This window comes from Megalobrama amblycephala, linkage group LG16 (assembly GCF_018812025.1).
Source record: "Megalobrama amblycephala isolate DHTTF-2021 linkage group LG16, ASM1881202v1, whole genome shotgun sequence".
Lineage (NCBI taxonomy): Eukaryota > Metazoa > Chordata > Actinopteri > Cypriniformes > Xenocyprididae > Megalobrama > Megalobrama amblycephala.
This window is the reverse complement of record NC_063059.1, coordinates 17,777,311-17,849,399: the sequence shown is the minus strand read 5'-3', so window position 1 is coordinate 17,849,399 and position 72,089 is coordinate 17,777,311. Positions and strand designations below refer to the sequence as shown.

Here is a 72,089-nt window from a genome sequence, read left to right as displayed (position 1 = left end):
AATTATCTCACGAATCAATGGAGGCCTCACTGAGCCATCAGATTTTATCAAAAAATATCTTAATTTGTGTTCTGAAGATGAACGAAAGGTCTTATGGGTGTGGAACAACATGAGGGTGAGTAATTAATAACAGAATTTATTTTTTAGGTTAACTAACCCTTCAACCGTTAATCTGCTCCTGTAATCATAATTTGTGTAAACAGGAAGGTTCTTTTTTTTTTTATTTTTACTACCACTAGTGTTCATTACAACTGGAAACTGCAGTGAATTGTGTGTATAGGTACATTTTTAGAGTTTTACTAAATTGTAAATATATGCATGTTTTTCCAATGAGCATAGGTTGCAAATGAGACACGCTACAGTCTCGCAAAATGCGTCATTTGGGACAGGACTGAGATCTAACCTGTTAACCCCCTTCAGAGTGGTCGAGCATGCAGCCCTACATGATTCTGTACCTACCGAAGGACCCCATTGGTTGTTTGTTCACTCGATGTTTACTAACTTCCTGTTTCCTGTCTCTCCAGCATACCACTGGGACACTTCCGATTGGCTGCCAAGCACACGCCTACCTGACATCGAGGAAGTTCCCACCTACGAGACGGGTGAAGTAGGCGTGACTTTAGAATCTGACTATTACCTCGGCGGATTCGATATCGACAGTGATTACCCACCTCCTCAGGAGGAGGAGTTTATGTCCCAGGACCAGCTGCCCCCACCCCTTCCCACCGAGGAATACGACACCTCACCCGCCAATCAACTTGCCTCCAGAGAGAGCACGCTGAGCGGGGACCGCAAGCCCCGCCCACACTTCCACCCCAGTCAATACCTGCCCCCGCATCAGCTGCCGCTCGGCTCCGCGGGGGAGGAGTTTAGCACTTTTACAGGCAGGGAGGAGCGCCTGTCCATCAACGCCTCCTCTGCCTCCGACGTTTCCTCTGCACCCTGTGGGTTCGAAGACTCTGAGACGGGAGGAAGCTTGGATAGTTTGGAGGACATGCACCCACATACGCAGCAGACTGAGGTCTGACACGCCATCGAAAACTAAAGACGCAGTTACTGACGTTAGCTGGACGTGTTTTCAGACATAAAAGACACTAAACTCTCCCGTCTGTCAGTGCTCGTGAGAATAAAGCGAGACGGATGCAGCAGACACGGTCTGAGGACTGCCGACACCATAGACAGACTCTCAGCGCTGTCCTCTGCATGAGCAGCCCACATATAAAAGCACAGGACGTGGCGAAAGTGATGTCATGGGTGGAGACCTTACGATTAAAGCAACAAGAAACGAAATATCGAGCGGAGACCAATGATCTGTAGATGTGTTTTCAGAAATCGCCTGGTGCATTTCATTGCTCCTTCCAGTTCCTTATCTGTTTGGTGCTGCCCTTTGTGAGTTTAAAATCTAAAACCTAGTGAGCTGCCTACGTAGACACCTTTATGCAGCCTTTTAAGATAGAAAACATAATTCATCCAAATTCTGTTTAAATCTTTAAATTCAATCTTTTTTAATTACAGTTTTTAAAAACAAAGCCTACAATTACATGCAACAAAGAATAAAAATCAACAATATACTAATAGTAATACCCAACCTAAACTAAAATAGGACATTTAAAAAAAAAAACAGCATAAAACAATGAACTCTCTAAAATTATAAGGTGGTGTCGCACATATACTTCCCAGAATGGGAAAAAAAGTCAATTCAAGATGGCGGACAAGTCGAGCATGTCAAGTGTCGACTATAAATATAGTTGTATTTCATTCAATACAAAAAAAAAAAATTAAAATTAAAAATAGTTACATATAAGTTTTAAAATGACTCTTAGGCAATATCTATGTGTGATACATATTTTTATTTGTTGTTAGCATCAAACTCTACATTTTTGCTGAAGAAAAAAAAGGTGGTTTGCTGGTCTTAGCTGGTTTAAACTAGTTTAAAGGGTTAGTTCACCCAAAAATGAAAACTCCCTAATGTCACCTTCATGTCGTTCCACACCCGTAAGACCTTCGTTCATCTTCAGAACACAATATTTTTGATGGCTCAGTGAGGTCCTCCATTGACAGCAAGATAATTAACACTTTCAAATCCACCAGAAAGCTACTAAAGACATATTTAAAACAGTTCATGTGACTACAGTGGTTCAACCTTAATGTTATGAAGCGACAAGAATACATTTTTGTGCGCCAAAAAAAAACTAAATAAGGACTTTATTCAACAATATCTAGTGATGGGCGATTTCAAAACACTGCTTCATGAAGCTTTACGAATCTTTTGTTTCGAATCAGTGGTTCAGAGTGCGAATCAAACTGTCAAAGTCACATGATTTCAGTAAACGAGGCTTCGTTACGTTATAAGAGTTTCAAAATTTCAATGGTTCACCACTGGGGGGCGTGACTTTGGCAGTTTGATACACGCTTCGAACCACTGATTCGAAACAAAAGATTCGTTAAGCTTTGAAGCTTCATGAAGCAGTGTTTTGAAATTGCCCATCACTAGATATTGTTGAATAAAGTCATTATTTTGTCTTTTTTCTGCACAACAAGTATTCTCATCTCTTCATAACATTAAGGTTGAACCACTGTAGTCACATGAACTAAAAGTCTTCATTATCTTGCTGGCAATGGAGGCCTCACTGAGCCATCAGATTTTATCAAAAATATCTTGTGTTCTGAAGATGAACGAAGGTCTTACTGGTGTGGAACGACATGAGGGTGAGTAATTAATGACAGAATTTTCATTCTTGGGTGAACTAACCCTTTAACATTTCTCTCAGTCCAAAGAGCCCAAACCCCCTATAAAACCCTCAAAAAAGACCTCAGTGTTATCAGTTTGGCCAGGCCGGGAGACCAGCCAGCCATGTTAGGTTGGTTTAAGCAAGTTTCAGCAAATTATGATTCAGTTGATTTGCTCTCATTGTAAATCATTCCAAATCACTCACTTATGAGGGACCATTTCAGTTCGGATGCCACCTTAAAAGGCAGCTCACTAGGTTTTGGAACAGAACACGAATATGAATCTGTTTTCTACAAATAGTCAAAAAGCACACGTTTTCTGTATCTTCCCAAAATGTAAATTTTTTTTTTTTTTTTTTTTTTTTTTTTAATGCATTGACTTTTTTTGCACTAAACTGATGGACGATACAGTCAGATTTACAGCGGCCCTGTCTGAAATGATTCTGTCATGCCATATTTAAGTCCTTGGACTGGTAGCAGCGTCGTCTTTTGCGTGAAGCATTAATCGGATCCTGAATAGCACTATTTTTCAAGCTGATCATTTTCGATGCGTGTGAGTGTTTTAATGGAACGTGGGCGACTTTCTTCTGTAAGTTACGTCTGCCCTTTTTTGTCTTGTGAAAACATCACGATTGCATATCAGAAAGCCATAAACAGAATATCATCGCCGTGTCCAATAATGTTTGTGTGTTCACAGGCACTTACAATGCAAGAATGACACATGCCTGTAGTAGCTTGCAGTCCAAACCTCCTCCAGGTTCTTTACCGATCCAAAACCAGAGAAAGGAGCGGAATGAGAGAGCGAAAGCAATAACAGCAAGTCAGAAAGAGGGAAATGCCAAGTCCTGAAACAGAATAATGAATAAAATATGCAGGGAAAGAAAATGTAAAGAAAGTGAAAATCAATAAAATATAAATCAAAATGAGAACGAGGGAGAGAGAGGCATGATACTGTGGACCAACTTTGGATTGGAATGGCATTTTAGTCTGAAGGGAACATGATTGAGATGTTTGCCGTGAGCTGATTTAAGAGCGTGCACTGTAATTTTGAATGCCGTTGGGCGGATCATTTTTTGTAAAAGCTGTAATTTTGACAAATTGTTGTACAGTGTATATAAGTAAGTTGTTCAAATCCAGATTTTGTAGATACTGAACTGCAATCATGGCAGGGTTTGTGCATCCTGTGAGCGTTTGGCGCGGACGAAAAGGACAAACACACAAACTCACGTACTTTTGCTGACATTTTTATCAAATGTGCACACACATGCTTTTGCTTGTGTGCGTCTTTTCTTTTTTTTTTTTTTTTTTTTTGCAGCTCCTTTTTTCAATGTAGAAAACTGCTTTTTACTTTTTCAAAATATCAGTTTCTCCGCCCATCTTTTTTGTATTGTATTTTTATTTCGTTTCACTGAGTTTATATTATAGAAAAGGGAATTACTTTGTGCAGGGGTTTTATTTTTATTCATTTGTTTGTTTGTTTCATTTTAATTTCATATTTGATTCATGTTGTTCTGTTGACTGTGAAAAACAGTATTAAAACATGCCTGTTATAAGTGTAAAAATGCTTTTCTTCACTCCTGGATTTCTTAGTTTTTGTTTTGTGTGTTTTTTTTTGTTTGTTTGTTTGTTTTTTTAAATCAATGTTAAAATTTAAAAAAAGACAATATTGATCAAACTGAATATTGCTTTAAAGTTTATATTTTGTTAAAGACAACGTAAAAATCAATATTAAAGGCAAGTTTACACCAAGAGCGATAACTATAATGATAACTATATTAGTGTCCACACCAGCGGATGATATTGTTCTGTTTATCAAGGCAGGAACACACCAAGCCGACGGTCGGCCGTCGTGCAGTTTTTGTTCGTCGGCCAACTAAGTTTTCTCAGTGTGTTCCGCACCGTCAACTGAAGTTGGTCCTTGTCGGCTTTTTTCGGCTGATTCAACATGTCGAATCGGCGTCGGAGCTCATCAGTCTTTCGGGCCATCTGATCATTCTGATTGGCTGTTCAGCTACTGCCACCTGCTGGTACGGAAAGGCATTTCTTCTTACGTAGGCGCAGAACGGACGTGTTCAAGTTACGGAAAAAAACAAAACTGGCGCTGTGTTCTTTCCGTAAGTAGAATAGGGAAGGCGTAGAACATTCAGCGTAAGCGTTATGAAGAATGCGGAAGCGGAAAGTACGTTCAAGGCGATATTTTGTTTATAAAGCATAAACGGTTGTATTTTTTTCGAAAATGACCGATCGATTCGCTAGATAAGACCCTTATTACTCATCTGGTATCGTTTAAAGCCCTTGAAGCTGCACTGAAACTGTAATTTTGACCTTCAATCTGTTGGTAGCCATTGAAATCCACTGTAAGGAGAAAAATCCTGGAATGTTTTCCTCAAAAACCTTCATTTCTTTTCGACTGACGAAAGAAAGAAATTAATATTTTGGATGACGTGGGGGTGAGTAAATTTATCAGGAAAAGTGTATTTAAAAGTGGACTAATCCTTTAAGGCTGAATTATACTTGTGCGTCGGACCTACGCCGGAGCCTCTGCGCCATAGGCTATGCGTCTGTTTTCATTTATACTTCTGCGTCGTTGTCCGCGTCGACGTGCATGCAGACCACTAGGAGGCAGTGTCCATGGTCATGTTTAGTATCAAAACAAAAGCCGAAGAAGAAGCAGCTCGTCATGTACGTTGTCAGGGAAGCTTACAAACAGAAACGGCAGAGAAGCGGCAAATGACTTTTGTTGCAGTTTGACTGTATGTGTCCTCTGAAACAGAGTGTTTTTTCATTCATATGGAACTTGAAAGTGCTCGCTCTTCTCCGAGTGCTCCGCGCCAGTTTTTTGACCCGAGGGAGGGATTCTAGCAGACCAATCACAGCGCTTGCGGTCCACGTAGAATTTTTGAAGAGGTGCACGTCAGGCTACGTCGTAGGCTACGCATGCTACGCACAGCCTACGCCGTTGCTACAGCGTACACTCGACGCAGAAGTATAAATCAGCCTTTATTTATAAGGTGGGACTTATTCCGCCATATTGGGCGTTGCACTTTCTCCCTTTCAAAACGTCTTGTGTTATTCTATAGTCTTTGGTTTATTATAAGCGCTGCAGTTTTGTTGTCTGCCGCTTTAAAAGCTCGAGCTCTTTAAAGTTGGATAGATTCTGATTGGCTGTCAATGTTTTCATCAACTGGAGAAAATCATTCCAACGATATCATTTCCTGGCGCCAATATGTGGTGTGGACTCTACTATTCTTTTATATTTTAAATTATTTTTAGAACTATATCTTAAAGGTTATCTTTATTGTTTTTGTTCTTGGTGTGAACGGGCCTTAACCCTTTATTTACTTCCTCCTTACTAAATGTCTAATCTTATTGTTCAGGATACTGTGTTTTTGGTTCACATTCTTAAAAAATGTTTTGGCACACTTTACTTAAAGCCTTTATATATAATATTAAGGCTTTATAAAGCATTATAAAAGTATTTTAATGCATTAATTAAACATTGTAATTCACCTTATAATGCATTGTATGGCCTCATGAATAATTAATCACAGTTATAATACATTATAATACTGCATTGTTTCACTTTAGAAAGTATAATGCATTAAAACATGACAAAACCAATGCAAATATTATAATGCATTTTAAAGGTAGGGTAGGCAATTTTTTTCATAAACACTTTTTATTATACTGGTTGAAACTCTATTCACATCCTGAAAGCAATCAAATAATAGAAGTGGTCTAAATATTAAAAAAATGTACATATATCAACTATGGAAGTCTCAGGACCAAAAAATGTTCGTCCAATCACTGCATTCGGTCCGAAGGCAATGATAGGATGTCCTACCTGCCCGCACAGACATCACACGTCATCAGCGTGTTTCATAGATAGACAGTCACCAAGTGCCAGTGTTGCCAAGTCCACGGTTTTCCCGCGGAATTGGGCTACTTTTACACTGTTGCAGCAGGTTGTTTTTTTTATTCTGCGGGTTGAAGTGACTTTCCAAAGGAACCCCTGAAACACGATTTGTACCGAAGGAAAGGGAGGGTCTGAAGGGATCTAATGCTTCCAATGCTAGCTTGCTATAGCTAGCCTCTATGAAAGTGCCTACCCTACCTTTAACTTTGTTCACAATTATTTAAGATATAATGCATTATAACATACACTATGAATACCTTTTATAATGTTTTATACATAAAGGCTTTAAAGGGTTAGTTCACTTTCAAATGAAAATGATCCCAAACTTCACTCACTCTCAAGCCATCCTAGGTGTATATGACTTTCTTCTTTCTGATGAACACAATCTGAGATGTATTAATAAATATCCTGACGCATCTGAGCATTATAATGGCACTATGCGTTACCAAACGATTAGTGCCATTATAAAACTCGGCTGCGTCAGGATATTTATTAATATTTCTACGATTGTGTTCATCAGAAAGAAGAAAGTCATATACACCTAGGATGGCTTGAGGGTGAGTAAAGCTTGGGCCAATTTTCATTTGAAAGTGAACTAATCCTTTAACTAAAGTGTTACCAATTAACATTAACTAATAATATTGTAGCCAGTTGTTTCTACTTTTCATGATCTAGTCACATTTTAAACACTGCCCTACATTATTTTCTGTTGAAAATTGTTTCACAAGGAAAGGCATTCTGTTACAGAAGGTAAATGCTCTTTCATGTTGTTCCTAAAAGCATTGCAAATGTCATTTTGTGTGATCACTTTTATGTTTTGACCAGAACACACACTAAAAAAATCTTCATTTGAGGATTCACACTTACCTGGCAACAAGTGCAATAACTCAATAACACTTCAGATGTTTACAATCAGTGTGTGTATAATAAGAGATCGATAATAACTAGTCAGAGTCTTTCTAGAAGGAGGAGAACGTACATGGTTTGGTATTTAATCAGGTCTGTATGGTGTGTGTGTGTAGTTAGAGTGTAATCAGACTCACACTTTGAGAGCTTCTGAGGCTCATTATCTTCTCCACTGCTGCAGCTTCTTGAGTGGACAGGGTGCTTCGATTTCTTGTCCTCAATCTTTTTTTTTTTTTTTGCCTCTGACTTTAAGGGCCTATTCAGCTGAACTGATGTACATGTCTTCTCGGAGACCACAAGAATTGGTGCTCTTTTAAACGGTGGCTCTCACCTCTTCATGGGCTTCTAATGAGAAAATCTCCCGATTAAACCAGGTGGATGGTGGCCATGGAACAGTGCAAAACTTCAGGATTACTGCGCTAGTTCGATGACACAAGGGGTTTGGTTTTCATGAAGTAAAGTTCAGGAAAGTCATGGATATGTAATAATAGTGATGAGTTTTTCCAGTTAAAATATTTCAGTATATCACTTTTCTGTATAATAAAATTTGCTCACAAGCAATAGTGAGAATCAGTTATTATTAATGATTGAATCAGTTATTTTAGAAGAATCGGTCAAACCTGTTCATACAGTAAATCAGTCTGAATGATTAAGCAAAAACAACACATATGAATGTGTAGTTCTTCACACAAAGTCACATGGAGCATTTTTATGATAAGTTGTTTTTTTTGGCCTTTTTAAAGCTTAAAAGCAGTGTTGTTATTAAAAATGTTGCCTTGGCAACTAAATATAAAATAAGTTGAAGAACTTAAAATGACTAAGGATACCTTTACAAGACGGTGATGTACAAAAAACTAAAACGTTTGTCTTAACAAAATGTAATATGCATGTAATACGCATGATGTCACCATTTTCACAAATTTGCATTTTTGTAGTTTACATGGAGACAATAACAGTATCATTTTCAAAAACTTGCACTTAAAGAGTCATTTAAAGAGTCATTAATTACTCACCCTCATGTCGTTCCGCACCCGTAAGACCTTCGTTCATCTTCAGAACACAAGTTAAGGTATTTTTAAATCAAATCCGATGGCTCAGTGAGACCTGCATTGACCACAAGATAATTAATACTTTCAGATACCAAGAAATCTACTAAAAACATATTTAAAACAGTTCATGTGACTACAGTGGTTCAACCTTAATGTTATGAAGAGACGAGAATACTTTTTGTACACCAAAAAAACTAAATAACAACTTTATTCAACAATATCTAGTGATGGGCGATTTCAAAACACTGCTTCATGAAGCTTCGAAGCTTTACAAATCTTTTGTTTTGAATCAGTGCTTCAGAGTGTGTATCAAACTGACAAAGTCACGCCCCCCAGTGGTGAACCATTGAAATTTCAAAACGTTTAGAATAACTTATGACGTAACGAAGCCACTGATTCGAAATAAAAGATTCGCAAAGCTTCAAAGCTTCATGAAGCAGTGTTTTGAAATTGCCTATCAATAGATATTGTTGAATAAAGTCGTTATTTTGTTTTTTTTTGGCACACAAAAAGTATTCTCGTCTTTACTATCTTTACTACCTTTCTGGGCATCTGAAAGTGTTCATTATCTTGCTGTCAATGGAGGCCTCACAGAGCCATCGGATTTTATCAAAAATATCTTAATTTGTGTTCCGAAGATGAACGAAGGTCTTAAGGGTTTGGTACGACATGAGGGTGAGTAATAAATGACAGAATTTTCATTTTTGTGTGATCTAACCCTTTAACACGTTTTCAAAAGTTTGCGTTTTTAGGTTTCCAAAACGCTGTTGTCATGTAAATGAACAGCCAAAACGTATGAAAAACTTTCCGTTTTTAGATGAAAATGGTGTTGTGTAAACGGCCCCTAAAAAAATAATAAAAATGACAAAGTGGCCATTTACACAACACCCTTTTCATGGATCTGTTTGAACGGAGATTGTTTTGAAATGTTGTCATCTGTACGTGAAAAAAAAAAAAAAAAAACGTTTTCAATTTTTTGTACATCGTCGTCATGTAAATGTAGCCTTAAAGGGCACCTATTATGCCCCTTTTTACAAGATGTAGTATTGGTCTTGGGTGTCCCCAGAATGTATTTGTGAAGTTTCAGCACAAAATACCCCACAGTTAATTTATTATAACCATTTGAAAATGTCATTTTTGGGGCCTGTTTTAAAAAGAGCTGTTTTGCTTTGTACCACCTTAAATATAAATGAGCTGCATATCCCCGCCCTGCCTTTGGATGAGGGCGTAACTTGCATACCTATGGCAATAAACAGTCGGTAGAAGCAGAATGGCTGAGAGTGAGAGACCCGCTGTTTTGTATGGCATTCAGCCGTACATGTTTGAACCGGAATCAGACCCAGATGATGAAGAGACTCCGGCAGAAGAAACACAATTGAGAATGGAGCAGGACGTCTCTGAATGGTTATTTGATACATTTATGTACTTATAGAGTTTTAATCGCGTCCCCTTTGCAATTACGGATGTGCAACACACACACACACACAAACACAAATACTGTGATAACGTTTGCTAAGTAAACATACACAGTTTTTAATACAATATCTTTAAAAAATATATATATACGTGTGGATATATATATATGTGGACACTATACAAACAAGGTTTAAATTATATAACGTTACACAGACATTCTATGACGACGACGACAACAACTTTAGACGCATTTGTTATTGAATTGTCTGACATCGACTGAAATGACTATTTGCTCAAAAAACATTAAATACACTTACTTCTTCTGAGGTGACTTGGATCGCGAACAGTAGGCAACGATCCACACTTGAGGATTAACTTTGAAGCAAGACCTCTTTGAATTGACCCTCGTTCTCAAAACAGTAGTCAAAAAATGATTCGCGCAAACATAAACGTATTTTGGAATTTTGAGTGGCGCCTTTCTTTCGTAAATAAAATCCATCCACTGCGTTTTCAGTGGCTCTGATGGCGGAAGTAAGTGAAAACTACTATGTTCATTATTACATCCCACAACAGAACACTTATGTTTCTTAGGAGACATTACCGGCTGTCGTTGAAACAATGGAGGATGGTTGACAGATCACCGAGGGCGGGGTCTATGCCAAACCAGATTGTCAATCAAACACGTGGGTGGGGCTTAGCGCAATTCTACGTACAGTGAGAGCAATCTTAGAACAGGGCGTTCTGAGACAGTGCTTATGAATTATTGAGATTGTAAAAAACCACTGGGTGGATTTTTCATTCTAGTGGTTTTGCTCACACTGCCAACACACATTATTCAAACACCATGTAAAAGTGAATTTTGCATAATAGCCCTTTAGTACATATCAAAATGAATAAAATTAAAAGTGAAAATATAAAAATAAAATATTAATAAATACAAAGTTCTGTCATGAAACTCTAGATGCACAGGCTAATAGGTCCTTAACTCAACTTGCTCGTATTCACATCATTATCTATTGGACACAGATGATTGGTTCCAGCCAATGAGCTCTCATGCTCAATCTTCAAATACAAGAGCAGCATTTGCCTTAGCAGTGCAGCACGCTTTCAGAAACCCTCCACCTTCCCCAGCTCCACCTGTATAGATCTGTTATGGGTAATTCATGTACACTTTATTGTACAGCAGCAGCATGTGTTACTTGCTCACAGCAGCGTGTCTTGTATGTATTGGCAGTAGCAAATCCCGTACTTGCTCTGCAGCAGCAGCAGCAGCGTAGCAGATCTATTCTGCCAAGACCAAACATATCAACATTGTCATACCTATTACCATGCCTAACACTCTGAGAGTTGTCATGACAGAAATACCATATTAGTAAATAAATAATACTAAATAACACCTCTTGGACGCTCCAGTACAATACAATTCTTCAAAATCCTTCTTTTGTGTTCCACAGTAGAAAGTTTTACAAGTTTGGAACAGTATGAGGGTGAGTAAAAATTATGTCAGAATTTTCTAAAACACTTTAAATTCAAGTATTGCCTCCCGGCAAGCACTTACACATTGCCAAGAGTGCAACATCTGGAAAGTAGTGCATAGTTGCAAGCAAACATCTGATGAGCATCTCAAGAGCCAATTCATGCACATTCTAAATCACGAATTCCACAAAAAAACAGGTGCTGAAAGTTGTTCTCACATCCAACAGGGAAGTATTGCAGATGGGCAAACTAAGAAGTTATAAAAGTGCAAATACATACAACATGTACATTATGTTCTTTCAGGGCTGATCCAGTCCTTGTGCATTTGCCTGGAAATATATTTTCATTAAATTATCTTAAACACCTAGAAATGAGGATGCAAGCCCCTTGAGGAACAACTAGTGATTGTGATAGCACTGCCTATTTACATATTCATTGTTCTGTTACATGTAATGCATAATTGCATTTCAAAAACTGAAAATAGCTTCTACTTCTCTGTCATTCTGCTTAATTGTGGTTTATAAATTAATATCTGCATTTTCCACCATGCTGTCCACTTTGATCATTTTTCCTCTCTCAACTGTATTTAAAAATGCAACGAGCGTAGTTGTAGTTTCGCCACTCAATAGTATTATTCATTACCTCTGCTGAGATATTCATGAGTTGGATCTAATCGTGCACATGAGGCAGATGAGGACATGTTTGCTAATGTGTGTTGAAATGTGTTGTGGTGTGACACTGAGTCAGAGTGTGTCATGTGCAGGTGGTCTTCTCCATCTAATTTATATTTATCTTCTCTTGTTTGCTTCAGTAATTGCTGATGTGTTATTGTCATTTATGTCACTGGCTATCAAAGAACTCACTGAAGTTTTGTCGCAGGAGTTATGAAGCAGCTCATTAATCAATAGGCTCAGGTGCAACGAACTCTTAATAATTGTTCTTATGATCACTAACTAAAGGGTTTTTGCAAATAGCTGAAGATTTCTGGTCTGCTGTCTAAAGGACTGTTTACATGACACCGCTTTCAACTAAAAATGGAAAACTTTTAATGTGTGGGGTTTTTTTTTTTTTTGGTCTTTCACTTACACAACAACAGCTTTTTGAAAGTCTAAAAATGCAAACTTTTGAAAACGGGTTTCAAAGTGCAAAATTATATACAGTTATTGTCTCTGTGTAAACTACAAAAATGTGAATTTCTGAATAACGGTGACGTTACGCACGTGTATTACGTGTTCAGTCTATAGGTGCGTAGTGTTTCTATACAAAGTGACATCGCCAACTACTGGCCAAGCAGCAGAATACAGTGTTTTTGGCCATTTTTTGTGGATCCGTGTGAATGGGGATCGTTTGGGCAACATTGTCATCTGTACAAGAAAAGCACAAAGGAAAAACTTTTCAGTTTTTAGTACATTGTTGTCATGTAAACATACCCTTAGCTGGGCTCCGTTTAGTCTCAGCCTCAGATGTCACGCCCACGGATCATTGGCTGAGGTGTCTGATGCATAAGTCAAACAAAATGGGAAACACTCTGGGAGTTTCAAAATCGTCATCTGATTGGGTAAATTCTACAGGATTTCTGGGTCCACCTGAAAACAAAGCTGTTGTGAAGCCAAACCCCTCATGGAAAAAGAATGCTGTTGTGTTTACAACTGTGACGAGTTCTTATCAGACTCAAGATTTTCAGAAGGATGTAAAGTTCATGGCACAGACTCTTTAAAATATGTCCAACATCCTGGTCTGTTATCGTAGGTACATCAACATTACATTTACATACCCCTAAATATGACGTGGAACAAAACAAACTGCCAATGGTTGCTTTTCATGTCAGTCAGATGTCCTCTTGGGCGGTCCTTGGCCAATGAAAGTTGCGATGGAGTCCAGACCTTCTGTCATCAGTCTGAAGGTCTGGCTACGTGAGACTACACTCAGTTGGACTTTGATCATGTCAGGCTGGTCCATGTTGGGTCCTGCCCTATTTAACAACTGGGTCACTGCTGTAAGATAATCCAGCTGTTGTTGCCAGAAATTCACCGTATATAGATATACACATACACAGTAGTGGCCAAAAGTGATGTCCAGAGGGGATTTTTCTTTTTATTGACCCTACAGGTTTGATTAAACCATCAAAATATGAGGAAAATATTTTATATTTTAAATATGGGGCAAGAACAAAAAAACTAAACTTGGTTAACGTACTTATCTGACAAAATTATTTGCCAAAAAAGCCATAGAAATACAAAATGCTCACAGGAAAAAGCATGCATTGACTACAACATAATCAGTTCATTCATCATTAATATTTAATTGGTTCTCTCTTGTTTTTAGATGTGTTCATTATTTCTATGTATGACAGCCCATCCAAAAATGTCCACACAATTTACGCAATATGCTTACAAAATCTTTAATAATACTTGCATGCATGAGATCACAAAAGTCATGTTGTTTTTTTTTTGGGGGGGGGGGGGGGGGTTTGTCAAGAGTGGACATTAATCCTGTTATCAGCATGATCACAGAGGGTTTTTTTCACAGCCCTACCTGACTGAAAGAGCTCATTAATGTGCAGGTCATTAGAGGTCATTATGCAAATCTTTTGTCTTCTCAGGTGTGAATTACAGTATTATTCATGATGATTTACACCTTCACGCATACTGTGTTTCTTGACAAAAAGTGTCTTAGAAAATTTAAATCTCTTGTTTTATATGAACGGTTAGGCAGGATAATTTTTACATAATTTTTACATCACAAAAACTCTAGTCTACAACCTCCAATACCCAGAAGTCTTGTTAACACAGATTTAATATACAGTGACTTAAGTTTTTTTTGTTTTTTCAATAACCACACATAAAAAAAATTCCTTCAAAAACACAAACATGTACATAAATGTTCCTCACATATTATTATAGCCTATTTTTTGCTGAATACAGTGTAAAGTCACTTTTGTCATTAATATGTTTATGAACAACTGAAAAAAGCACAAATGTCAGGGCATGTCAAAACTTCTCAAGGCCCCAAAAATTGTCAGACCCCAAAGGATTAATAATATTTGAATAAAGGGTGTAGAATCAGCAAATCATCATATGAGAATGATTTCTGAAGGAACATGTGACACTGAAGACTAGAGTAATGATGCTGTACAATTGTATAAATAAATGTATTTACAATATAATATACATTACCTTTTAAAAAAAAAAATGTATAAAACTAAATAAATGTGCATACTTCAAATTGCATTTTGTGAAAGAAGTATGTGACTATCACGGAGCGATGTTATTAATTTTTGATTTGATAGGGGCCACTTGGATGAGTGGCCAGCCGTGTCCCTGAATTCCCTTGGAGTATAAGGTAGCTGATGAAATTAATCACACACATTGATTTGACCTTGCAAACACCACACATGCAGTGTCGTCATTAGGAAGAATGATGGAGATGAAGTGAAAGATGAAGAGATGCAGGTGAGTGCGATTTTGTGTGTGACTGCAGATGTGCTTCTGTTTGACTTTGTGTCTGTGTCTGTTTTGAAGTGTGTTTGTGGATTGTTTTCATTCAGACTCTCTCTCTCTCTTTCTCTCATCTTCTTTAAGAGAGTCTTTAAGCTTCTCAGCAAATGTTTTTGGCTTTTGGCAGAAAAACAGAGAAATCAAACAAAAGACTTCTGAAGAGGAAGGTGAGAGGGGTATTTAGGAGAAAAACAAAGAACTGATGTGTTGTGCGAATGGGGTGTTTTATTAAGGAGATAAATCCAGCCCTGAGCTCTGAAACAGGTCAATAGCTGCATTTCCATAGGTGGATGGCCGTCCCAAAGCGTCCCAGTTCTTGTTCTTTTTCCAGGAAGATGACAGGTCAGTTTTAGTTTGCACACCTCAGTCTCTTTGTCTTTGTCACAAGTGCAAGATTATACTGTAATTCTTCAAGCTTTTTTTATCCTTACTGTCATATATATATATATATATATATATATATATATATATATATATATATATATATATGGGCCATTCTACAGAATTGGTGCAAACTGCTATCCATAACACACATTTAAAAGGCATTTAAGTATTTAAATCTTAGATGTTAAGTAAGATCCTTCATTTATCTATTGAATTCCACAATAATAAAATATAAGTAAGCTTAATATATATAAAATCATCATTTATTAGGTACTATCAATTGGGAGGTTGCTGTCCCGAACTCTAACCCCTAACTTTCAACTTATGAAAATGATATTGATAATAATAATTTTTGCATTTTTTTAAGAATATATAATATTTTTGATTTTTAAAAAAAATTTAAGTTCAAAAAAAATTTATTTCATATTTTCTTTGTAAATCCTGAAAATTTATTTAAAAAATGTGTCCCGCATTTTCATGTCACTACCAAAACCTGATTTTAACCACACCCCTACATTTTGGATCAAGAAATATTGCTGTGACCCTCTCTCTCATATAGCTACATGGTGAATAGATCGGTCCCATCATTTTGAGGTAAATGCGTTCAAAAATCTGAAAATCTTTTTGTAACTTTAAGCAACATCACTACCAAACACCTTTTTTTCTGCAATTAAGCAAACTTTTTGGCTGTTATTATGTGTGAACTGTTCATAACTGTGCTACGTAACCATGTGTTGATTAGCATCTTTGAGCTAGGCTCAAATGTATTTAAAATTGTCACTACCAAATTTGTCACGCCCAATTTTTACATAGGTATAAATTTATATTAATATTAACAAATATTATAACAAATTGCTTCCAAAATATTTAAGATTGTGCACTATGAAGTATATTTCATTTTTTAAATGATTTAAATTCATTTGTAATTTATTTAAATTATATTCTAATTAACTATATACCCAAAATACACTGAATCAATATTTAATAACCCTGAAAATAATCAAATGTTACAAGGATTTTGTATAGTTATAAGAAAATTGCTTCTGAAATATTTAGGATTCTGCACTTTTAACTATTAGTTACAAATGGAAATGTGTAGTACAACAGTTGTAGAGGTTTGATTGGAGGCACGACCTTTACCTCAAAAATAAAAGAAATGGAAAGTGTATATCTTCCTTTTTAAAAGGTTGATAATGTTTATTTTATTGCTCTAACTGTGCATGATTATATCATATTTCATTTTAATATTAGCATTTAACATTGTTTTTTTCCTCCACTGTCAAGGACTAAGAACAGAACTGTGAATCACCAGTTGAGAACCATTGTGTGTAACTGTGTGCTGCTTGCTTCCTCATTTTCTGATAGAACGAATTGGCACCCGGATGTTTTTTTCAATATATCACTATGCCTGTGTGTGTGAATGTACAGAAAGGCTATATGCTGTCCTGGTTATGTCAAGTTGTGTGTGTGCATGTTCTCTTAATAGCTCTTTGTAAATTGTGAATGAAGCAATAGATCACAGTTGTGTTTTTCAGGCCAGCAAGTAGAAAGTGCATTACTCTGCCTTCCTTGTTCTCTCCCCTTCAAATCACTTTCTTTCTTTCTTTCTTTCTTTCTGTCTTTCTTTCTTTTCTTTTTAACTCTGCAGTGTAATATTTTTTTTTGTTCTTTCTCTATACCTTTCTCCTTCTCAGTCTATCTCATCCACTGATTAACCAGGCAGGCTGGTGGAGTGCTAATGCATGTAGATAAATAGAGATAAACAAAATCAGTGTAAACAGAAGTAAACACTACATCATCTGAGAATAAAGACAGACATTTGTCACGTATGACTAAACTGTCCTAAATGTCTTTGCAAAGTTTTCTTACGTCAGAATGGTCAGAATTCATCTTGGGATGCAGATAGTACATACCCTTGTGCGATGGCAGCATCAGAATCAGTGGAGCATCACAGAGAGATTGATGTAATATAAAAGATTCATGTAAGATAGTTAAACCTGTTAATGGAGACGACATGTCAGCAAGGAGCAGAGCAAACTGATGACACGTCAGTGATGCGTGAAGACATAATCAGACTGAAGCTTCGAGTTCCAGTGACCTTAACACACTTAAAATGTCTATTATATAAATTATATAATTATATTACCTCTGTTCTAAGACAGTTTTCCTGCATTTGGTTCACCCATTTGCTATTATGTCTCAAAGTTCAACTCTTCCCATCTGACGACGAGTCCAACTCCTCTCCGGATCCTCCGCCACAATCTTCAGGCCCCAGGACCACTCCTTCTCTGCCTGGCATGGCCAACGAGCCCCAGGCTTCGTCTCGTGGTGCCGGCCTGCTCGAACAGCCACTCTCTCGCTAAGACGCTGATGCCTAACCCTCGCCTCCACCGGTGAGACATCCAACTGCCTCCCCGGCTGTGCCAATGATTTCTCCTATTGGAAAATGGACATTATTGGGACTGAGGCAAGCGCTGATTAATTTCGACGTACAGTTCTCGCGGAGGATTAACAAAGCGGAACTGTGCGATCTGTACGTTACTTTACAATTTGTCAACCTCTCTCCTAGGTCCACTCCAGGCCCCAAGGCAGCCAATAGGCAGAGCAAAGCCCGCAGGGCCCAAAATTGCTTCGCTCGACACCTTCCTCCCGCTCGACATCTTCCTCCCGCACAAGACAGGCCTTCAGCGAGTCTGGGCCACACCCCAGATTCCACCGCTGCAAGACCTCTCTCGCCTCCCGCTTCAGCTCAGTCTTTCACCGCAGCTCTTCCTGCTGCAGCACCGTATGTAGCCGGCCCGCCAGCCCCCCCTCAGCCTCCCAAACTTTCCCTCCCACTGTTTCTAACCCCTTTCCTTTTCAGTGACCTCCAGCTCCTGTAGCAGACCCTAGCATGAGGCTGCTTCCACTAGAGTTTCGACTGTCTCTAACCCCTCCCCTTTTCCCATGGCCATCAGCTCCAGCAGCTGAAGCAAGCATGAGACTGCCTCCACTTGCTAACACAGGCCTACATGTCTCATTTTCATCCTCCATTTTCCTCTTATGCTTCTCTCAATTTCCCTCCACAAGTCCCAGAGACTGACTCAAGCATGAGGCTGCCTCCACTGACAGTCGTAGCCTCCGACTTCTCTCCCTTACAGCTCTCTCCTAAGTTCAAAATCACAATTTTCTCTTTTCACAGCAACACCACTGCCCATCCCATCAAACGCTGTCACCAAAGGTGGCGCAAACTTGAAAGATTATTTGGCATTTATAGCTGAGCTTGCATTGTCAATAGGAACCAATGGAGCCAATGCCCCTACTGGGGTGTACTCGACCCCGATCTCCAAAACAGGGTGTTTCTAGGATGCAGAAGCACATTGTGCTTAATCTGCAGGTCAGTGGCACATTCCACCATGTCCTTCCCACAAATCAACCCCTCCATTCCCCCGTGCCCGGACACAGCCCTAGTTAAATCCACCAGCTATGTACCAAGACCTACAACCACAGTTGTTGCAGGGCTGTCTGCAAAAGAGGAAGCTTTTCCTCTGAAATCAGGAGATTAATAAGAAGTCAAGTCAGGCTTCAGGATTGGCCCTTTCGACGCTCTCCCCCTTTTAATTTTTTCTTATTAGCCTGGAGTGGCTACTAGGAAATTCTTGGGTAAAAAACGCCTTATAATCGATCTGTCAGTTCTGGATAATTTCCCATTTTCAAGCATAAACAGCTTGATTCCTCACAACAAATTTTTCTCTTAAATACTACAACATAGATCATGCATCGATATGATAAAAATCGTTGGTCACGGCGCTTGGCTCACTAAAGTCGACATCACTTGCCTATTCTTCTGGATTCATAGCATTTATTCAGAGTACGCTGGCACAGGAAATTCTATTTTATTAAGGTCGCTGGTTTGCGTCTCCGTGAGACAAACCTGTTACCCACTTATGTTTCCAAAAACACCTGAAATCTGTTCTCCTACAATCGGGCATCAGTGCAAAAAAAAATTCTCCAGTCATTCTTTTCGCATTGGGACAGCAACCACAGCAGACCAAAAAGGCCTCTCCCAGCAGCAGATCCAGGCAATGAAGGCAGCAGATTCCTCTCCCAGCAGCAGATCCAGGCAATGCAGGCAGCAGATTCAGAGTCTTTCAAAAGCTACATCAGAACTAATCGGTAACTAGAAAAAAAAAAAATTATTCAAGAGCCCACGCTTTCTCCGTACAACCTCAGGAGGGGCTTACCCATCCAATGCCATGAATATTGAACTCCCATCGGATGCTGTGAGAGCCCACCAGGTCGAACAACTATGCTTTTCCCCATTTGTTGGCCGGCGAGGCTTACCCATACGAAGCTATGAGTATTGAACTCCCTTCGGATGCTGCAGGGCCCTCCTGGTCAAACACCTATACTTTCTCTGTTCGTCAACCGGCAAGACTCATCTGTCTGGTGCCGTGAGTATTGAACTCCCATCGGATGGTGTGAAAGCTCTCCTGGTCGAGCAACCCCCCTTTCTCCATCCGGCAAGGCTTACCCGTCCAATACCACTGAACTCCCGTCGGATGCTACGAGAGCCTCCCAGTCAAGCAACCATACCTTTATCTGTCCGGCGAGACTTACCTATCTGATGCTGTCAGTATTGAACTCACGTCGAGCACTGCAAGAGCTATCCCAGCTGGGCGGGAAGCTGAGCTCCTGATCAGGCTTTCCAAATCCTTGTGTAATGGCCGGCAGGGCCCACCCGTCCGACGCTGTGAACTGCTCCCGTCGGAGGTTGCATGGGCAAAACCTCCCGGTCAAAATGATTAGACTTCTTCCTGAAACGCCAGCCCACAAAACTTCAGCTCTCATTTTGGGGGGTCTTTTAGTCTGGTGGATGTCTCATTTGCTTTTTTGGGGAGTACTTTGGGTTCGGGTCAAATTCCGAGCTCAGAGCCATCCCCTTGGACAGCACACTAAGTACACATAACCTTTACCCTGTTTAATTATATGTAAGTGTGAACTCAGAACCCAGAAGCCTGCGTTCTGCAAGTGAACACCACATTGTGGTGCCATCACAAAGAGGTTCAAAATCACTTTCACTTGACCCATGGACTGTACTGACTGGAACTAGTCACAGCACTTGCATATTTGATTGCTTCTATTACTCTCCTCATTTGTAAGTCGCTTTGGATAAAAGCATCTGCTAAATTACTAAATGTAAATGTACATCAGATTTATTTGTATAGCGCTTTTCACAATACACATTGTTTCAAAACAGAAAATCGTGATGTTAATGTGATATTGTAATATCTCCATGCCTTATAGTTGCATTTAGCTGATTAAAGCTGGGCGATAATATAGTTTACATCTTGCGGCGATTGTAAAAGATCATGCAGTTGAGATGTTTTGATGTTTTATTAATAAAGTTCGGGAGGAGCAGGTTCAGATAATTAACCTAATTAGCACAAGTGAAGAGCATTCAGTTAATCAACTCAACCAATGACAGGAAGTATATATACAGCAGACTTACCTCTGTTCGTTTGACAGTTTATCAGCATCCCTCCTCCACCCCATCTCCTCACTTCTAGTTCTATCTATTCTTACCACAACCGGTGGGAGTACTCTTGGTTTGGGCCAAAATTCCGAGCTCGGAGCCCTCCCCCCAGACAGCACACCAAATACGCATAACTTAATTATATGTAAATGTGAACTTGTGAAATGCTATATAGTATATATTACCCTGTTACTGTATGAATGAGGAAAGCTGGGCTTACTTATATCCAGCTTTATATAAGAGCTGGGTGAAATTCGCAACAAAATCAGTTTAGATTTGCTTTGCATGAGTGTATACTATGTGTGCGGATAAAGTTGGATATAATATATATCCAACTTTATATAGAGAGTGTGTTAAAATACTTGACACAAATGTAAACTTTTGAGGCCACTGTAGTTTGTTGTTCTACTGAGGAAGGGTAGACCGGGTTAAACTAATCATGTTACTCATTAACCAGTCTCAGAACTTCACAAACCGTTAAACTCACCCACATCCATTCACTCTTGCACAGACACGCATGTGAAATTTTTCACATGCCATACAAATTAAACCAAAACACAGACAGTGACAAGCACCGCCGGTCTCGAGAGGGTTTCCTGCAGTTTGACATCAAAGAAAGGCAAGGCCTCTCTCTCTATCCCGGAGAAACCAGACACCCGCTTACATAACCTGATTCTCCTAACGAGCCGCGCGCTCAAACAGTCAGACCGTATACCCACGCACATACCCGACCAAAAAGTCGCAGTCAGGTTTCCACGCGGTAAACGCCTCCTTTATTCCCAGCGGTGATGTTGTGGGTGTAAAAAAAATAATCATTCAAACACCTCGCATTGGACTGATTTGCGTAGGCAGGGCTGTTATCTGTTGTTGTTGAACCGTGTGGATGTGTTGGATCCCAAAAAAAAAAAAACTGGTGCTGATTTAGCGCGCACGCTGGATGGCATCGCTGGCTCGCGGAGATAAATAAAGGCGCACGCGCGCCAGCAAACATCTTTACATTTCTGTGCCGTATCTGTATTTGTAAACAGGAAAAAATAGATATGCAATGTGTACCTTTCTGTAAATACTGCTCAGTTGTTGTTCTCATTCTGACATCCAAAAAAAAGTGCAGACAAAGCTATCTATTATCTTTTAAACACACACAAATCCATATATGCACATAAATCAAATACACATGGCAGTCCATATACACTGGTCTTTCATTCTGAGTGCAAAGGTTTGGTGTATTCCTAACTCTGTGGACAGATACATTTTAAAACTCATATGAGCAAATTTATTTTCATGTATCCATGATATGGTTTAATTGAGTAATAGTTAATGATATGCTGGAACCCTTTTTCCCAAGCTGCAAGGAAATTCACAAGGTGAAGCATGGCTGTGTTAAGCTTGGATAATCTTCCTTTCTGACTCTCTCTCTCTCTCTCTCTCTCTCTCTCTGTGTGTGTGTGTGTGTGTGTGTGTGTGTATAGCTGTGGCATAGAAGAGATATAGGCAGCCAAATCAGGTAGTAGTGCACTCTGTGGTGGCATGGGAACCCGCCCTATCACATAGCTGTGGGACATACTCTCTACAATGGTTGTGCCCTTAAATGAATGGTGACCTAGTGGGTAACTTTCCTTCTGTGTGGCTCCCTGTGCTATACTTCTCCGCACTCTCTCATTTCAGCTGCTATCCGTCTGCACCATAGAAATGTGATAAGCTAAATGAAGGGGGAAAAAAGGTCTCTTTAATTGGTAGACACCATAAGGTCAAGTTAATCAAACCCAGTGGTATAGTTTTCATTTGAAAATTGCATCTCCTAGTATGTAGTAACAAACATTGTAGTATTTTTAGCCTTGACCGGCAGGTGGTGACTGAGGGTGAGCCAGAAAGTTTGGAGCAGCGAGTGCAGATGGTCACCAGTAAGCTTTTAATTAGGTTGTTTCGTGAAACAATAATTTTCAATGTTGTTTAATAGAAGTAGTCTCAGTATTAAACAATGTTGAGCTGGTCTCAGGCTTCAGGCTTCATGCCCACAGACTGCCCACGGTCTGTTTACTGGCCGTCTGATGCATATTGCAAATAAACTGGATAGTACTTTCTCGACCCGATCTCTAATCGGATTGGCTGACTTCTGCAAGTTTGAGCACATATTTTTCATTTGTAGTTTGCATGAAAACAAAGTCAGGTTTACTGTGTAGATGCACAAGCATTTTTGAGAAAGAAATAATTCTTGGATCGTTGGTAGGTTTGCCAGGTTGGTGCCAACACATTTTTTAAAGATTCAGTTTTGTTTGAGGCACTTGAGGTAAACACCCTGAACAGAATACATGTACATTCTGCTTTGTTTTCTGAATTGACCCTTCGCAAAGACCCATCCCCTTTAGTTACTGTTGCTTTGCCTGACAAGCCGTGGCGCTGTCACGTCCACACGCGGTGAAAAATGCATCGCGGAGCAAATAGGACACTGACAACACGTCGACAGACAAGACAAAGCAGGTTACTTATAATATTAAACAAAGTCCCAGCTTTCAAACTGTGTAGTTTAAAAAAAAAAAAAATCAAACAATAAAAACCGTTTTGTGGCTCTTTAATGTGTTGTGACAGATCGCTGTAGTGCCTCAGCTCAAGAGGCTCGTAAACCGATTATCTCTTCCTACTAGTTCATTTATAGCATCAAATAAACATGAATGAACATGAGAAGGAATGTTGTTTCAAACGCGGAAAGACGTCAATACACACCATTTTTCAAGTTTATGTCCACCGAGGTTAATCTTCTAACTCCTGACTGCTTTGTCAGACAAAATGGCGGATTCGGCATTCTGACTGGTTAGATCGCTTGTCAATCAAACTCCCAGCGAAGGGTCAAATGTCTGTAGGCCTAGTGTACTTAGTCTAGCACATTTTCAGCTAGATTTATGTATTTTTAATTTGTTAATAATTTATTTTTTCCCCAAACCTTATTTTTAAGCTATAATTTATTTTAGAAAAACCCTCCCCTAAATGGCACATCACTAAACAAACTGTGACTGATCAGGTCAGTCAGATGTCTCTAAGTAAAAGGTTTGTAGCTAGAATAAGCTGTATTGTATTGTGATGTCTGCTCCCAGCATGCACTACATGATATTGGAACAACAATTCTTCACGTTAATTTAATGATATATTAAAAGTATATTTTATTTGCTATGTATTCATTTTATTCGAGTTTGATTTATTTGATATAATGTATTTAAATAGGCTACATTCATGGTGTTTGGTAATCGTTGTTGACTTTAAAGTAGGCTATCGCTTGGCAGAGAAAACGCTTCGAGGCCTTTTCATTCAAACCTGTTATTTGTGACAGGACTCCCTCACGTGCACCTGCGCGCTCTCAGTACAAGTTAAGACGCACGCGGAGGCTCCCAGAGCGTGATGTGAACGGGGCAGCTGTAAACAGCGGTGGCGCGCGCTCACGGATTTTGGTCCTCAATGAGGAGACCGAAAGAGACCGGCCGTGCAGAGCGGATCGAAGGCGACGTCTCTCCAGCTGTCGTTTAACTGTACTTGTCCGACAACTGGAACAGAAACTCTGCTCGCGTGCACCCGGCGGAAGCCGAGTGTCTGAGGGACTCCCTTTGAGGCGGGAAAACACGGAATTACTGTTCAGAAATGCTCATTTTCTAAGTTGGATTCTTTCATTTAACGGCAGTCTTGCTCCTTAACGCGAAGACCACCGTTGTAGATAAAGATAGCCGTTTTAACGCTGGTGTCAAAACCAGTCACGTATATTGCACTTAAAGGTTTCACACTCCTGGGGCAGGAATTCAACCGAAACGGGAGCCCATCATCCGATCTCACGCATCGGATTCCGTCGCCGCCGAGTGAATTAATAAATAAATAAAGTCTGACTGACTGGACATACAGGCGGTGACGCGTCCCACGTTTGACAGCTTTTTGGGGGCGTCTCGGTTCAACTCAGCTCAAGCGTCAATGTAACGTTAAATACGCCGAACGAGAAGAGGAGGAAAAGGAGTGAACCCACACCAGCAGAATCCTTCAGTTATCAATGGGAAATACCGGAGCGCACGCGACTGGAGCGAGATGCTCAGAGAAGCTCGAGACCATCTCGTGCGTCGCCGCGCTCACCGTGAGTGAGTTTTAAAAGGCGCGCGGCGAGAGGGACAACAAGCACCGTGAAGTTGAACATATTCGTCAGTCAAGACAATAGCCGGGTGGAAAATTTATGTTTCATGTGGCACATTAATGAGAAAGCAAAACCCATCACCGAGCTTCCCAAGGATTGTTGAGAATATGGAAATATGTAATTGTTGACGAAGGTGAAGATGACAGAAGCTTTGTGAGAAAGATACCGAGCGTGTTTTTGTGGGAGAGGGTGAAGTTTATTCGACATGCCCGAGAATGTTTCCCTCATCAGGAACCGGACGGAAGTCGGGCAGGGTCGCGCTTGGGGTAGCGGAGCAGGCGCGCGGCCAGCATGGGTCGTCATGGTGCTGGCCAGTGTGCTGATCTTCACGAGCGTGGTGGATGTGCTCGGTAACGTGCTGGTGATCATCTCGGTGCTCAGAAATAGAAAACTGAGAAACGCGGGTGAGTGTGCGCGTTTAGTCCACATTAATTAACTGAAAGATGAGGGAATGTTAACACAGGACGCGTTCTTGCATCCAAAACAGCTAAACGCAAGGTAACGTAATGGTAACGCATTCCAAAGGTGAAAATGCAATGCAAGAAAACTTAAAAAACGCGTCCCTTGTGAACGGCCCCTAAAAGTGGATGAGAATCATTCACTGGCTCATGACAAGGAGTTATTAGGATAATACTCGTATGACTCATTTGCAGCTTCAGAGGAGGGTGAGCAGCTGTCTTGCCACACTGTGAAATTCAAGAATTAACCTAGTGCTTCATTCACAGGGTTACCAACCATTCACGTGCACATCTGGCCTGAGTATGAATGACTGTCTCATACAAAGAAAAAATAAGAATTCGTCTAAAATAATTTTGAGGTGGTGATTTCCACGATCTGTCCGATGTACAGAGCTATAAAACAGACTGAGCATTTGATTACTTGAATACTTGGGGCCTTTAAATTTAGTCTTTAGTTTTAAATGTCATATAATAACCTGCTAATTTGCCCACTGATTCATTTAGTCAAGAAAACCAAGCTTACTTATTTTCAGACAGTGAAGAACTTTAATGCATGTACATGTGGAAATTATTTCATTCAGTTGTTTATTCGCTATTTTTTTAATTTATTCATTCATTCCTCTTAAATACATTAATTATTTAGTTTGTTCATTCATTTTTATGTTCATTTGTTCAAAACAAAACTTAAAACAATATTGACTAGCCTAACCCTAACCCAATATTCAAACCCTATGTTTCATGGACATAGGGTTTGCATTACATAATTTGCAGATATCAAAGACGGTCAGAGCCTGAGAATAACAGTGTGCACTCAAGGCTGTCTGACAGTGATACTTTAACGGATGTTTGAAGACCATGTGAATGTGAGCCAGAGAGTGGCGATATGCTCGTGAAGATAATAAATGTATGTTTGGACATATTATAATTCCATAAAAATCTAAAAGCTTTTGGTGTGAAATACAATTTACACACGCATATGTTTGTACCTGAGAATGAGTTCCAGTGTGAATTGCATGTCTGAAACGGCAATAGCCCAGATTTAATTTACCACCAATATCTATCACTTATGTGCTTGCTGTGTTGGCGTGAGTGTGAGAGAATATGCTAAGCTATTCCAGTTAATTCCACTCAGAAAAAGCATTTTATTGAAGTCCCTCATTCATTAATATGAAGTACCATATGGTTTTAAATTATGGATTGTCATTTGCATTTTTTCACAGTCTTGTTATTACAATCTGACAATGCTTCCCAGATTCAGGCTTCACATAGCTATAATGTCTTTATATTGGCAAACGTTAGAGATGAAATAAAACTCCAGAAAGTGTGTTCATTCTCTAAAAGAATTTATTTAATGAAAGGTCACAAACTGAGATGTGAGAGAAAGTGAAGGGATAATCAAAGGACTATGAAAGAAACCAAAATAGGAAGATAAAAACAATGACAGAGAGAAAAAAAGACAGTGAAATTACCGGGGCTGTTTTAAAATATTCTTTTGTTCTCTATGTAATTTGCATTATCTGACCTCAGAATGCCAGAGTTCTTGTCTTCAGTGATTTCTGAAAGGCAGATGGGGTTTGAAAATGCTTTTTTTTTTTAGATTTCAGCTTTTTATTGCTCACTAGAGCACATGAAAAACTGTCAATGGGAACAGGGAAAAGACAGAGAAAAAGTGAGAGTAGGTAAACACAGACGTGAACCGCAATATCTCCAAACAGGCAGTCTGTCAAACCATTCGACAGCGCTGTGTTATTAGGTCAGAGTTTGATGTGTCGGCTGTGTTCTGTAATAGTCATCAGTAATATTGAGTGTGTGAGAGTGAGAACACAGAGAGAGCGAGGAGCATTGAAAGAGAGGGCTTTTCTATGCATGTCATTGTGTCTTTGGAGATTTTTGACATTTTCTTATCTTGAAATGTGCAGGTGGCATCATCCCATCACTGTCTTAACAAAGCCACGGTAAACACGGCAATGTGCCCATTTACCAGCACAGCCCTGCACTCCAGCTCTCAAATAAAACATTGTTGTCTCCAAATGGATGAAGAGAGGCCAAAATGACAGAAATGTTGCTGTTATTCCTCCCTAAACTCTCCCTTTCTCTCTTATTCTTCATCTCTATCATGCTTTCAATCTAATCCTTCACTGTTAAAGTTCATATCTGTTGAGCTGGTGTTTATTTAGACAATTAGATTTGGTCTTTGACCTCACATGTTATGGGCTTTTGGTTGTGTGTGTTTGTGTGGACCACAAGGTGACATTCAGTGTCTCATTAGCATAGAGTGATGAGTTTGCTGGTGCTCTATATAGATACTCGAAGGACATGCGATAAATGTTGCGTGTGTCCGTCACCCTTGACTGCATCCTTCACTTTGACCTGTGATGATTAATTTGCATTTAGGTAACATAAATATTGGAGTGCTAAAACAATGGCATGATTGCGTTTTTTGTTATTTTACATGCCCAACGTTGTGCTGTGTCCAGATGAACCACAGGAGCGGGTAGTATTGATTAATACATCAGATGTGTTTAGTTTTCCTAAAGGTTCCATTTGTTGTGTGGTGCTGGTCAGAGTGAAATCCTATAGAGTGCATTAGCGCCCTTCCCCTTTTATAGCGGCGCTAGTATTTTTTCCATTCATTTTTCCCATAGGGATTGTAAAATAGTCAATTGTTAAAGTGTGTATAAGCCATCAACCAAGCCAACCAGCTACGAGGTGAATCACAACACTACAAACTTTGAATTGGAGAAAAAAGGTTTTTGAAAAAGACAAAGGTACAAGACTGTATTTAACAGTTTTAGGTGAGAGGAAGAACTACAATCCCATGAAGCATTGTAAACCGCATAATCGAATTAAAAACTTTGAAGAAATATAAAACTACTCATATACAAATGTTGATTATATATACGTAAAGGAGGCCAGCTAGTAGTCGCTGTGCGAGTAAACCTCACTCCTCTGATCTCAAGAGATGCTCTAACGACTGACGCTAGAGGTTGCAGCCTTTAGCATCCTTGTTAGAGTGTCCGACTCCCACCCCCGAGACCCAAGTTCGAGGCCCGGGCAGAGCGGGGCAAGTAGGACCTGGGTGAGGGGTTACATTGGTGCCGTGACCCAGATGGGAGTGAGGTTTAGGGGGGGTGAGTGTACCGGAGGCCAGCTAGTAGTCGTTGTGTGAGTAAACCTCACTCCTCTGATCTCAAGAGATGCTCTAACGACTGACGCTAGAGGTTGCAGCCTTTAGCATCCTTGTTAGAGTGTCCGACTCCCACCCCCGAGACCCAAGTTCGAGGCCCGTGCAGAGCGGGGCACGTAGGACCTGGGTCAGGGGTTACATTGGTGCCGTGACCCAGATGGGAGTGAGGTTTAGGGGGGGTGAGTGTACCGGAGGCCAGCTAGTAGTCGTTGTGTGAGTAAACCTCACTCCTCTGATCTCAAGAGATGCTCTAACGACTGACGCTAGAGGTTGCAGCCTTTAGCATCCTTGTTAGAGTGTCTGACTCCCACCCCCGAGACCCAAGTTCGAGGCCCGTGCAGAGCAGGGCAAGTAGGACCTGGGTCAGGGGTTACATTGGTGCCGTGACCCAGATGGGAGTGAGGTTTAGGGGGGGTGAGTGTACTGGAGGCCAGCTAGTAGTCGCTGTGCAAGTAAACCTCACTCCTCTGATCTCAAGAGATGCTCTAGCGACTGACGCTAGAGGTCGCAGCCTTTAGCCTCCTTGTTAGAGTGTCTGACTCCCACCCCCGAGACCCAGGTTTGAGGCCCGTGCAGAGCGGGGCAAGTAGGACCTGGGTCAGGGGTTAACATATAAAAACAATATATTTTAAGTTTATTGCAAAATATATACACATTTAAAGGGTTAGTTTACCCAAAAATGAAAATTCTGTCATTAATTACTCACCCTCATGTCGTTTCCACACCCGTAAGACCTTTCAGAAGACCCGTAAGACCATCTTCAGAACACAAATTAAGATATTTTTGATAAAATCCGTGAGCTTTCTGAACTTCCTATACACAGCAATGCCATAACCAATTTCAAGGCCTAGAAAGGTAAAGACATTGTTAAAATAGTTCATGTGACTACAGTGATTCAACCTTAATGTTTATAAAGTGACGAGAATACTTTTTGTGTGACAAAAAAAGCGACTTTATTCAACAATTTCTTCTCTTCCCTGTTATTCTCCTATGCTGTTCATGTAAACACAGTGCAGCATTTCCAGGATCTATGTCAGAATGCCGGCTCAGTATTGGCTGATACTGTTCACGTGAGCACTGCAATGAATGCGTGTGATGTTGACGCAGATCCCGGAAGCGCTGCACTGTGTTTACTATGTGAACATCACAGGAGACTGATACTGAAGAGAAGCAATTGTTAAAGGTGCCATAGAATGGAAAATTGAATTAAACTTGGCATAGTTGAATAACAAGAGTTCTGTAGATGGAAATGACATACAGTGAGTCTCAAACACCATTGTTTCCTCCTTCTTATGTAAATTTGATTTGTTTAAAAGACCTCCGAAGAACAGGTGAATTACGTAACAGTCGGGATCATTAATATGTACGCCCCCAATATTTGCATATGCCAGCTCATGTTCAAGGCATTAGGCAAGCCAGTATTAACATCTGGAGCTGCACAGCTGAATCATCAGACTAGGTAAGCAAGCAAGAACAATAGCAAAAAATGGCAGATGGAGCAATAATAACTGACATGATCTATGATAACATGATATTTTTAGTGATATTTGTAAATTGTCTTTCTAAATGTTTCGTTAGCATGTTGCTAATGTACTGTTAAATGTGGTTAAAAGTTACCATCGTTTATTACTGTATTCACGGAGACAAGAGAGCCGTCGCTATTTTCACTTTTACACTCTTGCAGTCTGTATAATTCATAAACACAACTTCATTTTTTATAAATCTATCCAACAGTGTAGCATTACCCGTTAGCCACGGAACACTATCAAACTCATTCAAAATCAGAAGTAAACAATATAACAGTATACAATACTCACATAATCCGCTGCGTGCATGCCGCATGCATGACGAACACTTTGTAAAGATCCATTTTGAGGGTTATATTAGCTGTGTAAACTTTGTTTATGCACTGTTCAAGGCAAGCGCGAGCTCTGTGGGCGGATAGCACGGGATTTAAAGGGGCCGCAGCATAAAATCGGCGGCGTTTATAATGATGCCCCAAAATAGGCAGTTAAAAAAATTAATAAAACAAAATCTATGGGGTATTTTGAGCTGAAACTTCACAGACACATTCAGGGGACACCTTAGACTTATATTACATCTTTTAAAAACATAATCTAGGGCACCTTTAAAATTGCTACTTTTAGTGGTTGAGCAAAAACGAGCCGTTTCAGTGCGGTCCCTTTAAATGCAAATGTGCTGCTGTGATCGGCCTAAGAGGGCGGAGCTTCAAGAGCTCGTTCTTCCCTGTCAGGATTCAGTCAGGACGCAAAATAATGTAAAAAACTGCGAATATATGCCGCATTGGAGATAGAACAGGTATAGTTTAGTTAAATTACGGTTATAACTTATATTGCCTTCTTGTTTTTAATCTACTATATTAGTACAGGCCTGTTGTACCGTCCAAATGATGGCCAAAAACTATACAGATGAGTTTTGTGATGTTTATTGTACTTCACACAAAAGATGAAGCGTCTGTTTTCTATGGAAGTAATTTAATGCCAAATGTTTTCGAAATAAAAAGCGTGTTGAATTGCACTAATTGAAAAAAAAAAAATGCATTACATTAGCTGTGCTTGCATTTTGATGCATTTTATTTTTAAGGCTTGAATTTTTATGGGCGAAATTCAACATGGTTGTATATTTAAGCTGTGAATATTTCAATTAAAAATATTTCACACACATTTTCATTATTAAAAATTCAATAATTTATTTTCACCTTTCAGATTTCACTTCAAAATATTCATTCTGTTTAAAAAATACAACCTATAAAATTCGACTAACAATTTTCAGTCCATTTTATTTCGCTTTACAAATTCGCTTCCACAAATTCAGTGGTTAAAATTCGACAGAAAATTCAACATTTCACATCCGGGAACTGCAGGAAAAGCAGTAGAGTGCCGATGCATGATCTCTATCTGCTGTTAGTCTTCTTCACCAGCAGGTGTCGCTAGCGGCTGTTTAAGACCAGATCACGGCTAGTAAGTCATCATTCATTCATAAAAACGGATTTACAGCAATGGAGCAAGCGGTAAGTGAATGTGTGATGATTATCAGGGCCAGTATAAATGCAGAAAAGCTGATAAAGACACAAAAGCTGCATTTGTGATTAATTCAGTGTCTTTATGGTTACCTGTGTAGGCTACATAAGCAGCTTTCTCTCCAGTGAACGAGATTATAACGTTATTCCCCGATGCTGGTGTACAGATCAAATGTTAAATCTTAGGTAGACATATATTTCTCTCTGTTGTTTAGTTTCCTCAACTTTATATAGCGGCGCTGTGTTGTAATACTAGGGTTTCCCTCATCCGTCATGGATTCAGCTGCCATCAGGACATATAAAAAGCTTAAAAGAGCTTAATGGACTCGTACAGTGATATAAAACACCAAACTCGCACCTCATTTGTGATGTAGGTTATACTATATAGGTTCCAAGAAAGCAGATACTCGCATAAAGTTGTTTTGACGCTGAACGTTTGATATTCGCAAATTTAGGGACCGTCTCTAAAGTTACAACATTGGTATTCATGTTTCTACCTTCAATAGCGTTTAAAGAGAATGATTTACAGTCACAAAACCAACTGTAAATTGTTCATCTAGGTCTCAGGTATAATGCAAACCTTTTAGATTTTTGATGTTTATTAAAATAAAATGTAACACTTTATATTAACTAGTTAATATGATCTAACAATGAACTGCACTTCTACAGCACTTATTAATCTTTGTTAATGATATTAATTCCAGCATTTACTAATACATTATTAAAATAAAGAGTTGTATTTGTTAACATTAGTTAATGCACTGTGAACTAACATGAACGATGAACTGCTGCATTAGTAACAAATGTATTGCTCATGGATAGTTCACGTTAGTTAATACATTATCAACCTTATTGTAAAGTGTTTCCAAATAAACTGTCAAATAATATGTAAATATTGCTATGTATTTCACTACTGTATGGGATCATACAAAAAAATGCCATAATTTAAATCTCAATAGCATGTGATGAGTATGATTTACAGTCACAAAACCAGCTGTAAACAGGGTTCCTACGTGGTTTGGAAAAGTATGGAAAAGTATGGAATTTGATTTGAGTAATTTCCAGGTCTGGAAAAGTATGGAAAAAAGAAATCAGAGTATGGAAAAATATTTGTGTTTCCAGACTATTGTCTTTATTCAGTTTTCTAATTTATTATACCTGCAAACTAGACACTTTACAGCGAAATTAGCTCTTTTGAATCAAAATACATAATTTATGTGAATCGTGTAGATCCGAAGAGGTTTTTTTCAGGGCGAGTGCGTGTCTCAGGATTCTCACAAGAATCGAAAATGGGCTACTTTCCCATAGACTGGAGTGAGTCGTGATCTTTCTTGGTGCTCTATGGCATGATAGATCGCTGTAGCTCTCGTGAACCAACCATCTCTTCCACTTTAGTTTAGCACAAAATAAACATGATTGAACATCCGAAGGTATGTTGAAAGATAAAGTACAACTTACTGAAATCTGTATCACATGCAATCGATCAATCGTTGTTTCAACTGCAGAAAGTCATCAATAAAACAGCATGTAAAAATATCACATTTAGCCTACCTCAGAAAAGCCGTTCAATGTCCAAAAACTCATTATTCAGCTACAAAAATGAACTTCAAGAGGAGCATTTTGCTAAATATATGCACTATAGGCTATTGCATATTCATTGTATTTGTACTTAACATGTGCTTCGATATTAAATGTATAAATCTGTTTCATGACAGCCACCATTTAAATGTTTAGGCCTAAATAAAAAAAAAAAAAAGAGTAGAAAAATAATTGTCATTAAAAAGTTATATAAACTTCCTTATGTGTAATTTAGCCTATATGAAAGTAGCTTGCAAATCAGTTTTAATCTAATATTATAATGATGTACCAGCTGTGGTTCCTTGTATAATTTACAGCATTAGTTGAGAGAATTTTTTTTTTCTTTGAGGAAATTTGCCATGTACCTGACCTGATAGGCCCCAAATGAATCAATATTGAATCGAAGGTAATCAAATCAAAATCAAATTTTCAAAATCAAAATTTTCAAAATCAAAATCAAGCAAGCTTCTGAATCAAAATCGCATTCAATTGTGAAATTTGTGTCAATTCTCAGTCCTACTGTCAATAATTTATTATTAATTTTATTTATTTTAATTTTTTTTACTTGAAGCAAATGTTGGTTTTCCCATTTATGTTCTTGTCAGAGTGCACCAGAATGCTTCATTTACATGTTAAAATCACAAAAATCTTCTCCTGGGGGAGGATGCCCCCAGACCCCCCTACACACCACCTTTACACCTCTTTTTACTTTGCAGATGTTTATAAACTTATGAATTTCTAAAATATTACGGAAACTGATACTGCGCTTGTGTAGGCTACTCGTACTCGTAGGCTACTCTATAGAAATGTTTTGATACCAACAAATACTGACAACAGAACAGAATGGATAAATCAGAGAAGGATGTCTATGAAGTAAATGTGTCGAATTATTAGAATGTTAAACAAATTAAATATTTACGCCTATGTAGCGAGTGGTATGGTCAGAAAGGGAAACAAACTAAGTCACTACGCCAACCTTTTAAACAGAGAATATATTAGTACTTGTAGATTAATCCCCAGCAGAAGTCACACAGGAACGTAGTTTTAAGAAGAGAAGGCCTAGACGTGATTACTAAATACAAAACTTTATTTCAACAATCAAACACTGATTTAAAAATCACTAAAAGACTGTAAGACCCCTACTACAAACATGAAGCAGAGAAAACATAGAAAAGGAGACCGAGGTTTACCAATGGCAGAAATCGTTTGGAAGGAGGTCTGGAAATTTGAGTCTGGAAAAGTATGGAATTTTGAAATGGAAAATGTGTAGGAACCCTGTGTAAAGTGTTCATAGGTGTCAGGTCGAACAGTGATGCGCCCTACTCTCTCTCTCTCTCTCTCTCTCTCTCTCTCTCTCTCTCTCTCTCTCACACACACACATATTCAAACACACACAACTTAAAATACTTTTTACTTTTTACTTTTTTTTTACACATTCATCACACAATTTGTTCTACTTTGTTAATTTTATTTTTCCTGCTCATATGCTTTAGCAACAACGTAAAATTTGTATAAGCAGGATAATATATGAGCAGGAAAATAAAAATGAACCAAGTAGAACGAACTGTGTGATGAATGTCTAAAAAAAATAAATAAATAAAAAAAATGTGTATGTAGGCTACTTTGAGTGGGGTGTGTTTGAATATGTATGTGTATGTGCGTTTACAAGAGTTTGTGTGAGTTCAGGTGTGTGTGTGTGTGTGTGTGTGAGAGAGAGAGAGAGAGAGAGAGTAGGGCACATCACTGTTCGACCTGAGACCTAGATGAACACTTTACAGTTGGTTTTGTGACTGTAAATCATTCTCTTTAAACGCTATTGAAGGTAGAAACATGAATACCAATGTTGTAACTTTAGAGACGGTCCCTAAATTTGCGAATATCAAACGTTCAGCGTCAAAACAACTTTATGCGAGTATCTGCTTTCTTGGAACCTATATAGTATAACCTACATCACAAATGAGGTGCGAGTTTGGTGTTTTATATCACTGTACGAGTCCATTAAGCTCTTTTAAGCTTTTTATATGTCCTGATGGCAGCTGAATCCATGACGGATGAGGGAAACCCTAGTATTACAACACAGCGCCGCTATATAAAGTTGAGGAAACTAAACAACAGAGAGAAATATATGTCTACCTAAGATTTAACATTTGATCTGTACACCAGCATCGGGGAATAACGTTATAATCTCGTTCACTGGAGAGAAAGCTGCTTATGTAGCCTACACAGGTAACCATAAAGACACTGAATTAATCACAAATGCAGCTTTTGTGTCTTTATCAGCTTTTCTGCATTTATACTGGCCCTGATAATCATCACACATTCACTTACCGCTTGCTCCATTTCTGTAAATCCGTTTTTATGAATGAATGATGACTTACTAGCCGTGATCTGGTCTTAAACAGCCGCTAGCGACACCTGCTGGTGAAGAAGACTAACAGCAGATAGAGATCATGCATCGGCACTCTACTGCTTTTCCTGCAGTTCCCGGATGTGAAATGTTGAATTTTCTGCCGAATTTTAACCACTGAATTTGTGGAAGCGAATTTGTAAAGCGAAATAAAATGGACTGAAAATTGCTAGTCGAATTTTATAGGTTGTATTTTTAAACAGAATGAATATTTTGGAAGTGAAATCTGAAAGGTGAAAATAAATTATTGAATTTTTAATAATGAAAATATGTGTGAAATATTTTTAATTGAAATATTCACAGCTTAAATATACAACCATGTTGAATTTCAGCCCATAAAAACTCAAGCCTTAAAATACAATGTATCAAAATGCAAGCACAGCTAATGTAATACATATTTTTTTCAATTAGTGCAATTCAACAAGCTTTTTATTTCAAAAACATTTGGCATTAAATTACTTCCATAGTTTTCACTCTAGAAAATCACTGTAAGAGCTTAATAAAACACTGCAAGTGTGCATTAAAATATTATCCATAAACTCTCTCTCTTTCCCTTGTATTATCACCAACACACATAGCGAATTACACAGAAACACTCGTTAAACTACCAGTAAACAAATATATAAAGACCTTATGCCTTTCCGGTGGTGCTTAATAAACTTTATACCCGTAAATAAGCTCAGATGAACTGTAATAAAGTGGCCTTACCTTCATTACTGCTGTATTTAGTATCACTCTGGAGACTGTAAGATGGATCACGAACAGTTTTTACTTGTATATCCTCCTTGAGTAGCACATTTTTAGCACAGTCTCTGTTTTATATTGTTCCTTTGTATTGATATTCGTTCACAAAGCAGTCTGGTGTGAAATGATTCACGCAGACATACACGAATTTCGGCAGAACTGAGGGAGAATTTTCCTGGAAAACCAAGTTAATCCACCTCGATTTCAGCAGCTCAGATTTAGGGAGTAAATGAAGAGAGTTATGTGGATGAATCCATCCAGATACAGAACAAACTAAAACGCTCGGGAGATATTCTCGTCAGTGCAGCAATGGCGGACTCCCTGTAAACAACGCGTTCAGGGCGGTTCTATGTTCAAACTTAAGTGTCAGTCAACACTGTGGGCGGGGCCTGTGGCTTTTGTGACGTCACACTGCCAGGGATCTGGAAACGGCTTGTTCTGAGCATAGACTGTAAAAAAATATGGACATAGTGTCCGTGACGTCACCCATAGAGTTCTGAACAGCAGTTTTGACGCGTAAATGAGGCCGCGGCCATCTTAGCTGCACGTGACTGCACGTCCTCACGGATAACTGAAAATGGGCAAAGAGGCGGGACGAAGTTGAAGCCCATGCGACTTGTTGCTGAAACCACGCCCGCCCTAGCTATCTACCTTAGATACTATCTAAAATATTAATAAAGATAGCAATATCATTAGAAAGTACTAAAGGATTACTGTCAATCTACGGTGATTTTTTTACGATAACGTTATAGATGCTCCAACACCAATAGGCTAATTAATTTGTGTGGGGTGTGCAAATAACACAAATCAAATGGGATTTCATACCTTTATAATGAAATAGAGATCGCGAGATGAATCCAATCCGTGGCACTTGGGTAAAATATATATATATGTACCAGATGTATATCTCTAAAATGTTCTCTCAAACTAATGAGCACGTATCCAAAGTATAATTTTTCAAAATAGTGCAGCAGTTTTAGTTATATCCAAGCAGTGCTATCGGAGTTGTATATCCTCCTGGTATTGTCATTGTAGTAAATCTCAGGAACAAAACTTTTAGTCAATGCCACGACGATCCAACAACGTGTGTTCCGCATGCGAGCACATGTACACAGACTGACATCTGTCTCGAGTATGCAGCAAGCCATATATTGTATAAAATAATACAGAAAAAAGCACAAATACGACTGAGATGCCAAATTCAGCGGCTGAAATGAGCTGCTGAGGTAACATGACGGCTCACAGACAGCAGCGGCATACCTGTCACTCAAGTGACCATGTCCTTAATTATGCAGAACTTTAAGGCTTAATATAATTTAAACAGATGAGCTATAAAAAAAGTTGTCATGAAGGGCAAAATTCGCAGTATAGACCAAAACCACAATATGAACCAGACTGTAAACATGTTTTTTTCTGCTGTAAACTTGGCTAATTTAACATGATGGTCAATGAGATTCTGCTCACTTCTGCAGCCTGTCCCTAGCGGCCAGTCGATGAATTGCAGTTTAATTCACTTCCGTATTGGCTTCACGAGAAACAGGGGGAGGTTGCCGCTTGGTTCTGAGACACTGCTTATGATTTATGGGGATTTAAAAAAAAGGAGCGGGTGGATTTTTATCACTATAGGGTGGTTGTGTACACACACTGCCAACACACATTTATGTCCAAACACCAGGCAAAAGTGAATTTTGCATAATAGGTCCCCTTTAAATGGTACATAACACACACAGTTTCGGCCAATCTCATGTTAATTTTGAGTACCTATAGAGTAGTATAGCATCCTTCATATCTCCGAAGAGTCTTTAGTTTTATCAGATTTATAAAAGACAGATATGCTGTACCGAGTCTTTCCGAAAACAGCCGAGCTCCTGGAGGCGTGCCGTGGGCGAAAGCGAAAGAGGAGCATGCGCAGCTTTTGCGTAGCGAAGCTATCAATGGTCAGCTAAACAAATGTATTTAAACACAAACAATACACCATTGCATTATCCCTGGATAACTTTTGATTCATTATACGTTCGTGTTATTTACATTATATGCACTTACGCACCAACTGCCAGCAAAACACACATTTGATGCAGTTTTACTCACCACCTGTGGTTCCATCTTTCTGTTTCAAATGATCTGTAAATCCAGCATCAAACATCGTTCATAAAACCATTAGCGCCGATCCTGAGGGCTCGAGCAGCCACAGAAAGATATTCTCCAAAGATATTCTCCATTCATTTTAACCAATAAAAAAGTGATTGCAACTTTCAGACACAACTTTATCCTAATTTTGATAGTTAATTCAAGGCGGTTTCTATGGTTATTTAAATGACAAATGTCAAGAGTGCATCGATGTAATGCGTGAGCACAAATCTCTCAGCTCCACTTAACGCTGGGATCTTTGGGAAGCTGAACAAGTTTATCTTTCCCTCACAACCAAAAACACACTTCTTTGGTGACATTGTTGATTTTTGTGGTCTAAAAACAAAGTGACAAATTTTTCTCGAGCAAGTCCTGTGCAGCGTTGCCAACGAACTTCCGTAACCAGAACGAAGCGCGTTGATGGGTGGTGCTCTTGCTCTCTCGCTTTGGTTGTTGTGTGTGCACGCGCTTTTCCGGGAGAAGTGCCCATACAAGAAATTCCGCCCTTTATCACGTAATACAGGGCCATACTTGAACAAAAACTTTCCGAAACTTGTGAAGGAGTCTGAAGGAGTATATTTGGCGCAGAAATACTCCATCATACGTCCAACTCGTTTTTTGAAACTTTGGCCATGTTAAGCAACTCTTTAACAGTGAAAATAAGTCAGAATGTATGAAATAGCATTAGACCCCACCCCTTTAAAGATTTATAAGTTATCGTATAAAATTAATTTCCCTATGGAGAAAATGAATGGAGTTTTTACTTGCAGAAGCCGACTGTTGCACTCTATTGAGTCTAGGGAAACTATGCAAATGAGATGACAGGACCACGCCCATACTTCTGTCCAGCAGCGTTCCATCACGCCCTTGCACCTGTGTAATTCTCTAGAGAAAAAGAAAGGGATGCATTTAAGATATTATTTCTCGTAAAAGTGAAGGTCATATCTCTATAGTCCTTTTCACATGATTTATGACAATGTTTCCTGATGCATTAAACTTTAAAGCATTAAAGAGATGTTTTAAAGGAAAACTTTTTTTCCCAGTGGAAGCTATTTTGGAAAAAATGTAGGTGTTTATTTGTCCATACAGTGAATATACAGCACAACACTGAATAGAAATGTAACATTCCTAGTAAAATCATTCTGCAAGTCTTTTCTCTTTGCAGCAATCATTAAGACTATTCTGTTCTAAATCACTTTATTATCATAAAATCTGCAATGAGATGTGCCTGTCATTTCGGTAAAAAAGCCTGAGAGGGAGAGATCAGAGTTTAAGAGCTGTAAAAGTGATTGGTGCGTCTGAAAAACATAGAGGTCGAAGTGTAAAAGTTATGGAACACAGGCTGCAGAGGTCAGTCAAAAACAGCATCAGTGTCAATGGAGACTGGCCACGTCAGCGGCGTGCAGTGAAACATGATCCGTAGCTGACAAAGAAAAATGTAGCGTTTTCTACACGTGCACGTGTGTGTGTGGTCGTTTGATACAAGGCTTTTTTATCATCCTAGCCACTCCTTTCTACATATACACACTTTCACACACACTAAAATTTCCTCAGATACAGGGTTATTGGTGCCATGTGAGATTACAAAGTCCCCGAGGACATTGCTTGCGGAGCTGCTACAATGGAAGCACTTTACACGTTCATTTATCTTCAGCACACACACACCCAGTTATGTAGGCAAAAGAGAGCTGCTACCATGGTAGAACCCATCATGCTTGTTTTTACCCAATAAAATAGTGATTGTGTTGGTGAAGTCCATGTTAGTTTGGGGTCATTAGAGATTTAATTAACATTCATGTTGACTAAGCACCACCTTCCGTTGCCATCATTAATGGTTGTGTGTGTGAGCATTCTGCTATGCTGCTGTTTTTAATGAATGGCTTTATGTATGTTAATGTGTGAGAGAGAGACCCAGAGGAAACTTTTAATGCTCAGTGGTGGCTCAAAAGGCCTAATGGTGTTCTCAGGTATGTCCCATTTAAATATTCAATTCCTCTCAGGATTTTCTGCATGATGCGAAATGAAATCGGCTGTTTCTCTACTTTGGGAAATCTGATCACAATACAGCTTTTTTGAAACTGTATTGGAGAAATGAGAGGAGATGCAAGAGACTCCTCTTACTGTCCATTTGATCTCATTGGTTCCCTAAGATAAACAATTGGAGCATTAATGAATTAATGGGGGAAGACCATGATACTGGGTATTCAGGTTTCTAGAATCCACATCAGTGTTGTAGAACTTAAGTCCGAGTTCAAGACCATATTTTCTATGACTAGTTGAGACCAGCTCATTCGAATCTTATGCCAGGCCGAATTTAAATGCTTCTGAAAATATGGTTTTGGACTTGAGTCAGAGTCTGGTCTTTTCATTCAACACCGATTCACATTGTACATTCATGCAACCTGTTTAAATGCCTTTGCGAATCAGCTGCCCATTTTCCATTTCCACTGTTTGTCATGTAGATTTTCAACCAAACTGAGAATAATTTTCAGTCACAATTTTTTTGACTGTACAAATCATGTGGATAGCTAATGAGGCAAGTGCAGTTCTTACTGGTTTGTTTGTTGCTAAACAATTAGACATTCTTACACCGTATCGTTCCCCACTATATAGCTTTGGCAACACAGTGAGGAATTAACCCTGCAAAAGAGCACTCTAAAAATTAATGTACTCAGTTTTTTTTTTTTTTTTTGTTTTTTTTTTTTTTGGTGAAACATTTTTACACCTAAAATTTAAATTTTCAAGCAATGAAATCAGTTACATATACCTTATAAATTGAGTAAATGTAAGTAAAATTAACATAAGTAAAAAAAATAAAAAAAATAAGTAGATCTGAGTAACTACATTTCATACCATGACAAATAAAACCAGCGAGTTAAGAAAAACAATAATTTAAACTTATTTCCTCTAATCCTTTGTAAAATACTCCACACAACCACTGCTTTACATGATAACTTCCTTTATTTTCAATGAGTAAAGTTTGTAATACAGCATATTTTATGCCGTTTTAACATGTATACAATATTATACATTTTATCTTATTTAACAAACATTTTATAAGTAAAAATTAAACAATTAAAAGCAAGTCAAGTGTAATCACTGCTATCCCATTTCCATTGGTGTTGGCTCTTATGCCGGAGCTAGGTCCAAAGTATAATCCAAAGTAATTATATTCTCTTTAGGAGAAAAGTCATTTATGTTATGGGTAACACTTTAGAATAATGGTCCGTCATTAATAAGTAACTATGCAGGAAGTAATGCAGGACTAATGAGTAGTACTACATTAACACTTCAGCTACTACTATTAACTAATATAGAAACAAGCTTTACTAATTAGTAAGTAATATCAAATTTAGGAGATAGTTCCTTATTAGGTAATCAGTAATTACTGAATGAGATTAGCATCATAACTAACTAACTGACGAATTGTAAAGAACATTATTGTGTGTCTGAGACATAATCAGTCATAATTTTTACTCTGAATATAGTTATAAAATGCATCATTAATTACTCAAGTGTTACCTAGTCACTATGCAGGAACTACTAGTGATCTGGACCATTATTTTAAAGTGAAAAACATCTTTTTCATTTTAAAATAATGGTTCAGATCACTAGTAGTTCCTGCATAGTGACTAGGTAACGCTTGAGTAATTAATGATGCATTTTATGACCATGTTGAGAGTAAAAAACAAGACAATTGCTCACATCTCAGACACTTGAATGTTGTGATTAGTAATTAATTAGTAATTAATAGTTACCTGTTAGTTCTTAATGATGCCAATCTCATTCTATAATTATTGATTAGCTAATAAGGAACTATCTTAGTACTAAATTTGATATTACTTACTGATTAGTTAAGCTTGTTTCTATATTAGTTAATAGTAGTAGCTGAAGTATTAATACAGTACTACTCATTAGTCCTGCATTACTTCCTGCATAGTTACTTATTAATGATTGACCATTATTCTAAAGTGTTACCGCAAGGAATCAAGCGTTTCCATCATGTGAAAAGATGTGACACTCGTTTAGGTGACTGACATCGCATCCCTGTGTTGCTTTGCATTAAATATAGTTATTTACAACACATTAATAATGTTTTTTTTTTTTTTTACCTTTTTTGCCTATAATATAAGAGCTTGAAGAGAACTTTATTCTGAAAATAGCTTGTGACTAAACCTCGTTACTCCAGTGGATTCTCAAACTGTCGGCAAAACCTCGTACAGTATCTCTACCCGCCTCCATTTAGAATGAAGTGCCCCCTTTGCTTGTTTGCAGTGCAAGGGTTAATAAAGAGCCGGATGTTTGAATAAGTGCAGCGTTTTCTTTACTCAAAAAACACGGTGTTTGTAAAGGCTAATGTTTTATGTATTTGAGGAGTGTCTTAGTCTGGTATTTGCCATCATAGCAATACAGCCCGTGCATAGCACTTCATCATTTATAACACAAGATTTGGGCCAAGTGTATTAAATGGCGGGGAAAACTGAGTGCTCGCATAGCTGCAATAAATTTTGTAACCTGTAAGTTTGTCAGGATTCTGTATTTTGTCATGTTTTTTATTTTTTATTTTGTAATTTGTCATTCATGTTCTTTTGTAGTTCTTGTCATGGTCCTTGTAGTTTTTTCTGTTCATGTTAATTAGTTCTAGGTGTTTCTTATTTCAGGTAGGCCTATTTAATCATGTGGACTGTCTTGCCCTAGGTGGATTATTGTTGATTCGTACGTTTGCCTCTCATGTGATTACGGATTGAGGTCTTGAGCTTACACTTCATGTCATGTTTCATGGTCAAGTTATGGGTATTTCTTATGATCAGAGCTACTGAACCCCTTTTTATCTGGATATAGATCCAGACTGTTGTTTGACTTTTTGAGGCCACCCTACAAAGATGATGAAAACGTAATGCGATGCACTTACTGCCTTAGATAGGACCGTACTAATGACTGACAAAACAATTTGCTGGTGAAAAACCTTGTAAACTCCATCTGAGCTTGATTTTGGGAAAATGTTAATAATGTAATGACCATATATATAAAGCCAAAATACTAACTTTGACAACATGATGTTTAATTATTTAAAAAACAGTATTTTTCCATGAATAGTAGCAGTTCTACTCTAACCTGCAGTTTTTATGTTCCTGTTAAAATTTCACTTTTTTTTTATTCCTTGGACGTGGTCAGAGCATAGACTGTGGAAAAAAAAAAGAAAAAAAAAGAAAAAAGATGGATGGCGCATCTCCACTTGCTTCCAAGCCAAAATATCCCAGAAACAGTAGGCTTGTTCAGATGCATCGGCACTGCACAGACCGATCGGCATATGACATCAAAGTACCGCGAGACCAATTCATAAGCTCTCCAAAACACTCTCACGGTACTTTGATGCCATATGCCGATCAGTCTGCGCAGCACCGATGCATCTCAAACAAGCCTAATCATTGCCTATTACATCATTCAAAACCTGAATCTGCACAGCAGTGATCCAGTAGTGGAACTGCAGCATCAAGGTCCCGTTCATACTCTTGCTCCCGCAGACTCATTCTCTATCACGGCTGTCAATCATGATGTTACACCCCGTTTTTATAACATCAAAAACTAATTAAAATCAAACATACTGAAAAAAAAATAACATATGAACGAACTAGCTACGTGATCTGCTTAAAATGACAAAAAAAAAACATCTTTGTAAAAAAAATTTTAAGTGTAATTTCAGTTTGGCTCACATTTTGGCTCACATTAATCCCATTTGATTACATGGAGAGGGCGGGGTTTATGACCTATACTGCAGCCAGCCACAGGGGCCGATCGAAATGTTTTGGCTTCACTTTTCAGAACATATTTCATATTACAGCATATTTTATGCCATTTTAACATGTATACAATATTATACATTTTATCTCATTTAACAAACAATTTATAAGTAAAAATTAAACAATTAAAAGCAAGTCAAGTGTAATCACTGCTATCCCATTTCCATTGGTGCAGGCTCTCATGCCGGAGCTGGGCTCGTGTTCGATGGGGGAACTGCGACCCTCAGACCGCCACCCTGTGTTTCACTCATAGCCTAAAGATGCTGGGACTAACTTCCATAAGCTGCCCATAAACAAACAGTGCACAGTTCTGAGAACATATTTTAACATCCAAAGTTTTTATATTCTCTTTAGTAGAAAAGCCATTTATGTTATGGGTAACACTTTAGAATAACGGTCCTTCATTAATAAGTAACTATGCAGTAAGTAATGCAGGACTAATGAGTAGTAGTCCTGTTTTGGACTTTTCAGGACATGCGTGGTACATTTGGTTCAGAGCCCTGCTGAGAGCTGCTCTCTGAAGAGAATGCAAAAAGTCCATGCTCAGTAACTCAACCACTAGGTTGTTACGTTGGAGGGTGGGGGAGGGGTGCATTTGTTTTAACTGTCAGTGATTGATTAAATTGTGTCCAACTTACTAAATTTCTTAAGTTTTTGCTATAGATTAATAATATTGATTTGAAATGAGTAATAAGTGTGATTCTTGAAACTGATCAGTATAATTATCCATTCTCAAATATTTTGATTGAAAAAAAAAAAAAAATATATATATGTATATATATGTATATATATATATATATATATATATATATATATATACATATGGTAACACTTTACTTGAAGGGGTGTGCATAAGACACATGACACCTTCATAATCATGACATGACACGTGTCATGAATATGAAGGAGGTTTTATGAATGTTTATGACAACTGTCATTAAGTGTCATTCGCTCAATTATGTCATTTTTAATGAAAGTACATTGTTTGAGATGTCCGAGTTATGACAACTTGACATAAACATACATCGTAACCTTCAGTGTCTTTGTCATGACAACTTGACATCATTTAGCTTTATGGGTAACATTACATTAAACTGTCATGTCGTTGGTTTTGATATGAGGCCATTAATAGTGTCATAAATATGTATCTTGAGCTCAAGTACATGGTACAAATTGAACTTGTCATTAAAATGTCATTAATGACAATACTCTGACAAATAATTTTATAACAGCGTCACGACTTTTTTCATTTCATTTCATGTTTTTTTTTTTTTTTTAAGTTTCTCCACAAAGGTCAGTAAAGACAATTTCAAATTGCGTAAAAAAGAGACACTGTATAAAATAATGGTAACACTTTATTTTAGGGTCTTTTAACTAGTTGCTTATACTATTAGCATTCATATGGCTAAAATATTGGCTGTTTATTAGTATTTAAAGCACATATTAATGCCTTATTCTGCATGATCTTATTCTCATTCTTAATCCTACCCAATACCTAAACTAACAATTAACATAATAAGCAGTAAATTAAGAGTTTATTGAGGGAAAAGTCATAGTTAATCGTTTATATGTGTGTTCCCTATACTAATGTTACCAAAATAATGTAATGTAATGTTAACCCATAAAGTAAGTGTTTTTTAAGTTTGATAATTAATCTGCATGTCATGTTTAACAGGTATGAGTTTTGCTAATGTCAAGTTGTCGTAACAAAGACATCTCAAACAATGTATCTTTGCAAAATGACATAATTGAGCGAATGACAGTTATCATAAACATGCATAAAACCTCCTTCATATTCATGACACGTGTCATGTCAAGATTATGAAGGTGTCATGTCATTTATGCACACCCCTTCAAGTAAAGTGTTACCATATATATATATATATATATATATATATATATATACACACATACACACACACACACAGTATCTCACAGAAGTGAGTACACCCATCACATTTTTGTAAATATTTTATTATATCTTTTCATGTGACAACATTGAAGAAATGACACTTTGCTACAATGTAAAGTAGTGAGTGTACAGCTTGTAAAACAGTGTAAATTTGCTGTCCCCTCAAAATAACTCAACACACAGCCATTAATGTCTAAACCGTTGGCCACAAATATGAGTACACCCCTAAGTAAAAATGTCCAAATTGGGCCCAATTAGCCATTTTCTCTCCCCGGTGTCATGTGTTACAAGGTCTCAGGTGTGAATGGGAAGCAGGTGTGTTAAATTTGGTATTATCGCTCTCACTCTCTCATACTGGTCACTGGAAGTTCAACATGGCACCCCATGGAAAAAGAACCCTCTGAGGATCCGAAAAAAATAATTGTTGCTCCACATCAGTGGTTCTCAACCCGCGGCCCACGGGCTGCATGCGAATGCGGCTCGAGATGCTGACCATGTAAAAAAAAAAAAAACTTCTAGTTTTACAAATCTTTTTTTTTTTTTCATTTCAAACAGGCCTAATTTAAAATGTATTAAAGAAATAAATGATTGTACAATAATTGTTTTTGTCATCTAAAATAATTTTGGTGATCATATAGGCCTAGCTATTGTTTTCCGACATGCGCAGACCTACAATGTACTGACGCAATTACACAGTTAACACACACAATTACGAGCGCACGCTTTGGCAGATTTAAAACAGTGATCAATTAGCGATCAAAATAGATAAATTTGTGATTAGAAGAGAAAAAAAGAAGTGAGGAAAATTCCAATGAAGGAACAAGACCAAAACAGAAGACTCGTAGCATCATCAGTGAAGGTAGGAGAGTGCTTGAAGAGTGGAAGAATCAGTTTGCTGTCACTGAGCGCAATGGACAGCCTTTCTGCTTGCTCTGCAGTAAAACACTGGGCATTTCAAAGCCTACAATATCAAAAGACATTTCAATATCAAAAGACATTTCGATACCACCCATGCAACATTTGACAAGAAATATCCACCTGGATCTCAGGAAAGAGCTCTCAAGATAACTAGTATTGAAAAAAATGCCATCGCTGAACAATGCGAGCTAGCTTAAAAGTGTCCCAGGCCGTGACATTAGTAACGTTCAAAATTTCGTGGCTCCTTGGCAAACACGGCAAGCCATTCAGTGATGGGGAGCTAGTTAAGAACTGTTTTCTGGAATCACTGTTTGATGATCTGAGCAACAAGAGCGAGAAAATCCGCAGGATAAAAAGTTTACAGCTCAGCAATGACACAGTTACATGTCGAATTTCTGAAATAAATGAGGATTTGACAGAACAACTAAAAACTAAACTAGCCACTGCTTCAGCACTCAGTTTAGCAGCGGATGAATCAACAGGCATCGGAGACATTGCCCAGCTTTGCATTTGGGTGAGATGTGTGAATTCAGGAACGTTTGAAGTTACTTTCTTGATGATATTGGCGAGGGAGAGAGATTTCCATTCTTGAGAGACAATGAGTGAAAAACCAACCTTTTCTTGCAGACATCACAGCTCACCTAAACAAGCTGAACCTGCAACTTCAAGGTGACAAAAAAACATGTTGAGATCTGTTAGGCTGTGTTGAGAGTTTCAAAATGAAGCTGGGACTGTACATTGGACAACTCGAAGATAGTGATTTAACTGACTTTGCACTTCTGAATGACGCGTGTGAGGGTGTACTGGACATACAACAGAGAGAACGATTCGTTACAACTGTCAATCAAGTGCAAGAAAAATTCATCGCTCGTTTTTCAGATTTGCAGGACATTTCATCAGAGAGCCATTCACTTTCCCTGTGGAAAATATCAAGCACTTGGCTGCAACTTTTGGTTTGCCCCGCCAGGCACTTGAAGATGAATTGATGGATGTTCAGGCAAGAGGACACACCCATACCGCACAGCAATCAACATCAGTTGCAGAAATGTGGTGAAACATCCCTGGACAAAATCTCAGATTATTAAGTTCGAGAGTGCTTTCCATATTTGGATCAACATACATTTGCGAACGCACATTTTCTGTAATGACGCGAATCAAGTCACGTTTCCGTGTGCGTCTTACAGACAGCAACTTACAGTCGCAACTTCACTGTGCTGTTACTCCTTTCGAGATGAATTTCATCGAATTGGTCAGCTCCCGACAACATCAGGTATCCCATTAATGGTGAGTAGAATTACTCTCTAATAATAATAATAATAATAATAATAATAAATGTAATCGTAATTGTCTAGATATCATAATATGACATCTGGTTGGTTTGCATTGGTGACGTCATATATAAATGATGTGCGGCCCGTAAGACTTGAACTTGGACATAGTGCGGCCCACTGGAAAAAAAGGTTGAGAACCACTGCTCTACATAAAGATGGCGTAGGCTATAAGAAGATTGCCAAGACCCTGAAACTGAGCTGCAGCACAGTGGTCAAGACCATACAGCGGTTTAACAGGACAGGTTCCACTCAGAACAGGCCTCGCCATGGTCGACCAAAGAAGTTGAGTGCACGTGCTCAGCATCATATCCAGAGGTTGTGTTTGGGAAATAGACGTATGAGTGCTGCCAGCATTGCTGCAGAGGTTGAAGGGGTGGGGGGTCAGCCTGTCAGTTCTCAGACCATACGCCGCACACTGCATCAAATTGGTCTGCATGGCTGTCGTCCCAGAAGGAAGCCTCTTCTAAAGATGATGCACAAGAAAGCCCGCAAACTGTTTGCTGAAGACAAGCAGATTAAGTACATGGATTACTGGAACCATGCCTGTGGTCTGATGAGACCAAGATAAACTTATTTGGTTCAGATGGTGTCAAGCATGTGTGGCGGCAACCAGGAGAGGAGTACAAAGACAAGTGTGTCTTGCCTACAGTCAAGCATGGTGGTGGGAGTGTCATGGTCTGGGGCTGCATGAGTGCTGCCGGCACTGGGGAGCTACAGTTCATTGAGGGAACCATGAATGCCAGCATGTACTGTGACATACTGTAGCAGACCCTGATCCCCTCCCTTCAGAGACTGGGCCACAGGGCAGTATTCCAACATGATAATGATCCCAAACACACCTCCAAGATGACCATTGCCTTGCTAAAGAAGCTGAGGCGTAAAGGTGATGGACTGCCCAAGCAGGTCTCCAGACCTAAACCCTATTGAGCATCTGTGGGGCATCCTCAAACGGAAGGTGAAGGAGCGCAAGGTCTCTAACATCCACCAGCTCCGTGATGTTGTCATGGATGAGTGGAAGAGGACTCCAGTGGCAACCTGTGAAGCTCTGGTGAACTCCATGCCCAAGAGGGTTAAGGCAGTGCTGGAAAATAATGGTGGCCACACAAAATATTGACACTTGGGGCCCAATTTGGACATTTTCACTCAGGGGTGTACTCACTTTTGTGGCCAGCGGTTTAGACATTAATGGCTGTGTGTTGAGTTATTTTGAGGGGACAGCAAATTTACACTGTTATACAAGCTGTACACTCACTACTTTACATTGTAGCAAAGTGTCATTTCTTCAGTGTTGTCACATGAAAAGATATAATAAAATATTTACAAAAATGTGAGGGGTGTACTCACTTCTGTGAGATACCGTATATTTTAAAATGACTAATTAGGGGCCAAGCACCGAAGGTGCTTAGGCACCTATTGTTATTGTTGGCGTTCCGTACGCTTATTAGGGGCCAAGCACCGAAGGTGCGGAGGCACCTATTGTTATTGTTGGCGTTCTTTTTTTTTTTTTTTTTTTTTTCTTCTTCTTCTTCTTCTTCTTCTTCTTCCGCTCTTGAAGTCTATGGCAGCCCATAGAACCGCTTGCGGGAAAGTTGTGAAATTTGGCACACAGTTAGAGGACAGTCTGACCTTTGTCCATAGCAAATTTGGAGTCTCTAACTCAATCCCTCTAGCGCCACCAGCTGTCCAAAGTTGCACTTATGTTTATGCAAATAACTTTTGAACCGTAAGGGTTAGAAACAAAATTCTTTTTTCTTCTGATTCCTTGGGTCAAGACGAATCGATTGCACAATATGACGTCATTTTCCGTCATGAAAATTTTTCCGCCATTTTGAATTTTCTGAAAAACGTACTTTTTCGAACTCCTCCTAGGCCGTTACTCCGATTTTCATGAAAATTGAATCAGATCATCTTCAGACCATGCTGACAAAAAGTTATGGAATTCAAGTCGATTCCTCAAACCGTTTTCGAAAAACTCGCAAACGAATTGTACGTAGTGCTTGTGAAAACAGAAGTAAGGCTGTATTTCCACAATGCTTTATCGTATTCAGACCAAACTTAGTACATGGCATCACAAGCATGACCTGAGGTACCATGCAGTGTTTCGGAGCAGCGCCACCTACTGGTGCGGAGATATGAAAAATGGACATTTTTGCTTATAACTTTTGATGGGTTTGTCCAAAAATCATAAATTTGGTCTCGTTGGATTCGGGGCATCATGCTGAGTTGAATTATATCCAATTTTCCCATATTGGACATTTTGGCCATCGGCCATTTTGAATTTTGTGCTAAACTGCTGTATTTTACGAACGCATTAGCGTATCTTTACGAAACTCGGTATGGCTCATCAGCTCAATGCCCTGAAGGAGCCTGAAAAGTTTCGGAATAGCGCCACCTTGTGGTCAAAAGTTATAACAAAATTTTCAAAAATGCTAATAACTTTTTACTTTTTTAACTCATTGTAATGAAACTGGTCTCATTTGATTCGTTGGTTCATGCCAAGAACATAGATATCAAATTTGCCATAGATGGCTGAACTTCCTGTCTGCCATATTGTTTTTCTTTAAAAACCTACTTTTTCGAACTCCTCCTAGACCGTTGTTCCGATTTTCACCAAAATCGAACCGTATCATCTTCAGACCATGCCGACAAAAAGTTATGGATTTCAAGTCGATATGTAAAACTGTTTTTGTATACTGGAGCAATGAATTTGAGGCATGATGTAAAACACACTCTTGAAGCTGTATCTCCGCAACGCTTTATCTTATTCAGACCAAACTTGGTACATTTCATCACAAGCATGACCTGAGGGATCATGCAGTGTTTCGGAGCAGCGCCACCTACTGGTGCGGAAATATGAAAAATGGATATTTTCGCTTATAACTTCAGATGGGTTTGTCCAAAAATCATAACTTTGGTCTCGTTGGATTCGGGGAGTCATGCCGAGTCGAATGATATCCAATTTTCCCATTTCAACCATTTTGGCCGTCAGCCATTTTGAATTTTGTGCTAAAATGCTGTATTTTACGAACGCATTCGTAACGCGTATCGTTACGAAACTCGGTATGGGTCATCAGCACAATGCCCTGAAGGAGCCTGAGAAGTTTCGGACCAGCGCCACCTTGTGGTCAAAAGTTATAACAACATTTACAAAAATGCTAATAACTTTTGACTGTATTAACCAATTGTAATGAAACTGGTCTCAGTGGATTTCTTGGGTCATGCCGAGAACATAGATATCAAATTTACCATAGTCAGCTAAACGTCCTGTCCGCCATATTGTTTTTCTTTAAAAACCTACTTTTTCGAACTCCTCCTAGACCGTTGCTCCGATTTTCACCAAAATTGAACCGTGTCATCTTCAGACCATGCTGACAAAAAGTTATGGATTTCAAGTCGATAAGTCAAACCGTTTTCGTATACCGGAGCAAAGAATTTGAGGCATGATGCAAAAATTACTCTTGAAGCTGTATCTCTACAATGCTTTGACATATTCTGACCAAACTTGGTACCTGTCATCACAAGCATGACCTGAGGCAACATGCAGCGTTTCGGCGCAGTGCCACCTAGTGGTGCGGAGATATGAAAAATTGATATTTTTGCTTATAACTTATGATCGGTTTGTCCAAAAATCATAAATTTGGTCTCGTTGGATTCGGGGAGTCATGCCGAGTCGAATGTTATCCAATTTTCCAATATCAGACATTTTGGCCGTCGGCCATTTTGAATTTTGTGCTAAAATGCTGTATTTTATGAACACATTAACGTATCTTTACAAAACTTGGTATGGGTCATCAGAACAATGCCCTGAAAGAGCCTGAGAAGTTTCGGAACTGTGCCACCTTGTGGTCAAAAGTTATAACAAAATTTACAAAAATGCTAATAACTTCTGACTATATTTACCTATTGTAATGAAACTGGTGTCAGTAGATTCCTTGGGTGATGGTGAGAATAAAGATATCAAATTTGCCATAGTCAGCTGAACTTCCTGTCCGCCATATTGTTTTTCTTTAAAAACCTACTTTTTCGAACTCCTCCTAGACCGTTGCTCCGATTTTCACCAAAATTGAACCGTATCATCTTCAGACCATGCAGACAAAAAGTTATGGATTTCAAGTCAATTCGTCAAACCGTTTTCGTATACCGGAGCAATGAATTTGAGGCATGATGCAAAAATTACTCTTGAAGCTGTATCTCTGCAATGCTTTGATATATTGACACCAAACTTTGCAAGTGTCATTGTCAACTCTCTCTGACCATACCACATTAATTTGGTCACAGCGCCACCTATTGGTCGAAAGTGATAAACCAGTAAAATCCTCATTTTTGATCATTTTTCAGCTCTTTTGCCTAAAATGATCTTAATAGGTCTCTAATTGCTCACTGCTGCTGTTGGTCTGATGCTCCCAGCCATGTTGGTTGGCTTCTTGTGCCGTTTTTATGCTTGGCCCCGTAATTGCTGCTTGCAGCTATATTTTTTACTAAATTTGTAAAAAACAAAAAACAAAAAAAAACAAACCCTTAAATAATAGCTGCAATTTTTAGACAAAATTAACTGTTGGATTGTTGAAAATTAATCGTATGTCCTCAAACAATCACTTAAGTGATATTCAGAGATTTTATTAATGAAGCATAGTTTATTGTGATATTTACAAAGCCACTGAATTATTTTTTAGAGTGTGGGGCTAATCCTGCTAATGCGGGTTTAAAATAGAGATGCACCAATATTAAATTTCTCCATCAATACTGATTATTCAGAGTGATATCTGCCAATAATTATTTTTTTCTTGAGCTCTCCCAACTCAGCGGAGTTAGTTTATAGCTAACTAACGAACTGTGAACACTGGATAATTTTACTGAGGTATTTAAGTGACTGTTCACAAGCTTTTTTTATTTGTCTTTCTGCGGTTGAAACACTGATTGAGCGATTACATGACACATGATACATTTCAGTAAGTTGTACTGTATCTTTCAACATACATTTTGATCTAAGTTGTATTAAAGAGGAAGAAAAGACTCATGCTCCTTGCTGCCGTGTGAACTGAGGTGCTACAGCGATCTGTCATGTCACATTTAAGAGTGTCAAAATGGCGTTTATTGTTTGAATTCTGATAAAATGGACAGACTTTGTTTTTTTTCAGAATTAACAAAGCTGTTTGTTATTATTGGATGGGAGACATGTTACAAATAATGTTTAGGGGAAAACTGCAGTCTTGCAACCCTGCTTGAACTATGGGTGATTCACAGGGTCAAATAGAGCCTGCTTTAACATTGCTATTTTTTTTTAAACTGTTAATGGCCCATAGTGAAAATAATAGCTCTTATCGGCCGTGCACCAGTGCATCTCTAGTTCAAAGACACAATATCCCAAGGTTAATGCAGTGTGAAAATTACAAGAAACCCCCCACAACATTTCGTTTTTGAGGATGAAGCTGTCTTTCCTAGTTTAGAAATAAAAGGCTTATCTATCAACCCGCAAAGATAACCAGAGTCACTGGAAGTTGAATGTTCATTTATACTGTACCACACAACTGTCGATCTAACATAGGCTAACTGTTGTCTTGATAGGCTATGAACCACCAAAGCAGATTCAACTTCAATATGCAAACAAGACTGGGGGAGGGGTCAGAAAGTAGGATTGATTTATTAGTATTTACTTTTTCATATTAACTAAAGTGTATTAGTTAACATTATTTATTTTGCAGTTAAAGCTACACCTATGATGAGATCTTTAGGAATTTTTCTTTTCAGTGTGGATAGATCTTTAAAGTGACATACAAGAGTTTAAACCTACATCAGTGTAGATAAAATCAAGGTTAAACTGACACTCAATAAAGCGCTGCAGGGATGACGTATTTTGGTAGGCCAAAACCCGAAAACGAGTTAGCATTTTAGCACTTCGGATTCCAGTTCCGTCGTCCTGAAGTCGATGGGTTTTTTGAATGGGTCTTTGGTTAAATGCCTGAAATAAGGTCTGTGGTAAACACAAGCTCAAGATATTTTCACAGTTTTTCTTTCTACAATATAAAATACATCAGTAGTACCCTCTTGTGATTTTTTAAAGCTTTCACTTGTCTTGTAAAAGGCGGTTGCTAACAAGTGTCTAAATGGGCCTACAGAGGTTCTCGGAGACATTAAATGTCATCAGATGAACAAGTAAACTCATCTATACGGTGTCTCAGGAAAAACAACGTCAGGTGTCAGTTCTCGTACAATTAGGCATTGAACGAAACAGCCTCACACGAAAAGGCATCGGATGAAACGGACAGACAAAAAGGCATCGGTTTTGTTTGTTTTTTTGTTTGTTTTTTGGATAGCCTAACTTTCTATTGGCTTTTATCCCATCATAATGCCGTCCTTCAGTTGTCTTTTTCTTTACTGTTACTATTCCCAAAATGATGTAAGGTGTGTGTGCGTGCATATTAATTAGAATCTATCTGTTGATGGTATTCATGTAGGCTATTTATGTAATCCCTTGGCGAATAAGAAATGAAAAGAACAGAAAAGAACATGCCGATTTTCACATTGGTCTGCGTATGTGACTCTTCCATCCAGATAGTGGTATTCTGTTTTTATTGTTATTTTTTTATGCATTCCATTTTTATTCTTATGTATTTGTTTCCTTTTTATGTGAAGCACTTTGAATTACCATTGTGTATGAAATGTGCTAAATAAATAAAATTGCCTTGCCTAATCGACTCTCTGACAGTAGGTGGCGCTGGAACAGCAGAAATAAAGCCGTTTCCTTGGTAACCTCTGTACACAAAGCAGCTGTGCTTGTAACGACGCCTTCAAATAGCGCAAAAGATTTTTTTTACCTCTCTTATTAAAATAAACCATGGTTTCACTACAAGTAAAACAAAATTGTTATTGTAGTTAACCATGGTAACCACAAATTAACCATGGTTTTGCTACATTACAGTTTTTCTCAGTCGCTTTGGTGCATTTCTCACATCACTATTTACATTTTCACAACAGTTAGTTCAACCTCCACAACATTTAGTCATTTGTGCACATCATAGTAGCAGTTTCTCATTCCTTCGAACAAATTGCAAATTCTTTTGGACATGCATCAATTGCTTTCATACAACTCTCTGCTGTTTTATAACATTATCATTTGCTTATGTCATGTCAGTCAAAATTAACTATACTTGTGAATGCTGAATAGTCATTCCATATAAAACTAACAGTCCTCATTTCATTGCTTGAGTCATTACATACAAAAATGTTGAACTAGTTGTCAAAATCTGTCAAGCAAATTTTACACATTTTTTAAAAATCTTTTTTTCCTGAAAATGTCTCTTAAATTGAACAATTTCTCTCAAGTGAATCTCAACTTTCACTGATGAGAAGGGGTGTGTGAAGCATTAGTTGCAACCAATGATAAGCCACTTCTCTACAATCACTGTCAGACGTGAATCCCATAAACCCCCACTTTACAAGCATATACGAACCAAGCAGGTGTACCATTTCTACAATACTGTGACACAGAAATGGAAGGTCAGCCTCGTGGAAGAGGGGTAAGGGTGCGGGGAAGAAGGGGAAGGGGACAAAACAGGGGAAGAGGAAGAAGAGGCCAATAGGCAGATCCCTGATGAAATCAGGGCTACAATTGTGGATCATGTTGTCAATCACGGCCTCACAATGGCTGAGGCTGGTCGAAGGGTGCAGCCAAATGTTGGGAGAACCACTGTAAATTCAATTATTCAAACATTTCGTTGGGAGAACAGGTGTGTATAAATGGACAGTAATTCAGCACTAAACAATCTGCACTGCACTTCTGTCATCGTGTCATACATGAAGCTTGCAGTGGGACAAGAACTTGTCACTGTACATTTTACATTTAGACATACAGCTTTACTGCATCACACATTTAGTGTATTGTAGTGTACAGTAGTGTTACAGTAAAGATTTGCCATATGTACTGCAATATTGTTTACAGTTGTGCACAGCTCTACCCAAAGGGAGTTTATGTTTGTTGCAAATAAGGGTGTATTTTTTCTTTTGCACAATGCTGTGAACAAATTAGAATTGCAAAGAGCATATGCAGTAAAAATGTGAAACATACATATTCAGTGTCTTGTACTCAGTTACCTCACTAAATACAGTAATGTGTAACTTTACTGTATTTTTCAAATGGCTGTGCAAATAGTATATAGTGCTGTCTTGAGCATTTTCAGGTAGTGTCACCAAGATCTGACTTTTTTGCATTGGAAAACATTGACAGAGTAAACTGTCATAATGAAAACATGACAAAGCCATTTGACTATCTTGTTCATAAACAATGGTGTCAGGACTTTTCATCTTGATGACACTGACACTTTCATTGACACGAATACTTGCTTTTGAGGAATGACCTCTCCATTTTGAGCAAGTGACACGCTTTTGCAGGTTATCAACTAGGTTTTGCAGTTTGTACTAATTGTTTTGAGAACTGCATTAACTGTTGTGCAAATGTAAATAGTGATGTGAGAATTGCACCAAAGCGACTGAGAAAAACTGTAATAGATTATGGTATTTGTAGTAAAATTATTGTTAGGATACAAATAGTAGCCTATCAAGCCGACAAAAAAAATAATTGTTAACACTTTTAACCATGGTTAATTTTCGTATGTGTTCACGATAGTTTGAAATGCAAGCTAGTTGCAATGTGTTATTTTGCTAGCTTTTTATACATGCAAATAAAACTAGTAAATAATACAAATTTACAAAATAATCTCAGTGGGATATGTTTTATACAACTTAGTGTAACATTTAACAGAAAACTGCGTGCACGTGACATTACATTGAGGCGGGGCAGTTCGATTCTTTCTATGTCCATTTCGTCTGATGCCTTTTAGTCTGAGGCCGTTTTGTCTGATACCTTTTGGTCTGAGGCTGTTACGTTCGATGCCTAATTGTAAAAAACCTGACATCTGACGTCGTTTTCCCTGAGACCTGAAGCCTTTCAGTCTGAGGCGCAATGCCGTTTTGTCCGATGACTGAAGCCTTTTTGTCTGAGACATGACGCCTTTTCGTTGTATGACTGAGGTGTGAGGAAGTCCTAATATGTACACTGTACATCTAGTCACTAGTCGCTTTCACAGCCTTATTGTGTCTATAACTGCGCTCTTGCAAACTATTATAACTCGAACTTTTATGGAAAATGTTTTATATAATGTTTTAAAATGCTTTCACAGAATGCTTACAATGCAAAACGGACAGTGCGGATCTGGTCATCCAAAACAAAATCCAATTGATTTTTTTTTTACTGGAATACACTTGGAATCTCTCTCTCGGTTCCATATGGTGCTTTAAAACTTCATTTTTTCCCTCTTGTCTTCACTTCTAATCCCTATTAGCATCCTTTACTGGGAATGTTTCTAAAGTAGGGAAACGCAGTAGACCGGACACCAGATATTTTTTGTATCTCAAATGACGGAAAGCATTTTATTTTAAATTTATGCATTTGGCATACACTTTTATCCAAAGCAACTTAGTTTTGTATATATAGGCCTACATTTTAACATTCATGCATTCCCTGGGAATTGAATTTTGAAATATTCTGAATATAATAGTTTTGGTTGACACAACATCTGATGTGATTTGTAAGTGGTAGAATATCTAAATAGCATGTAAATGCTTAGGTGTAAAGGGGACCAATGTGTGAGTGTGTGAAGGCAGCAGTTTACACATTCATCTGTTTAGCTAACAAACTTTATATTGTTCCCAATGCAAAAGCCCAAATGCCTATGGGAAGCATCTGTGTAGCTGGCACAATAGTCATCTCTGAAAACTTATTCCTCACACCCTCTTCCTCACATCAGCATGTGGCAGGTTCACAGAAGTAATGAGCACAAGTGTGTGTGTGTGTGTCTGTGGGTGGTTGTATGATGCTCTACTAAAGCCGATTTTTATTTGTTTCTTTGCTTAGGCATCTCTGTCGAGCTAAACTCTGTTTTCAGGTTCAAGAATTTCATTCATTCATTTTGGCCTAGCTTCCAGACAAGAGATTAGACCAAATTTCTCTCTCAGAAAGCCTTTCGACATACCAATTAAAACATTTAAAAGTCCAGCTGCTTTCTTCCTCTTGCCTCTTAATCTTCTTATGAGAAAGGACGAAAGAGAGCGAAGGCGAATTGAGTTGTAATAAGTGAGAGGAAAAGAGATGGATCGGAAATCAGATATGCTGAGAGATATTGGCACAGAGCGAGAGAAAGATAGCAGACATTGACGGATCCAGATGAGGAAGGCAAAATGGAGAAGAACAGGGTGAGAGATAAGAGGAAACGAGCCGCTGTGAAAGTTGACAGTGATTTGCATGGACCCTTCGTCATTCATTTTCATTCGATTTGTGATGCAGGGAATCAATAGTTTAAAAAAGTTTAAATGAGCAGCAACAGAATGTAAAATATGTCAGAAATTGTTGCTGTTCTAAGCATGTTTGATTCATGCATTGATAGATATTCATCTTGTTCAAGATATAATGCACTACTGCAATATCTATATCAGCGTATTAGAGCTACAGGAATGGCTACTAGCAACCTGGAAACCTCCATCGATAAAATCAGTGTGAATTGAGAATAAGTCATTTGGATGAGGTATGATATGAAATATTAACCTAAAATGATTACTTTCTATATGCACTCTTTTTCCCAAATGCATTCGATCAATATGCACTGAATCTATGTATCCATTACAAGACCTATCTGTAAGTCTGTAAAGCATTGGTGTAGGCATACAAGTGTGTGTGTAGAGTACTGTGTTGAACTCCATCTGAACTCCAACTGTGCTATAAACGCTTAACTTGATCTGAAGAAAACATACTCTCCATTTCCAACAAACCGGCACCCAGCACATGCATGCAAGAGACCGACTGGCAAACATGCACACACATATACTGTAGAGGAGAACTCAGTGTCACAGACACCACACTTAATCTAATGGATCTGAACTTTGTGTGAACCTCACAGTTAAAATACTAGTGCACCTGAGCCTGTCCTACACTCACATGCACATATTCACACACAAATGCTTCTACACTCCCAGACACGCAATATGTCAACAACAGTTCAGGTGCTTCCTTGCTTGCTTGACCTTCCTTGTGTTTGTGTGTTTTCTACACAAGTATCTTTTGTAAAAATGTGTACAAAAATACACATTCATTTTATTTTCTAGTGGCAGATAAATGCTGCATCAGTGTCATAATTTCATGGAATCTAATTCTGAGGAACCTTATGTATGAAATTTACAATTTGTTGTCTAAAACGAGTGATGTTTCTTATAACACTGTCCTAACCAGACGTGATGTGATAAAGTATCAGGCATCATCTCTTCCATATGAAATGATTGTTCTGACCAGGTGGTGTCACACTGAGAAAGTCCTGCCCACAGTTAACTCTCATTGGTTTAAAATCCTGCTCCAAACAACTATATACATATAAACATTCAATATTGGCTGTGTTGCAATTCACAGCATTTTCTCTTTCAGTGGGAGCAGACAAATTGCGTGACAGTGGAAACTGATTGCATAGGATATGGTGCAAATCTATATTGTATATATGTTTAAAAACAGAATTAACACAATTGCAAAGTAATTCTGATCAATGACCTCCTTGCGCAGTCATCCATTTTGGATGGACGGCCTGATCTAGGCAATGTGTTGGTGGTGCCATATGCTTTCCACTTCTTAATGATGCTCTGAACAGTACTAAGAGGGATAGCTAAAGCCTTTGAAATGTTTTTGTAGCCTTCTCCTAACTTGTGCCTTTATCCCTTTCTACAGCTTTCTACACACAGTGTCTATAGAAAATCATCATACACCTTTGAAATAGTTACTTTATTTGTCGTACAGCCTGAAATCAAACCCATTCCACAAAAAAATAATAAAACCTTTTCCAGCTTTATTTACAAATTTTGCCTTACATCAACAAGAAAGAAAGAAAGAAAGAAAGAAAGAAAGAAAGAAAGAAAGAAAGAAAGAAAGGCAACAGTTCTGAAAATTAAACAACTGAAAAACTAGAATAACAGGGTTGGAAAAGTCATCAGTGACCTGATTTAATACTTCGTAGAGCCACCTTTTGCTTTAATTACAGCCATTAATCTTTTTGTATATGTCTGTACTAGCTTTGCACACCTAGATTGGGGAATATTTACCCATTCTTCCTTGCAGAATTGCTCATGTTCAGTCAGATTCCGTGGTGAGCGGCAATGGACTGCTCTTAGAAGTCCATCCACAGATTTTCTATCGGATTTAAAGGTGCCCTAGATTCAAAAATTGAATTTACCTTGGCATAGTTGAATAACAAGAGTTCAGTACATGGAAAAGACATGCATTGAGTTTCAAACTCCATTGTTTCCTCCTTCTTATGTAAATCTCATTTGTTTAAAAGACCTCCGGAAAACAGGTGAATCTCAACATAACACCGACTGTTACGTAACAGTTGGGATCATTAATATGTATGCCCCAATATTTGCATATGCCAGCCCATGTTCAAGGCATTACACAAGGGCAGCCAGTATTAACGTCTGGAGCAGCACAGCTGAATCATCAGACTAGGTAAGCAAGCAAGAACAATAGCGAAAAATGGCAGATGGAGCAATAATAACTGACATGATCCATGATAACATGATATTTTTAGTGATATTTGTAAATTGTCTTTATAAATGTTTCGTTAGCATGTTGCTAATGTACTGTTAAATGTGGTTAAAGTTACCATCGTTTCTTACTGTTTTCACGGAGACAAGAGAGCCGTCACTATTTTCATTTTTAAACACTTGCAGTCTGTATAATGCATAAACACAACTTCATTCTTTATAAATCTCTCCTACAGTGTGTAATGTTAGCTTTAGCCACGGAACACTATCAAACTCATTCAGAATCAAATGTAAACATCCAAATAAATACTATACTCACATGATCCGATCCATGCATGCAGCATGCATGACGAACATCTTGCAAAGATCCATTTGAGGGTTATATTAGCTGTGTGAACTTTGTTTATGCATTGTATAACTGCACTTATAGTCGAGAGCTCGGGAGAGCAGGGAACGAGAGATTTAAAGGGGCCACAGCCTGAATCGGTGCATAGTTAATGATGCCCCAAAATAGGCAGTTAAAAAAATGTATAAAAAAAATAAAAAAAATAATAATAATTCGATGGGGTATTTTGAGCTGAAACTTCACAGACACATTCAGGGGACACCTTAGACTTATATTTTGAGCTGAAACTTCACAGACACATTCAGGGGACACCTTAGACTTATATTACATCTTTTGAAAAGACATTCTACGGCACCTTTAAGTCAGGGCTCTGGCTTGGCCACTCAAGGACATTCACCTTCCTATCCTTAAGCCATTGCGTTGTTCTTTTGGCGGTATGTTTAGGATCATTGTCGTGTTGGAAGCTGAATGACCTGCCCATCCTTAGCTTTTTAGCAGAGGGATGCAAGTTTTCCTCAAGAATTTGGATGCACTTGGCAGCATCCATTTTACTTCAATCCTCGCCATTCGCCCCCTGCTGAAGAGAAACACCCCCACAGCACAATGCTGCCACCACCATACTTCACAATATGGTGTGTTTTGGGTGGTGTGCTGTATTTATTTTTCGACAAACATAGCGCTTGGAGTTCAGTCCAAAAATGTCAATTTTGGTCTCATCAGACCATAGCACCTTTTGCCTGATGGCATCAAAGTTATCCAGGGGTGTTTTTGCATAGTGCAAATGAGACTGAGTGTGGCACTTTTTCAGGAAAACCTTCTTTCTTGCCACCCTGCCATACAGGCCACCTTTGTGTAAAGCTTGTGAGATAGTTGTCACATGCACAGACCAACTAGTCCCAGCCATAAAGCCACTTGGTAGCTTCTCTGATCAATGACCTCCTTGATCGGTCATCCAGTTTGGACAGGCGGCCTGATCTAGGCAATGTGTTGGTGGTGCCATAAGCTTTCCACTTCCTAATGATGCTCTGAACAGTACTCAGGGGGATAGCTAAAGCCTTCAAAATGTTTTTGTAGCCTTCTCCTAATTTGTGCCTTTCCACAACTTTATCCCGGAGGCCTTCCGAAAACACTTTCCCAACCAAGGTGAATTATTTGCAGTACCATGCACTACTAACAGTGGAATCTTCAAGAAACAGCTGTTTTTTCTGAAGTAATCAAAACCACTACAATTGATGTCAGGTGGGGCAATTAGCCTGGTGTTCGATCTGGAAGTTGATTGGTTGCACCTGAGCAAGTTTATAAGGGTATACTCTAAGGGGCTGATCACTTTACCAAACCACGTATTTCACTAATTAATTTTTAATAATCCTCCAGAATGTTTTAAAGTGTTTTCACTTTAATGATGGGGGCTATAATACAGCTCAAAATTTGGACTTATTTTATTTTCCAGAATGTAATGTGACAAAAGGTAAAGCTTTTCACAAGGTAACTGTCTATATATATATATATATATATATATATATATATATATATATATAATATTTATAAAACGGTTAGTTCCTGTCCTTGATTCTGATTGATCAATAGCTGTGTATTATTCACGATAAAACACGGCTATGACCGCTTCACCCAACTGTTCTGTGTATCACTACACAATACCCTTAGCAACCACTCTTAGCAACGTAAACTGTATGTTCTCAATTGATATTGTTCATTGAAGCTTACTGTATTATGCAGAAGAGTATTGTGAGAAAAAGATCGAGTGAGTGAGTTTATTACCTGCATTCAGATTTAGCATTTTCCTTCAGGTCAGTCCTATGTTCACAATAAAAAATCTGTTTAAATGTCCAATGTATCATCTTGTCCTTTTAACATTTAAGGGGTTTTCCCGTGACTGATAACGCTAGTCAAAGCATTTGTCAGTTGCGCCTTGTTCCATTTTCAAAACAATTCAGTCAATATAAAAGTCTTTGCTACTGACGGACACACTCATAAAGACAGTCTTTGCCGCCATCTAATGGCATAATAATGTAACTTCTGTTGCTGTTCACAGTTAGGGACAGTTTTTTCCGGCAGAAGGAAGGCTTTTAGAAAAAGTTTACTTCATGAAAGTTGCATTGATGCATATTTCTGGCTCTAATATTTGTATTGTTTAATATTTGTATTTAATATTTGTACTCCGCTTCTCATCATGCCATCATATATATATATATATATATATATATATATATATAATACTTTTAAAATGATAATATGTGAACAGTGAAGCTGTTTGGGGTCAGTAAGATTTTGCTTTTTTAAAGAAACTAATAATTTATTCTGCAAGGATGCACATTAAATTGATCAAATTGACAATAAAGACATTTACATTGTTTCAAATTATGTCAAATAAATGCTGACTTTCTATTCATCAAAGAATCCAGAAAAAAAAATGTATCATGGTTTCCACAAAATATTAAGCAGCACCACAGTTCTCAACAGTGAAATTTATCTTGAGTAGCAAATCATCATATTAGAATGATTTCTGAAGGATCATGTGACACTGAAGACTGGAGTAATGATGCTGAAAAGCTTTGCATCACAGAAACAAATGACAGAAAAAAAATTAATTGTATTTGAAATCCTTCTCTGTGTGTGTGTGTCCTGTAGGTAATGCCTTTGTAGTGAGTCTGGCTTTCGCTGACCTTCTGGTGGTTTGCTATCCCTACCCTCTGGTCTTGCACGCCATGCTGCACGCAGGCTGGCTGCCGGGGGAAATGGAGTGTAAGGTCAGCGGCTTCCTGATGGGAGCGAGCGTCATCGGCTCCATCTTCAACATCACCGCCATCGCCATCAACCGCTACTGTTTCATCTGTCAGACCAACACCTACGAGAAGATCTACGGCCGTGCTGGAACCCTGGCCCTATTGATGTTAGTCTGGGTACTCACCGTCCTAGCCATTCTTCCAAACCTGGCGCTGGGGTCACTCACGTACGACCCCCGCGTTTATTCATGCACCTTTAGTCAGACGACAAGTGCGGGATACACCATCGCTGTGGTGACCGTGCATTTCCTGCTTCCTATCGCAGTAGTTACGTTCTGTTATCTGAGGATTTGGGTGCTGGTGCTCCGTGTGAGGAGGCGGGTCAAAACTGACGTCAGGCCACGCCTACGTCCGAGTGAGTTGCGCCACTTCTTGACCATGTTCGTCGTCTTTGTGCTGTTCGCCGTCTGCTGGGCGCCTCTGAATTTGATTGGACTGGCTGTAGCTGTGGACCCTTCCCGTGTTGCGCCCATGGTCCCTGATTGGCTGTTTGTGGTTAGTTATTTCATGGCGTACTTTAACTCCTGCCTGAACGCCGTAGTGTACGGACTGCTCAATCAGAACTTCCGCAGAGAATACCGCAGAATACTTCTGTCACTTTGCAAGCCACGCCTCTTCCTGCAGGAGACATCTAGGGGTGGGACTGAGCGCAGCAACAAACAGTCACCTGGCAACAACAACAACGACGATCAGCCCAAAGCGAACACAATATAATTCACTCACAATACATATACACAGATATCAAAGAGAGAATGCTGCAAAAAGGTTTTAAATTGCACCCACAAATGTTTTAACAATAACGTTTTATGCCTCACTTTAGATACCACCATCTGCAAAAAAAGAAAAAATAATACCTCATTTGTTGGAAAACCATAAAATTATAATAATCTTCAGTATTACAAAAAATAATCGCATCTCACATGCATTACAATCACATTCAATTAATGCATGCTAATGATTGAGAACTGTGCAATAACTCATTACCAGACAAAAGGTGCAAGCTCGAGAAAGACAAAGACTGCAGAACATTTTCGTCTTCTCCAGACATACGCCCCTTGAAAACAACTTATTTTTCTCACTGATAGTTGGAGGCTGTTTTCTCCAGCCATTCATAAATACTCACTAAACAGATCTCTCACAAGAAGGCTGCACCCAGAGGACTCACAACAGTTTCACAAGTGCTTCCCTAATGATATAACAGCATTAAAGAAACATTCCCCAAATGCTCACACATTTGTGACCGTTCAGCACCTTGACATACGTTTTCCCAGTTGTCCATTAGCGTTAGCACTTTTGGCACTGTAAGTACACTAGAGCCTCCCCTTGTGCTATGCAACCAATTATTTTTAAACTCTATGGAGAAAGTGTAAAACTAGGACTCCCTTAGGTTTGCAGTAAAGGTTATCCAAACGTTCCCCTAAAACACTGCAGCAACATTCTTGTAAAACTCCCCTATTGCTATGCAAACTCAACATGAGCAACTCCCAGTGTTGAAATCTTCCTGTAACCTTCCCACAACATTCCACAATTAAGTCTGTGAATGCAGCCATGTGGGAATATGCCCAAATGCTGCAAGAACACGTTTTTATATTCTCTATAGGTTTAAACAAACATCATACGCTCCCTATGCCTGTGCACCAGCAGAACACATCTGCACGTATATTATCGTGTTACGGCATACGACTTATATTAACTTTAGACAACATTACTTAAAGGGATAGTTCATCCAAAAATGAAAATTATCCCATGATTTACTCACCCTCAAGCCATCTTAAGTGTATATGACACCTTTCAGATGAACACAATCGGAGATATATTTAAAAATATCCTTACCGCCGAAAGCGGCGCGGCGCGTCTTGGACGGTGAGAGCGTCGAGAAGAGTTGAAGTCAGGTCAACTGTATGGTAATGAGCTATGACGCGGTTCAGCGTGGCAATCAATCGGAATCCTCTCAAGCGAGGACCTCTACATTCTGATTGGTTGCTACAAATTGTCATTTACTTTTTTGGTTTGAACGCACAGTACAGCGTTGTTGGCAGGGCAGCCGAGGCCAAATTTGACGCTCTCGCCGGCGGCTGTGTGAACGTACAGTTAGTCCTCCAAGATTTATAATGGTTGTGAATGGCAGCCCAAATTTAAAAAATAAAAAAAAGCATCCATCCATAAGCAAAGTAATCCATACGACTCCAGATGGATAATAAAGGCATTTTGAAGCGAAAGGATGTGTTCATCTTAGAAAATTATCCATATTTAAAACTTTATGAATTCAAATAACTAGCTTCCGGCATACAACTGTAGTAATATATCTCCAATTGTGTTTGTCTGAAAGAAGATAGTCATATACACCTAGGGTGGTTTGAGGGTGAGCAAATCATGGGATCATTTTCATTTATGGGTGAACTATCCCTTTAAATGAGGAAAGTAATGCACCAGTTTACAACAGGATTTATTAACAGGGTTCAAATGATCATCACAATTTAATAACATAAAACATTATGTTATGGGCATAGGGCTTCACATATGTGACATGATAAATAGACTATTTGTCGGTATCTTTTCTTCCTTAACAGGCCAATTTCTATCATTACTATTAATAATAATAATAATAATTATTATTATTATTATTATACAAAAAGTTCATTAATATACCAGCATGTGTCAATAGACATTTACACACTTCAAAGTGCCAGTTTCTGGTCTCAGTCAAACCACAATACTTAAGGAGGACCTAATTCTTCATTAAATACCAGATATAGAGGTAGCTTAAATGATCAGTTCATACTGATATAATCATTTAGGTCAAGAAAGTCAAAACTGCATTCATCTTCACTTAAGCTATGGATACTTTTACTGAGGAAAGTTTCCATCTCAAATATATCAGTTACTAAAATCTCATTTTTATAGTCACCCTAGCAGTGGCATTGAGTATGGGGAGGAGGGGGATGGCTGTCCCTGATGTATTATACAAAGCATCTGATATTTTTAAAGATTCACTCACGTTTCACTTCACAAATAATGTAGGATTTATGGCTTTTACTTTGACTACCCAGAGTAGTAGCCTAGTCCATCTGTCCGTGATACAGACACTGAGAAAAAGTTCACAAATAATTGAATAAATTTCACAAATAATTACAAAGAAACAAGTAACACATTGAATTAAACATGATTTTTTATTAAGTAGAAAGACTGAAATAGTATTTTCTTGTCAAATTTACTACAATAATCTTCTTTACTAATCAATAAACTTCTACAGTGTAGATTATCGTTTCAAAAAAAGTGCACGTTTGCGTTCTGAATTGCTTTTCTATGTAAACATGCTCTTGACGAATGCATTCAACACTAATTTTTCAGTGTGTCGCGCCTGCGCGCAGCATTTTTCAATCGCCGTCAACTTAAATGTTGTTCGACTTTTAAAAACGCGTCTCTCGAGACCCTGCGCTCTTTTCCATCATACTTTGCTGTGTCTTGCGTGTTTGAAAACAAAAAAGCATTCTGTGTAAATGGCCCCTTGCACGTTATTCAGCTAACAGCAGTTTTAAAGCCCATCAATATTTATATAGCCAGCTGTTGAAAAGTACCTGTTCAGACCGTTACGTGGAACTGTCAGGTTTCAACAAACCGTCATTGATACAAAGAGGTAACTATTCAGCAAAATTGAGGGCTTCTGTCCTTTGAGAACTTCTTAGCTTTTTTCTATAGAATATTTAGATTAGCATTACAAATGCCTTAGCAGTTTTCCCCAATTTATTCCTGACATTCATGCAAAGAAAAGTGAATCTCCACCACCTGTGCTCATATCTTTTTTTCTTGTCTCATTATTCTGAAAAGAATGTTGCTAAGATACTTTTAAGTTTCTTTTAAGTTTCCACGGATGTAATTAGCGTCAAACAATAGACGTGTATATTGTTTGAGTGTATGTGAACTTTTTAAGCCTCAAAAATGTACGAACTAGAATCTGCCAAAAACAAAACTGAGGAGTGAATTCACTGAACAGATACTCAAAACATTTCAGCGCAAAATCCCTCATTATAAGCTCCCACAATTCAGTTTAACCACACATCTAGCACTCAAAACCAACTGACATGGTCAAGAATTGCACCATTACCTGATACTTTAGTGTCCCGGGTGCTAAAACAACGCAGACAGAGCGCAAATAAACATCGCTATTAGTGGACACAATTCATAGTGAATCCCTCCCGAGTCATTGACACGGCTTTACTTTCATTCACATTAATCAGTGGATCTTCCAGTTCAGGGTCAAATTTAAGCCTCAAATGTTGAATACTTCAAATAATGAATACCAGTAGCAGTAATGATTAAACGATTTATTGGGAAGAACTTTACCAAAGGAGCTTCAATTCTGATTGCAGTGAGTAATAAAACTTAATGAAAGACATCAATGCACTTATTGAAATCTTAAGGATATTACAATTTTTAAATATTGTATGACTTCTCATGTCATTTAATTTTATAATCTACTGAACCATAGTGCACTTTGGCTTCTGTAACGTTATTCTTATTTAACATGGTTAAAAATAGTTTTAATTTTGCATCCTAGTAAAATTGGAAAAAAAAAAGTTAGTGAAATCCAAACAAACACCAAATGCTCCGAGAGTGCTCAGGGTGTTAAAAAAAAAAAAAAAAAGTTCAAGTTTACCTGACTACTTCAAGTTCTTAGTAACAATCATCTATTTTAACTGTGAGTTCATATCAGACCACGTGAGGTGGGGTTTGACATCTTTACCTGGAATATTACAAACACAAAAGGCTGCAGTCACCCCAAAGGGTGATTCAAAAGCACAATAAAGATGTCGTGAGAAAAGAGTGGCATACTTGTTCTGTTTACAGTTCCAGTGTTATCTTAGTATAAATGGAGTTTGTCGCACGACAGTGAATGACTCCATGTGTCTCTATGCATTTAAAACACGTCACGCCATCAGTCACGGTATCTTAGTATTCCAGCCGAGTGCCCGAGCGCTCGCATAATGTACTGTTTCTATGGGTATTCCTATTTTATATCGGTTTCTCTCATGGGTAACCCGAACTTAGTATTTACGATGAGAGTAGAATAATCTTAGTAACTTCAACGAGTATCTCGCCCTTCTTACTATGGTGAGATCACATGCTCATTTCTTAGTACCTTTGATGACTATGATGAATAATCTCTGTATTTATGACAAATGCTTGTTCAGTAATCTATTTGTCTTGGTAAAGCTGATGAGTGCTGGCTTCTTTGTATCTGCAGTTTCTTGTCTTGGAATTTTTGATGAGTACTCCTACTTTAAAATTAAGGAAGAGCTTTTATCCAGTGATATTCCCATTGGTGGAATAATTATGATGTGCTTTGCTGAGAATGAAGAAATCTATTTATTAATGTATGTATTTGTTATTTTTATGAATTATTTTTGAATAGTTTTGTTGTTATTGCAACCTTATGTGCTTTGATACCATTTCCCAGTTTGTGGGTGTCAATTTTGATCTACAGTAAACACTGTAATTGTACTGTATTTGGGCCAGTTTCATTTTTTTTTTTTTTTTTTTTTTTTTTTTGTATTGTACAAAGACTGAGTACTTATCTTTGTTTCCACAACAAGTACTAAACTGAGTTTACTTAAATGGTTTATGCCAAATGATTATCTTTCCTCATTTACTTGCAATTTTATTAAATTGTGTATCCCCAGAAAAAAAAAAAAAAAACACTGTGCAGATTGTGTTACCTCAAGTTATGGAACTAAATTAAGTTGACTTTAAGTCAATAAATGAATAAACCCTTGAAGTAATCTCAAGCAACAGGTGCATTTTATCAGTGTGTCTTAGTACTCGGGTAAGTTCTCTTATTTTAGTAATGCTGCTGTAGTGTTGAACATGAACTGATGTACTACGTTTGTAAAACTTAACTTAGTAAATCAAAGCATTAATCGGGTCAAACTGTTACAGCCCCAAACACTTGTGATATTTCATACTGCGAAATGAATGTGCATGAACGTTGATTGTTTTATTTGAATTTGTGCGCTTAAGGAACAAGACGGCAATTATCTTCAGACTTAGGACAAATGAGGCATAAGTGATAAATTGCTAAGAAGAGGATGGGGAACAGGACCAAGAGGCTCTAAAAATAATGTATTATTGTGACATGATCTTAAAATGATTTCAGAAGACTGCTGGTGTAGGATTTTACATGTTAATAAAACTTTTATTTTTAAGAGATGTCTGGTTTTTTGCTTTGCTCCACTGAAAGAATCACATGTGGCGAAGGAGTAAAAACACCATTATGACCGGTGGACTGAAAACATCTCTTAAGTAAAGGGCTTTTAAATTTTCTTCCTGCTCCTTCTCCCCTTCAAACCCCTTTTCTTGTCAAACGTCTTTTTCCATCATCACTCAATCTCTCTGCGTGTCACACCTTTTTACAATCATTCCCTTATCACTTCTTCCTCTATTCAAATCACTCTTTTTCTTTGTCTCATGTCTTTCTCTCATTCTTTGTCAGATCCTATTGGTTCTTTACAGTTTTTCTCAGTCGCTTTGGTGCATTTCTCACATCACTATTTACATTTTCACAACAGTTAGTTCAACCTCCACAACATTTAGTCATTTGTGCACATCATAGTAGCAGTTTCTCATTCCTTCGAACAAATTGCAAATTCTTTTGGACATGCATCAATTGCTTTCATACAACTCTCTGCTGTTTTATAACATTATCATTTGCTTATGTCATGTCAGTCAAAATTAACTATAGTTGTGAATGCTGAATAGTCAATCCATATAAAACTAATAGTCCTCATTTCATTGCTTGAGTCATTACATACAAAAATGTTGAACTAGTTGTCAAAATCTGTCAAGCAAATTTTACACATTTTTTTTAATCTTTTTTCCTGAAAATGTCTCCTAAATTGAACAATTTCTCTCAAGTGAATCTCAACTTTCACTGATGAGAAGGGGTGTGTGAAGCATTAGTTGCAACCAATGATAAGCCACTTCTCTACAATCACTGTCAGAGGTGAATCCCATAAACCCCCACTTTACAAGCATATACGAACCAAGCAGGTGTGCCATTTCTACAATACTGTGACACAGAAATGGAAGGTCAGCCTCGTGGAAGAGGGGTAAGGGTGCGGGGAAGAAGGGGAAGGGGACAAAACAGGGGAAGAGGAAGAAGAGGCCAAGTACATAGGCAGATCCCTGATGAAATCAGGGCTACAATTGTGGATCATGTTGTCAATCACGGCCTCACAATGGCTGAGGCTGGTCGAAGGGTGCAGACAAATGTTGGGAGAACCACTGTAAATTCAATTATTCAAACATTTTGTCGGGAGAACAGGTGTGTATAAATGGACAGTAATTCAGCACTAAACAATCTGCACTGCACTACTGTCATCGTGTCATACATGAAGCTTGCAGTGGGACAAGAACTTGTCACTGTACATTTTACAATTAGACGTACAGCTTTACTGTATCACACATTTAGTGTATTGTAGTATACAGTAGTGTTACAGTAAAGATTTGCCATATGTACTGCAATATTGTTTACAGTTGTGCACAGCTGTACCCAAAGGGAGTTTATGTTTGTTGCAAATAAGGGTGTAATTTTTCTTTTGCACAATGCTGTGAACAGAATTGCAAAGAGCATATGCAGTAAAAATGTGAAACATACATACTCAATACAGTAATGTGTAACTTTACTGTATTTTTCAAATGGCTGTGCAAATAGTATATAGTGCTGTCTTGAGCATTTTCAGGTAGTGTCACCAAGATCTGACTTTTTTGCATTGGAAAACAATGACAGAGTAAACTGTCATAATGAAAACATGA

General features: G+C 38.3%; 2 protein-coding genes across 2 annotated transcripts in view; both read left to right on the top strand.

The window, feature by feature from the left end:
• fat3a (FAT atypical cadherin 3a) overlaps nt 1-1,594 on the top strand; it is a 214,329-nt gene extending 212,735 nt beyond the window's left edge. The window contains 1 exon segment of the mRNA XM_048159676.1: nt 525-1,594. Coding sequence (XP_048015633.1) covers nt 525-1,027 — 503 coding nt within the window. The 3' untranslated portion in view covers nt 1,028-1,594.
• A 22,623-nt stretch (nt 1,595-24,217) lies between these two features.
• On the top strand, nt 24,218-70,484 carry mtnr1ba (melatonin receptor type 1Ba). The gene is made up of 2 exons (XM_048161685.1): nt 24,218-25,455; nt 64,123-70,484. Exons 1-2 carry the CDS (start codon nt 25,257-25,259, stop codon nt 64,989-64,991), a joined length of 1,068 nt encoding a protein of 355 aa, XP_048017642.1. The 5' UTR covers nt 24,218-25,256; the 3' UTR covers nt 64,992-70,484.
• The last annotated feature ends 1,605 nt before the right edge of the window (nt 70,485-72,089 follow it).

Excerpts from the sequence above, each read along its gene's own strand:
- mtnr1ba (XM_048161685.1), top strand. The coding sequence starts at position 25,257 with ATGCCCGAGAATGTTTCCCTCATCAGGAACCGGACGGAAGTCGGGCAG. Across the intron at positions 25,456-64,122 it reads TAGAAAACTGAGAAACGCGG|GTAATGCCTTTGTAGTGAGT; the intron begins GTGAGTGTGCGC and ends TGTGTCCTGTAG.